At 45.2% G+C, this 72,089-nt stretch overlaps 1 protein-coding gene across 1 annotated transcript; it reads right to left on the reverse strand.

Moving 5' to 3' along the window:
- Positions 1–19,727: 19,727 nt before the first annotated feature.
- LOC124803176 lies at positions 19,728–56,808 on the reverse strand. The gene is made up of 3 exons (XM_047264360.1): positions 56,638–56,808; positions 37,801–37,981; positions 19,728–20,341 (listed from the first exon to the last, which is right to left on the reverse strand). The coding sequence occupies exons 1-3, from the start codon at positions 56,806–56,808 to the stop codon at positions 19,728–19,730; spliced, it is 966 nt and encodes a 321-aa protein (XP_047120316.1).
- Positions 56,809–72,089: the final 15,281 nt, after the last annotated feature.

The following is a 72,089-nucleotide window of genomic DNA, read 5'->3' on the forward strand; positions in this document are numbered from 1 at the left end:
AGAAAATAAATGAATCAGAAAGGACAGAGTTTGCAGTTACTTATTCTGAAGTACTAAATTTTGAAAGCACAATTAAATGAAATTACTGGTTAAATAAATGACTGGCTTAACTTAAACTCTGTTATGTAAAAAAATAACTTTCAGTAATCTCAGTATAACGTAATGCAAGATCTAGAAAAAGGCAAGCATTTTACTTCTGACCATTGAAAGATTGAATTTAATTAACTGTAAACAAATGAGCAACTGATTTTACTTTTAAAATTACAGCAATAAAATGCATACCAAGCCAGCAGAAGTCACTCGCTAAGCTAAATACAGAATAAATGAAACTGTGTACTCTTAATTTGTGCTGTCTCTTTAGTTACTAGTTTTGCCAGTGTAATTTTACTTTACTTTAAGTAGCCTCTGTCATGCAACACAAGAGAAAACAAGTTACTGAGGCAGAAAATTTGGACTGAAACTGGTCTTTAGCAATCACACAAAAGTGGCATATTCTTACGACAATGGGTGATTGCGTGGAAAGGAAAGGACCCTGCTTGCTGCTAATAATGTCTGAAGACGATGGCAACACAGGTGCCAGTTCTAGTTATTGCAGTTTGTTATTCAGGTTAGCCATATTTTGTGAAAGAAATGTTGCTGGATAATACGTAAGTTCATAATTTTTCACTTCATAGACTTAGGATGTTGTAGCTAAGTGGACGACGAAGAATGTAGCCGACGTCAATGCTGAGCTGCCGTTGTTGCTGCTGCTGCTGTTTGAGAACCCCGAGTCGTCTCCAGAGCCACGGATAATTAAGGGACAGGCAACAGTTGGAATTGCAGCTTCCTCCGCCTGTCCACTCCTACCGTGCTCTCAATACTCGCGGGTTTACGCATTAGGCTCGTCTACACTGACGCGGTCATAGCTGCACCCCGCGTCTGCGGGAGCGCCCAACAAACACTTCCGCACTCTTTCATCACTCAAGCTGCTCTGCCTCCACTTTGCTCGCAACGCGACAGAGACTACCTTCACGCAGAGATAAACGACACACCCACTACCATTTCGTCGTTGCTATCGATGCATTTCAATAAAGTTCCCTTGGCTATTACCCACTAATTTATGATATTTACACTACAGTTACAATTAATTATATACAGTAAGAAATATATACACTATTACATTGACTACTTATTAAATACGGTTTCTGTAATAAAGCTTACAGCTTCAGAATCGTAAGTACAGTTCAAGTCGCCAGCACATATTAAATGGCCCAAACTCTTGAATGGTGTAGGAGGAATTTTATGTGCATTTTCGGTGTTACAACCTCTGTTCCACATTTACAGAAATGTATATTGAAACCTGCAGTTGAATCTGGCATTTTCATACTATCGCGGCTGGGTGAGACCGGTCTCTATGCAGAATTCTCTAGCACGTTGAAACACAGATTCTGAAGTGTTTGAGTGGTGTGGGTGGCGATATGTGAAAGCGTATTGCTATGCAAAAGAATAACGATCGACATCTGCGTCTATTGTGAGTTGGAGGCTTCAACTTGTTTGACAGCGTGCCACTGTAACGTTCACGGCTTACTGCCGACGCTTGTTCCCTTTTCCATGTAATATTCAACGGTTTGGCCCTTTTGAACTCCCCCCCCCCCTTCAAAAAAAATAAGATAAAATAAAGACTAGGAACGTCACTTTTCCTACACAAGATTCGCCCTTGAATTTCTTATATATGAATGCGTGACATCTTTTGTTACTGACATGTCCAAGAAGACAGACGCCACGCTGTCATCTAGAACTGATTCGCATCAATGGGTAATGAATCCATCACCGTTTGTGCCGTTGCACAATCTCAAAGCTGCGATTATGGAGGAAAACAACGGTGATTGCGGATATGTGGCGCTATGTGGAAATGTCTGTCGGCCGAGAGGCGACAAATACTGTGGCCGGATAGTGCAGTTGCTAACGCGATTGCCTTAGTAAGCAGGGGATCCTGGGTTCGAGTCTCGGTCTGGCACACAATTTTCACTCGGCACCACTGATTCCGCATGAAGTCCCAGTGCAGCTCCCATCAGTAGTTCTTTTACCTTCCATTCCTTTCTCCTCCCTTTCTTTTAGATAACTTGAATTTCTTTTTAACTGGCGATTTGGGGTTGCTTCCCTTCCATGCTCTTGTGTTCGCTCTCAAAGTGATGGTGTTTCGAAGTGATGAATCTATGTTTCATCTCCAGTGATGATTTGTTTCAACTTCGTTAGCACGACTGTCCAGTACGTGCTGTCAGATTTTCGCACAGTTAAGCTTGTGCCCGTCATCGAATTTTTTGTAACCCATTTCGCACAGACTTCGTGGAAATTCAGCCTGGTACTCAAGATTCCATTTGCAGGACCATGGCTAATCTGCATGTTATTTACCACATCGTCAAATGTCAGTTCTCTGTCATTCTGAATCAAGTCTGGACTTGTTCGATATTGGCATCAGTTGCGACTGTAGCTGGGTGCGCCGCACTTTCCTCATCCCTTACTCTCGTTCGACCACTTCTGAACTGCTCAATACGCCGGCAAACACTTCAAATTAAATGGCTCTGAGCACTATGGGACTTAACATTTGAGGTCATCCGCCCCTAGAACTTAGAACTACTTAAACCTAACTAACCTAAGGACATCACACACATCCATGCCTGAGGTAGGATTCGAACCTGCGACCGTAGCGGCTGCTCGTTTCCAGACTGAAGGGCCTAGAACCCCTCGGCCACACCAGCCGGCGGCAAACATTTTGCTATGACAAAACACTGCCCCTGTGCTGAAAGTCTTCTATGAATTGCCGGCCCTGGTACACCTTCAGACCACAAAACCCGGATTACGTAACGCTTTTCTTCTGTGGCACAGAGAGGGGCACGGCCATCTCTACGTCGCTACAGCGGAAACTGGACTTATGTGAGAACATTGCAGTCTACCGCAGGGGAAGACAAATGGCCCTGCCGCAGTGGTAACAGCTATCGGGTGGGCTAGCACTTGGATGGGTGACCATCCGGTCTGCCGAGCGCTGTTGGCAAGCGGGCTGCACTCAACCCTAATGAGGCAAACTGAGACTCTACTTGATTGAAAAGTAGCGGCTCCGGTCTCGTAAACTGACGTACAGCCAGATGAGCGGTGTGCTGACCACATGCCCCTCCACATCCGCATCCTGTGATCTGAGGATGACACGATGGCCGGACGGTGCCATTCGGCTTTCATGGCCTGTTCGGGCGGGGTTTTCGCTTTACAGGCGAAGACAACTTTGCCAGCTAACGGCTGGTAACTACACAAAGCTGTAGAGCAAATTTCTTTCCCTGATCGGCTGATATGAATTCCACTAGCTACATATCCGTTTTGCGGCTTCTTTGTGATAGAATATGGGGCCAAATTAAATTAAAGTTTATATTACTTCAGACGACATGGCATTCAGTGGAAGTTAGAAAATGATAATTAGTATATTGTTCAATAGAAAACTCGCAATTTCAAAAAGGGTCAATGTTTTATGGTGAAAGTACGTCCCACCGGAGATCAAGTTACTAATATTTACACCATTTTTATGAACAATGGCGGGCTTTTACCCGAACTCTGAGGGCTTCCTGACGCTATCTTTCTACAAAATAGCGCAAGATCACGTGTTGTCTGTGGTGTACTGATCTACCTCGATGCTGAGGGTGATTTACTGCTGCTCTATTGAGTACGTTTATCAAATGTCTCACCCACTGAAAACATCTGGACATGGGTTCCCAAGAGTTTGACAGCACAACGCTGGCCATCCACTACTTTTGAACTGTTTAACACACTCAGATGACAGAACTCATGGGATACCGATACAGACGGCTGTAGTATCGCGTACGCAAGGTATAAAATGGCCGTGCGTTGACGGAGCTGTTATTTGTACTCAGGTGACTCATGTGGAAAGGTTTACGACATGATTATGGCCGCACGACGGGAAGTAACAGTCGCGGAATAATTGGAGCTAGATGCATGGGACATTTCCTTTCTGAAACCGTTAGCGAATTCAAAATTCCGCTATCCACAGTGTCAAGAGTGTGCTGGGAATAGCAAATTTGAGACATTATCTCTCACCACCGACAACGCAATGGTCGACGGCCTTCGCTGTTCTAGGCACTACAGTCTGGAACCGCGCGACCGCTGCGGTCGCAGGTTCGAATCCTGCCTCGGGCATGGATGTGTGTGATGTCCTTAGGTTAGTTAGGTTTAAGTAGTTCTAAGTTCTAGGGGACTGATGACCTCAGAAGTTAAGTCACATAGTGCTCAGAGCCATTTGAACCATACGACGGCCTTCACTTAACGACCGAGAGCACCGACGTTTGCGTAGAGTGGTTAGTGCTAACAGAGAAACAAAACTGCGTGAAATAACCGCAGAAATGAGAGTGGGACGTACGACGAATGTATCCGTTAGGTTAGTGCAACGAAATTTGTGGTTCATGGGCTATAGCAGCAGTTGACTGACGCGAGTGCCTTTGCTAACAGCACGACATCGACTGCAGAACATCTCCTGTGCTCCTGATCATATCGGTTGGAAGCTAGATGACTGAAAAACCGTGACCTGGTCAGATGGCTGGCAATTTCAGCTGGTAAAAGTTGATAGTGGAGTTCGAGTGTGCCTCAGACCCCACAAACCCGTGACCAGTGTTGTCAAGATACAACTGGGCATACTCATGGTAGCTCCATAATGGTTTGGGCTGTTTTTACATGCAATGGGCTGGAGACTGGTGATGTTACGCTACTTGGAGACCATTTTCAGCCATTCACGAGCTTCATGTTACAAAACAACGATGAATTTTTATGTATGACCATGCTCCATATCACGTTACCACAACTGTTCCCGACTGGCTTGAAAAACATCCTAGACAGTTCCAGCGGTTGGTTTGGCCACCTAGATCACCCAACATGATTCCCATCGTACACTGATGGGACATAATATAGAGGTCAGTTCGTACCCAAAATCCTGCACCGGCAACATTTTCGCAATTATTGACAGCTACAGAGGCGGCATGGCTTAATATTTCCGCAGGGGACTTCCAAAAAGTTGTTGAGTCCATGGCACGTCTAGTTGCTGCACTACGCCTGGCAGATGAAGGTGCGACACAGTCCAAAAATGGTTCAAATGGCTCTGAGCACTATGTGACTTAACATAGTCATACCCTAGAAGTTAGAACTACTTAAACCTAATGTAGTGGGACCCGAAATTGAAGCGTCACCCATCCACCAGTGTCAGCCCAGTTTGCAGGTGAATATAAGTTTAATTTAGTGGTTTGTTCATGTATTTTTGTAATCTTTGTAATTGTTGTGAATTATCTACAGTTTTGTATTTATTTTTTATGTTTCATGTACGGAGAGGCCGGCGCAACGAACGGAGACAGCATCTTCACTGCCGGGGCCAGAGAGAAAATTGCTGGCCACTATACGTCGCGGGTCGACAGCCAGAGAGCAACAGAAGATCCTGAAACCGAGTTGTTGCGTCGTGCTTCTAAAAACTGAAAAAATAAGAATTTGTAATGTTTGTACAACAATGACGTCATAGAAAGTTAATCATGTTGTAAATGTTCAGTCCTATCTTGTCAAGGCTCAGGTTCACGTCTATATGTAGGAAGATAATAAACTAGTGGATGCTACTAAAGTTTAAATACGTGTTCCGAGAATTTATTTATGAAGAATTATCTTAACGAATTACGAATTTATTTGACAAGATTATTAATTTTGACAACGTTCATCGCGAGTTTGAGTCTTGAAAGTTTATTCAATGTGGTTCTAATATTTATTAAAGCAGATAACTTGCATTAATATAATTTCCGAGAAGAAACAAACAACATCTAAATTGGAAAAAGTTTGCGCAAACCAATTGGACTGAGTGACGTAACTCAGCGCATACGACTAAAATGATGATGTTTTAATTACAGTTTCGTTCAAGAACCATTCAGAGACAATTTAAAAAGAATTTAAATAATTTTGAAGTGTGTTGTAACTGACGTAGGTGACGAAGTCTGCACATGATCATATGTCAAAAGAAAATCATTTATACAAAACTTACGTCGTTACACTACACTAACTAACCTATGGACATCACACACATCCATGCCTGAGGCAGGATTCGAACCTGGGACCGTAGCGGTCGCGCAGTTCCAGACTGAAGCGCGTAGAACCGCTCGGCCATAGCGGCCGGCTGCAACACAGTGTTAGGAGATATCCCACGATATTTGTCACCTCACTGCAGAGCTGCAGCAGCATGGAATGAGACACCACGTTGAAGTGGACACAATGGCCACTTGTGTAAGAACCTTTCTTTCTCCCTGACATTGCAGCTATGTGTACAATAATTCGCATCCTGTATCCTCGCAAATCAGCTACAGCTGGTAGGACCTGATGGTCTAGCCACGCAACGAGTGTCTGGAAACCGTGCCTTCGCGGGATCGAATCCCAGTCAGACTACGGAATTTTTCAGTCGGTATTCAATCTAGCTTTCTTCTCTGAACCATGTGGGGAGTCTCGAAGAACGATACGTGGTTCCGATTCCGTGTCGCAGTATAGGTTACCTTTCCCCGGTTGGGTAGCTGGAATAGTTTAGGGACACGCGAACCGACAAAGTAGCGTCCTGTACAAAGAACTACACCTGTCCATTGAGCCACTCAAAGTTATTGTTACGTATAGTTTACTGTTCTCAAATATTCTTCTTTCTCTAATACGCACTGTAAATTTCGTAATTTACTATTCTTTTCGGTGTTGCAAGTGTAATCGCTAATAGCCTACGCTACTGCATATACGAAAACTTCATCGTGTTGTTATAGAAGTAACGTTTCGCCACCTGTTGCCAGTGCCCTAGAAAAGGGGTATTGTGTAGACATGAAGTAAATACATCACCTTCATTAAGGGCGCTTGCAGTAGAGACAGAAGCGTTGAGTTTATAGCCCGCCTGACGATACACACATTGAGACACACACACACAAACACACACGCACACACATAGGCAGAAACGTTATACTGAAGAAGAAAGCAGCGGCTGGAGCCTGCGCTCAGATTAATCCATCTGCTGCGGAAAGGGAGGCGATGCGAGCAAACGACATGCTTACACAGCATGCCGTGTCGCAAGCACATACTACTCGCCATGCTTCCGCCAGGCTGTCAGCAAAATCATTATATGATCACCATTTCCAGATTTCACCTCTAACGTTACGTAGGACAACTAGACCTCTTAAACAACGATAATGGCACAACTCGACACCTGATGTTCGTCTAACGAACCATACTGGTCGCGACGCAATGAATGTGTATCATTATAGCTTTGGTGATTCTCATCAGTCATTAATACTGGTATCAAGTACCAGTGGAGCTCAAAATAATCAGAATTAATACCTCAAGAGAGATTTATGTAAGACAATATCTACAGTTCCCGTTAATAGTATTACGTCCCAGCTAAGGTACTCTGACCAGTGCTTCCTATTCATGGAACACTATTCTAATTTTATTTCTACCTCCAGCATTGCAGGTAACACACGGTTGCTCCATCAACCGAGGTATGATATAGTAGAAACGGCTTTGTACACTGCTCTGTGAAACTTAAGAAAGAGATAGACGAAGAACCATATGACCTATTCGGTGCAAATGATTGAAAGGGCAGGAACATGTTGCCAGAGGTCTTCAAGTCCAACACAGAAAACTGGACGTCAAATATCAGCGTGACTCAAACGACAAACAGACCTGTCTCTACAACTTGAAGCAGTTCAAGCAACTGGAAAAGACAGTGTGTGTCAATCAGGTAATAGTTACGGCGCGGTGTGGTTGTTTTCTTCAATACAATATGGTGGGGAGACATCTGGATGACTTCACATGAGGAGAATCTTCGGGAATCTGGAAGAACGACCAAATATGACAAACGTGAGCCTGGAGTTTGGTATTGCTCACAACATTATTTCACTTGCATGATATCGTTCGGAACCACAGGTACTGCGACCAGCCAGCCGCTGTGGCCGAGCGGTTCTAGGCACTTCAATCCGAACGGCGCTGTTGCTAAGGTCGCAGGTTCGAATCCTGCCTCGGGCATGGATGTGTGTGATGTCCTTAGGTTAGTTAGATTTAAATATTTCTAAGTTCTAGGGGACTGATGGCCTCAGAAGATAAGTCCCATAGTGCTCAGAGCCATTTGAACGTGTTCACTTACCAATCCAATTCTAACAGATCTGTTGTAGCCTACTATCAGTTACGTTATTAGAAACGAACATGTCTCAATGTGAATGCATTTCAGGGAGAATATACGCTTTCTCGGCCCCTGTCGTCATTTTCCCTGACTGCTCACTTCTGCGCTCTCGTGGTAGAAATCTGAAGCACGGCTGGAACAATACAAAAATTTATTGAGTTTTTCTATAAGAGTGTCGAGTTTTGTGACAAAGTCAAATAACGCAGCTACAGTGAATTTTTGAAATAGCTTCAATCATTTATAATTATCTTGTATTTGCAGTCGCTCCTCTGAAGATTTTTGCGAAAAATATTTGTCATTATTCGTTAATTTACTTTAAATTTCTTCGAGTAATATATGTTTCATAGTATAAAACATCTTTGCAAGTCTGTATACCTCACTGAATTTATCTCGAGCTAGACGAGAGAGAAAGTTAATAAATCAGTCAAGAAGGCTAGGACACTGTTCCTGCCAGACAGAAGAGTTAAGCAGTTATTAACATCTAATTTAGGCAGTGAATTGGCATCACTTAGTTCCAGTAAGATGAATGTAGAGGAGTGATGGGCATAGTTAAAGCAGATTGAAAATTGTGGCCTGGAGCGTTATGTGCCTGGTATGTGGATAAACGATGAAAAATACCCACCATGGTTTAATAACTAAATTCGGCGGTTGCTGGGGAAGTAGGGGCTCTTGCAGTCTCGATGCAAAAGGGAACGTATAAATGACGGCAAGCGAAGATTAGTAGAGACTGTGCGTCTGTGAAAAGATCTACGAGCGAAGCATACAACAGCTACCACCCTCACACCATATCATAAGATCTGAGAGAGAACACGAAAATATTCTGATCATATGTAAAATTGCTAATCGGGTCTATAGCTTCTATTCACTCCCTTGCTGAAGATAGAAAAACAAAAACAAAGTTTTAAATTTCACGTCCAAGAAATTGTTCGCAGGGGAGAATCGTACAAACATACCGTCATTTGACCATCGGACGGACTCCCGTATGGATGACATAGTAATAAGCATCCCTGTCGCAGAGAAACAACTGATGGATTTAAATGCAAATAAATCACCAGGTCCGGATGGAATCCCAGTTCGATTTTACAGAGAGTACTCTACAGCACTGGCCTCTTACCTAACCTGGATTTATCATGAACCCCTCGCACAGCGCAAAGTCTCAAGCGACTGGAAAAAAGCGTAGGTGAGTCCAGTGTATAAGAAAGGTAAAAGAACAGACCCACAAAATTGCAGATCAATATCTGTAGCTCCTGTTTGCTACAATATCCTTCCACATATTCTAAGTATGAAGATTATGTGCACAAATTAGCATGGTTTTTGAAAACATTGCTCGTGCGAAACTCAGCTTGCCCTTTTCTCACATGATGAACTGAGAACTATGGATGATGGGAAACAGGCAGTTTCCACATTTCTGTATTGCAGGAAAGCATTTAATGCGGCACCTCTTTGCAGGCTGTTAACGGAGATACGAGCAAATGGAGTAATTTCACAGATATGTGACTGGCTCGAAGACTTCTTGAGTGGGAGAACCCAGTATGTAGTCCTCTATGGCGAGTGTTCATCAGAGACAAGCGTATCGTCAGCAGTGCTCCAGGAGAGTGTGATAATACCGCCGTTGTTCTCTAAGTATATAAATGACTGGGCGGGCAGGATGAGCAGCAATGTACGATTTTTTGCTGATTGATGTAAAGCAAGGTGTCGATGGTGATTTACTGTTGGAAGATACAAGATGACTGAGACAAAATTTCTAGTTGGTTACATGAGTGGCGGCTAGCTCTAAAAGTGGAAAAATTTAAATTAATGCGGTTGGGTAGGACGATCAAACCTGTAATGTTCGGATGCAGTATTAGTAATGTCCTGCTTAACAAAGTGAAGTCGTTTAAGTATCTGGGCGGACCTTTGCAAAGCGATATGAAATGGCACGAACTTGTGGGAACAGAGGTAGGGAAGGAGAGTGGTCGACTTCGGTTTATTGGGAGAATTTTGAGAAATTGTCGTTCATTATAAAGGAGACCGCGTATAGGACGCTAGTGCGTCCTATTCTTGAGTACTGCTCGAGTGTTTTGGGACAAGTCCCAGGTCGGGTTGAAGAAAGGCATCGAAGTAGTTCAGGGGTGGCCTGCAACATTTGTTACTGGTAGGTTCGAACAACAGGTAAGTGTTACGGAGATGTTTCGCAAGCTAAAATGGGAATCCCTGGAGGGAAGGCGATGTGCCTTTCGAGGAACGCTATCGAGACAATTTATAAAACCGGCATTTGAAGCTGCCAGCCGAAGATTCTACTGCCGCAAACATATACTGTGCGTAAAGACCGCGAAGATATGATACGAGTAATTAGGGCTCATACGGAGGCACATAGGTTGTCGGTTTTCCTCCGCTCTACTTGCGAGTGGAACAGGGGAGAGGATACCGAACGGTGGCTTTCGGAGTATCTGTGTAGATGTAGATGAGGTAGAGCTGTCAGGTGAATACAGCAGTAAAGACAACAGCAGAAAGCAGACAGAGCTATTGTTTGGTTAAAGGCGTTTGCAGTCGACAGTGGGGACTGGTTCCCAGGCGAGTGCTTCCCAGAAGCTGCCGCGATTTTCTCCAGCAAGTGGAGAATTCCACAGTTGCTTTCTTGCAGTTCATTCGTCACGCCTCGAAACGTGAACGGTACCGCTGCGAGGAGACGTGACATCACTCAATGGACGGACGAGCCACACTGCAATCGGACGCTTTACTTTCGCCTTTTTTTCCTTACGCGTAAACGTTGGCTGCACCGGAAAGAAATACCAACGATAAACTGCATGAGCCGCCAGTTTTCTTCTCGTTCTGCTCTGTCCATTTCATTTCTTTACTGCAGAGCCGAGCACAATTAACTTTAGGTGTAATACTTCGATCAGCCTCTCTCTAGGGCGTTCACCTATGCGCCGTTTCTGTTTTTCAAATCTCTCTCAACGCCGTTGGCGAGTGGAGTAGAACAGCATTTATTAAATTATCATTGAAACATATTGAATTTGCTTAACGGCGAACTGACAATGAAGCCGGAAGTCTGCATCCTTTGTTCAAAATTAACACTACACTAATGCGCAGAATACAACACAAGAAAACTTCGAACATTCTCCCATTATTGACAGCAATCGACTTATGTTCTGTACAAGTTCGTGTCCTTAAAACACAGTTATATTACGCCTACGATATCTCTATAAAACTTCTGCATTAGTATTTCTACTGTCATCATTATTATCTTCCTTTCAAGGAAACAAAATCATTCCCTTCCTTTTCGAGGTCTTCCAATATCTGTTGTCCCATTCGGCTTGTAGTGCAGGATCTTCTGAGGAATTCTGTGACCTGGCATTCTCATGAGTTGCTGTCTCCAGTCTTCATAATATTTTTTTTAAATTTTTTTCATTCATGCTAAAAATATTTAATTCCGGTCAAATACCTTCACTTATAATCACATTTCTTACTGTGCAAACGCTTTGTCCTTCTTAGGAACCTGATCTGTGCTATTTGAATTTTATTTTTTTTATCTTATAGTTAAATTTTTTTGGTGGAAATCTAGCTTTCGCTTCCATAGGTTAACACAGAGACCGTCATTACTTACAGATTTCCATGATGGTCTCATTTTGTACTTTATGGCCCAGTGTTCTAATAATGGTACCACAGACAGCATGGAGTTTGAGTATTTTATCTTCAATATGAGAGTCAGAATTAAAACTTATGCCACAGACTAAATCAGTGATTTGAGACACTTGTTCTAAAACTGAATTAGCCAAAATGGTTTTTGATCTGAATGCCATTATTTTTGTTTTGTTGCTAGGAACCTTCAAGATGTATTTCTTGCAGCTCAGCTGGTATACCGATCTCTGGAGGTCATCTTCGTTCTTTTGAATAATAACGATGTCATCAGCGAACAAAAGTACATTCCGGTATTCCTCATTCGTTATGTTAATTCCTTTGTTTAATTTAGGTAACAATTTCCGAAAAATGAATTCACTGTAAATTTCTGAAAGGATTGGCGATACAACACACCCCTTTCAAGCACTTTGGCTAACAGTTACTTCTTGTAATCTATTCCTACCACTGTTTATTACGTACGCCCCCGGTAGGTGAGTGGTCAGCGCAACCGACTGTTAATCCTAAGGGCCCGGGTTCGATTCCCGGCTGGGTCGGAGATTTTCTCCGCTCGGGGACTGGTGTTGTGTTGTCCTAATCATCATCATCATTTCATCCCCATCGACGCGCAAGTCGCCGAAGTGGCGTCAAATCTAAAGACTTGCACCAGGCGAGCGGTCTACCCGACGGGAGGCCCTCGTCACTCGCCATTATTATGCTGTTTATTACAATACGTGTAGTTTTACAAAGACTTTTCACTTTCTCTATTAGGTGATCGAACGAGGTGGCGCAGTGGTTAGCGCACTGGACTCGCATTCGGAAGGACGACGGTTCACATCCATCCTGATTTAGGTTTCCCGTGATTTTCCTAAATCGCTTCAGGCAAATTCTGTGATGGTTCCTTTGAAAGGATACGGCCGACTTGCTTCCCCGTCCTTCACAAATCCGATGGAACCGATGATATCGCTGTTTGGTCCGATCTCAATCTACACTCCTGGAAATTGAATTAAGAACACCGTGAATTCATTGTCCCAGGAAGGGGAAACTTTATTGACACATTCCTGGGGTCAGATACATCACATGATCACACTGACAGAACCACAGGCACATAGACACAGGCAACAGAGCATGCACAATGTCGGCACTAGTACAGTGTATATGCACCTTTCGCAGCAATGCAGGCTGCTATTCTCCCATGGAGACGATCGTAGAGATGCTGGATGTAGTCCTGTGGAACGGCTAGCCATGCCATTTCCACCTGGCGCCTCAGTTGGACCAGCGTTCGTGCTGGACGTGCAGACCGCGTGAGACGACGCTTCATCCAGTCCCAAACATGCTCAATGGGGGACAGATCCGGAGATCTTGCTGGCCAGGGTAGTTGACTTACACCTTCTAGAGCACGTTGGGTGGCACGGGATACATGCGGACGTGCATTGTCCTGTTGGAACAGCAAGTTCCCTTGCCGGTCTAGGAATGTTAGAACGTTGGGTTCGATGACTGTTTGGATGTACCGTGCACTATTCAGTGTCCCCTCGACGATCACCAGTGGTGTACGGCCAGTGTAGGAGATCGCTCCCCACACCATGATGCCGGGTATTGACCCTGTGTGCCTCGGTCGCATGCAGTCCTGATTGTGGCGCTCACCTGCACGGCGCCAAACACGCATACGACCATCATTGGCACCAAGGTAGAAGCGACTCTCATCGCTGAAGACGACACGTCTCTATTCGTCCCTCCATTCACGCCTGTCGCGACACCACTGGAGGCGGGCTGCACGATGTTGGGGCGTGAGCGGAAGACGGCCTAACGGTGTGCGGGACCGTAGCCCAGCTTCATGGAGACAGTTGCGAATGGTCCTCGCCGATACCCCAGGAGCAACAGTGTCCCTAATTTGCTGGGAAGTGGCGGTGCGGTCCCCTACGGCACTGCGTAGGATCCTACGGTCTTGGCGTGCATCCGTGCGTCGCTGCGGTCCGGTCCCAGGTCGACGGGCACGTGCACCTTCCGCCGACCACTGGCGACAACATCGATGTACTGTGGAGACCTCACGCCCCACGTGTTGAGCAATTCGGCGGTACGTCCACCCGGCCTCCCGCATGCCCACTATATGCTCTCGCTCAAAGTCCGTCAACTGCACATACGGTTCACGTCCACGCTGTCGCGGCATGATACCAGTGTTAAAGACTGCGATGGAGCTTCGTATGCCACGGCAAACTGTCTGACACTGACGGTGGCGGTGCACAAATGCTGCGCAGCTAGCGCCATTCGACGGCCAACACCGCGGTTCCTGGTGTGTCCGCTGTGACGTGCGTGTGATCATTGCTTGTACAGCCCACTCGCAGTGTCCGGAGCAAGTATGGTGGGTCTGACACACCGGTGTTAATGTGTTCTTTTTTCCATTTCCAGGAGTGTATTAGGTGATAAAGATATCAACATTCTAACATAATCTTCCATAGGCCATCATGGCTCACACTGTCAAAAGCCTTCTCAAGGCCATATGGGTTTCTGTATTAAAGTCTCTGTGTTTTTCTATAATGTTTTTAGTTATAAACACATTGTCAGTGCATGAAAGACCTATCTCTTAATCCATTTTGTTTTTCAGAAATTATGGCTTCTCTGATATTCTTCATGCGGTTATTATCTTTGAATGTAGTTTACTGCCACTGTTTAGAAGACTGACGTCGCGATAGTTTTAACAGTCATAAAGTTTATATTTTTTGAAAAGAGAGATTACTTGTGCTGTATACGAAGGTCTGAGATTTTGCAGTTCGACCATTGAAGTTAAAATCTGGGTTATTAGGCAACGTGATGTTTCTTCTAAACTGATCGACGTTTCGACCACTCTGCTGGGATCTTCCTCAGGATCTTCTGGTGTCCACTACTACTAGTAGCAGTCCTGAGGAAGGTCCCAGCAGAGGGGTCGAAACGTCGATTAGTTTAGAAGAAACATGACGCGGCTTAATAACCCAGAAGATTTCAACTTAAGTGACAACAGCCACGAAAGACTGTAGATTTACAACATTGAACTGTTAATTATAAAACGCCTTTATCTAGCGGGAACCAGCCGGCCCCGGTGGCCGAGCGGTTCTGGGCGCTTCAGTCCGGAACCGCGCGACCGCTATGGTCGCAGGATCAAATCCTGCCTCGGGCGTGGAAGTGTGTGATGTCCTTAGGTTAATTAGGTATAAGTAGTTCTAAGTTCCAGGTGACTAATGACCTCAGCTGTTAAGTCCAATAGTTCTTCGAGCCATTTGAACCATTTTTTAGCTGTAACCGTCCATATTTAATTAGCTTTGCATATATTCCATCTATTCCAGCAGCTTTACTGTTCTTCGTGCCTCTCAAAGCCTCTTGCAATTCTTCCACAGTAATTGGATCTACTGTTTCATTCCACATACTTTCTCCACTATCAGCTTCGGCATTCTGTGTGCAACACAAGTCTGCTTAGTGATTTATCCATTCTTCATTGCATGTAATGTTCAGTGAGACAGTGTCTTTTTCTTCCTTGTAGAGAGCTTTCGCGAAATTGTATGCACATTGCTGTCTACCGCGAATTTCGTGTTCTACTGTAGTGTAATAAAATCGTTTGTGCGATCGTATCTGCAACAGCCGACCTTGTGTATGTGCGACGTGCTATTTATTAGGATTTAAAGTAGGAGTACACTTTTTCTGTGACTACAAGAAAAGTATTGTGTCGTGTTTCTTTTTCATGCATCTGGCTCCCACGGGGAGAACACGTGATGCGTCCGCAGAGTGACCTGTGTAGTGGCGGGAACAACCTAATAAAAAAATGGAAATGTCGTGTGGCTAGGGCCTCCCGTCGGGTAGACCGTTCGCCTGGTGCAGGTCTTTCGATTTGACGCCACTTCGGCGACCTGCATGTTGATGGTGATGAAATGATGATGATTAGGACAACACAACACCCAGTCCCTAAGCGGAGAAAATTTCCGACCCAGCCGGGAATCGAACCCGGGCCCTTAGGAGTGACAGTCTGTCACGCTGACCACTTTTTTTTTTTTTTTTTTTTTTTTTTTTTGCTGTCAGGTGTACCGAGTGCCGGTAAAGCTGGCGCCCTTTTTTTTTGTTTTTGTATTCTTTATTATTGAACAAACGGAGAGTACATATATATATACACAAAGCAAAAGTTCTTCAAGGTACCAGTTAAACATATACAAATGAGTGTTAGGTAAACAAATTATTAGAATAACATGAAATACAACAAATTAGAACATATCCTGTTTTCCTTTTTTTTTTGTTTTGTTTTTGTTTAAAAATTTGTATTGAACAAACTAAAAGTACATATATATTCACTATGCAAAAGTTCTTCAAGATACCATTTAAAAATATACAAATGACTGTTAGTTAAAAAAAAAATTAAATACAACAAAATATAACATATTCTGTCTTCTTCCTAAAAAAAAAAAAAAAAAAAAAAAATTTGTGTTTGTTTTTGGTCGATGCATGAGAACGTGGATAAGGGTGTTGCATCATGTGACAGGTAGGCATGGTACACTCCAACTTTGAGGGGGGTCAAGGAAGACGCTGCGGAGATAACCGGCAAAAGTTTGTCGGTAAGATGGTTTTCGGGTGAGGGTGCTATGCGCGGTCACAACTTTGTACCAGAAGTCAAGGACTGTATGCGGACCACTCCGAAAGAGATATTCTAAAGCCTGTCCTCGAAACCAGATTAGGGTATGGTGCTTAGCAAGAGGGTAGTGAAATGTCTGGGGCAACAACAGGAAATACGGGGTTACCGTCGTTGGCGGGGCACGGAGGTAAAAGCCCACGATTCGTTGGATGAGGAGCCATACGTTTTGTTTCAGGGGGCACGTAAGACGGTGCTCGTCGGTGTCTTCGAGCTGACAGTCAAGGCAGAGTGGGGAGGTGGCCAGTCCTATGCGATAAAGTCGACTATTAGTCGGGAATTTTCCATAGACTAAAACATACCAGGGTGCAGACACAGACGACGGTAAAAAGGGTGCATGCACACACCCCCAAACCGTGCGCCAGTGAATGTCAGGATGCTGTAGCACCATGGGGTCGCAAGGGTTGGACAGCATAAACAAACGATAATAATCTTTTGTACGGGGAGGACGGGTGACTGGAAGATCGGCCCGAACGTAGCTGAGTTCTATGAAACAATTCGCGACGTAGTACAATAATGGAGAAATAGGTGCCACATTGATCGGTGGATCGAGAGAAGCTGGTCGGAGGATATCTAAGAGACTGCGTGTTAAGGACGGGACCGGCCCCTGCCAGTGCCGCAACATAGTATGGACAAAGAGTGCAGAAGATCGTGCCCGCACGTTGACGAGTCCGAGGCCACCTTTTGCAGGAGGCAGTGTTGGAGTGTTGTAGCGGACTTTGAAAAGTGCCCCTGCTGACACGAAATATCCAAAGGCTGATTGGATGCGGCGGCCAAGGAGTAACGGCATTGGGAGGATCTGGGCGACGTGTACCAGTTTAGGGGCGACATAGATGTTGACATAGGACACACGTTGGAGTTGGTTTAAGTTACGGTGCACTTGACCGCGAACATGGTGCCGAATCGACTGCAAAAGCCGCCGGTAAGCCAGGGCCACTGTGCGGTGTGTGGAGCTCGTAAATTCGATACCCAATTAACGAACGGTGGCACTAACTGGGAGTGGGGTCGGCACCATAGCCGGGAGGCCGCGCCCAATGTGCATCATAGTCGATTTACTGACATTAAGAATGCTACCAGAAAGACGTCCATACTGGTGGATCCATTGGATGGCATCATTGAGTTCCGTGGAGGAGCAGGTGAGAAAGAGGAGATCGTCCGCATAAGCCCTACAGTGAAAGGTGTGGTCACGCAAAGTGAGGCCCTGCAGTCTAGAGGTAAGTCCAGTGATGAGGGGTTCAAGTGCAATGGCATATAGTAAAGTAGACATAGGGCATCCTTGACGCACAGAGCGGCGTATAGGAATCGGTCCTACAAGCCTGCCATTGACTTGTACCATCGAGACCGCGGGAAGGAGTAACCGGCGAATGGCATCGACAAAAAGCAAAGGGAACCCCATACGTGTCGCCACCATGAGGAGGAATGGGTGTCGAACGCGATCAAAGGCACTCGTGAAATCGACGGATACCAGTGCTGCACGAAGGCGACAAACCGACGCCAGTGCAATGAGGTCACGGCATTCTCCTAGGGCTGTTTGTAAGGTGGCCCCACAACCACGTGCAGTCTGCTCAGGTGAAAGGACCGTAGGTAAGACGGAGCGTATGCGCGCTGCTAAGAGGCGTGCATAGATTTTATAGTCTGCATTCAGTAGTGTAAGGGGGCGATATGCAGAGACATGAGACCCTCCCTTCGGTTTAGGCACAGGTAGAAGAATGCCAGTGACGAATTCAGGTGGAATTGGGAAGGACGGAGTAAAGAGTTCCTGAATCATTTCCGTCCAGCGAGGAAGCATTAACGTGGTGAACGCCCGGTAAAATTCCACTGGGAGACCATCTGGTCCGGGTGATTTGTTCTTGGCCCCTTTGTTGATCGCATCTACCACCTCTTCTGCGGTGATTTCAGACATCATGGACGTTGACTCCGCTACGGTGAGAGTCCGATCAGGGGAAGGACGGAGATCATCAGGAATGGGCGTCGCCATCGGTTCATCATCATAAAATTGGCGATAATGTTCAGCAAAGGCGGACACGACCGCCGCCTGTGTTGTGTGGTGAACACCATCGGAGGTCGTGATGTTGGGGACGAAAAGCCGGATGCGGCATGGATTGTGGATGGGGTTTCGTCGTGGAGGAGGTCTTGTCGTCGGGAACGCACCACGACACCATGCAGTCGTGCACGTTGAAGAGAGAGGAGACGAGCTTTAGTACGTTGTCGTTCCCTGTGGGTGTCAGGTGATGGAGGGAGCGCATCGAGCTCACGGAGGACGGCGTAGTGAAAATTTGTGGTGTCTCGATGCCATGCTGCTGCTTCCTTGCCACATTGTATGAAGGCCTTTCTGATCGCAGGTTTGGCACATTTGAGCCACCAATGGAACGTGGATGTGTACTGCGCAAGGCGTCTTTCGCAAGACGCCCATGTAGTGGCAATACATTGTTGGCAGTGTGGATCATTAAGGAGGGAGGTATTAAGCTTCCAGTAACCTCTGCTGCGCCACAATGACTGAGGTGGCAGAGCCAGAGAGCAAATGACGGCGCAATGGTCCGAAAATGCAAGGGGCCATCGTTCAGCTTGGGCGACTTCATTGCCGAGGTGAGCAGAGACATAAAACCGGTCCAGTCTGCTCGCAGAATGTGCTGTATAATGGGTAAAACCGGGGGTATTGCCATGAATTTTCTCCCAAACGTCCACTAGATGAAAATCTTCGATTAAGGTGAGCAGCGCCGGGCATGGCGAATAACCAGGTACTTGGTCCTGCGGATGGAGGACACAGTTGAAATCGCCTCCCATGACAAGGCGATCATAGCGTCCAGAAAACAGGGGCGCCACGTCATGTCCGAAGAAAGTGGACCGCTGCCGACGGTTCGTGGAGCCAGACGGAGCGTAGATATTGATGACGCGCGTGTCGAAGATGGTAACAGCCATGCCTCTTCCACAGGGAAGGATTGTCGTGTCCGTGAGTGGGATTCCTTCGCGTAAGTAGAAAGCCACTCCACGCCCTGATTGATCACATGTGGACGTGTATGAGTCGTAGCCGTAGACTGGTGGTAGTGTGGCAACGCGTACTTCCTGAAGAAGGGCGACGTCGACGTCAGAGGCCCGAAGCATGTCACATAGGAGTTGCAGCTTGGGTGCAGTGCCGATCATGTTGATGTTCAATGTGGCAAACCGGTATGTTTGTTTCAGTGGTGGTGGACGCGCATCTACCATCACCAAGGGAAGTAAGAGGAGGGCACCGACAGGAAGTCCCGTCCCATCAGCTGCAATGCCTCGCTTTTGATGTTAACAGGTAGTCTCGTCCGGCGGAGGTAACTCATCCGGAGGAGGGGGCGTACCTTCCTCAATGTCGTCGGCCCATGCTCCTGTGCCGTGGGTCTGTCCAATGTCCATGGGAATTGCGTCGTGGTGAGAGAGATCTGGAGTTGTCGGCGGGGAGACAGGCGTCTCAACCGGCGCACCGATTGTTACATTGTGCGTGGCGACCTCCATAGTGGTCCCGTCCTGCGAAACGTCTTGTTCATCGTGAAAGTTGTCCGCCGACCTCTGCGTGGAAATGTCGGCTGCTTGGGTGTCGTCTTCGTCGTCGCGGGTGGCAACGCTCTGAGAGCCCGTGGGTGAACGGCGACGGCGTTTGCGCCTACGTGGCGAGCGTTGTTTGCGCACGTGTTCCTCAGTGTCGGACGACGGCAAGGAGGAGCGTCGACCTGGTTCGAAGGCGTCGGTGGGTACAATGAAATTGTCAAACAGGTGTTGTGAAGATGTACTGGTCTCCTCAGCATCCGGTGCGGGAGCCTGTTCGGCGGCAAGGTTGTCAGGTGGGACGTCTGTACCGTCCGTTGGTGACTGGGACGGTGGGACGTGCCGATCGGAAGGACCGGGCGACGGACTGGACGAAACTGTAGACGTGGCAAGAGCCGCTGCGTAAGTGACCGGTAGGGCGGTCATCGTGGGTGTGACGGACGCTTCCGACAACGGGAGCTGCGCGACACGTCGTTGAATGCATTCAGACCGTAGGTGACCTTCTTTCCCGCAACCGGAACAGGTCCGAGGTTGGCCGTCGTACATTATAATGGCACGGCAGCCTCCGATACGTAGATAGGAAGGCACGTGTTTCTGCAACTCGATGCGGACCTGTCTAACACCGTTTAAAACTGGATAGGTCTGAAATTGGACCCATCGTTCGGCAACATGTTCCAGAACGTTGCCATAGGGACGGAGCGCCTCGATGACGACGTCTGCAGGTAGTTCGAACGGCAGTTCGAAGATCCTTATCGTCCGTGTGCCGAGACCTGCGTGATCGACGGTAACGGGTCCGACGTTGCCGTCGGAATGACAGAAGCGCAGTCCACGTTTTGCCTCTTGAAGCACCTTGTCGCACGCCGCATCGTTGATCATTTTGACGTAGACGGTACTGCTAACTATGGATAAGTGGATACCAATTAGATCCGTTGGTGGTATTTTAACTTCATCGCGTATAAACCGTTCTACCTCCAGGGCCTTGGGTCGGGCGAAGTCGGAACAAAAGTTGAAACGTAATGTCTTCTTCCGATAGTTGTGCGCCATGGTGGTCTAGAAGGAAAACGGCACTTACAGCGGCCGAAGTAAACACAAACACACCGTGCGCGCCTCGCCCGCAGCGCTCTGGCGCGTGACCGCCTCGCAGCACTGCCGGCGGCAGACTGCCTCTCAAAGCCTCTTGCAATTCTTCCACAGTAATTGGATCTACTGTTTCATTCCACATACTTTCTCCACTATCAGCTTCGGCATTCTGTGTGCAACACAAGTCTGCTTAGTGATTTATCCATTCTTCATTGCATGTAATGTTCAGTGAGACAGTGTCTTTTTGTTCCTTGTAGAGAGCTTTCGCGAAATTGTATGCACATTGCTGTCTACCGCGAATTTCGTGTTCTACTGTAGTGTAATAAAATCGTTTGTGCGATCGTATCTGCAACAGCCGACCTTGTGTATGTGCAACGTGCTATTTATTAGGATTTAAAGTAGGAGTACACTTTTTCTGTGACTACAAGAAAAGTATTGTGTCGTGTTTCTTTTTCATGCATTTGGCTCCCATGGGGAGAACACGTGATGCGTCCGCAGAGTGACCTGTGTAGTGGCGGGAACAACCTAATAAAAAAATGGAAATGTCGTGTGGCTAGGGCCTCCCGTCGGGTAGACCGTTCGCCTGGTGCAGGTCTTTCGATTTGACGCCACTTCGGCGACCTGCATGTTGATGGTGATGAAATGATGATGATTAGGACAACACAACACCCAGTCCCTAAGCGGAGAAAATTTCCGACCCAGCCGGGAATCGAACCCGGGCCCTTAGGAGTGACAGTCTGTCACGCTGACCACTTAGCTACCGGGGCGGACAACAACCTAATGAAAACAATCGGTTCAGTCGCATGTAGTATTGCGTGTGGTCTTGACTATCTATTCATTCTTTTGAGTGAAACAAATCAGTGGGAGCAACCGAATGAAAACAACCGATGCAGTCCGGAGTATTCAGTTGTGAGCGGAAACGTTTGATCGTTTTGTCATTGTTAAATCGTTTCTGTTGACTGGAGCTCTGTTGTCGCCTGCTGCAACTGGTATTGCCATTCCGACACTTCCTTTTCACTGAGAGCCAATAAGTGGCTCTTAGGACAGTTTTCTTCCATTTTTATGAATAAACGTGCTCTTGATAGTGAACTGTGCGTCTGATTCGGAAAGGCGAAACGTTCTGCTGCTTGGGAATGGAGCAATTTCTCGAACGTGAAATTTAAAACGTCAGCTTTCATTTTGCTATCTTCAGCGATCACACCAGCCTGGTCAATAAGGGACTGAATGTGAGTCTTGGATCGGCTTAGCGATTTTATATAAGAAGAGAATTTTCTCGGCTTCTGTGCCTGATCTTTGGCCGAGGTATGACGGAGGAAGCTGTTGTATGCTTCGTGCATAGATCTTTTCACAGACGCTCGAAGCTCTGCTAACCTTTGCTTGTCGTTATTTGTGCGTTCTCTTTTGAACCGCGATTTCTTGATAGGATAAGTAACAAACGTATATGGTCAGCTGATATCGGATGACATATTCGACGAGCGGTCCAAACTCATGGGAAGGCACTGGATATGGAATGTTCGGACTGGCTTTGCTATTAATAGGCCATTTTCAATCAAGCAACAAAAGTGAAGCAACCAGAAATGGAGTAAGGGAAAAACAGGTTGAGAGGGTGGGTGCTGTTGTTTCAGTAATTATAAAATCGAGACACACTTTCAAAGAACTTGGCAGTAGAGGCCCACGGATCAGTATGACGTTGAACCCCTTTTGCTTAGACGTAAGCACTGATTAAGACAGGAATGGCGCGTTAAAGCCTCTGCATCGTCTTCAGAGGTAAAATTTGCCCGCAATTGTTGCAACTGGTCCTTGTGAGCCTTGATACTAGCAACTACTCAACCTTCCCCATTATCGTCTTCGAATCGACAACTGAATTCCAAGAAAGAAAATGTTTATTATAATACAGGCAGGCTTCAAATACGAAAAAGTAAGGGATCCGGTTTTGTGAATAGAAGGGGTTCCAGTTTACTCAAATAGCGCGTACATTTTGTTAACCGAGTAAATTTTTAACCAAACACCTAAATGAAACGGTCTGATAATAAAAATTAATTTTAAACCTTTCTATTCAAGAACATATATGTGTTGAAAGGATTACCTGGAGACATTTAGGAGAAACAACGGTAAATGTAGCGCAATGTACGAACTATTTTCTATTGTCAAAACATGTAATGGTGAAATTACAAATAAAAAGTGAAGTGATAGTGATTACTAAACAATAGACTCTATTGACGCCCCTTATATATCCAACCAGGCCTGGTAACGACACTAAACACAAAAGAACTAATACAGTCCGGTGGCGGTCCTATCTGCCACAGAAAATTCCAATAATCTACTTACCCGGCGATGGTGTGCACATCTATGAAGTTACAATGGCATCCGCCCATGTCTTCTAGGTTATTCACATTTTCGTAAGGTAATGTGTATTATTTTGTTGCTTTTGTACAATCCGTTTACGAGCTTCAGTCTCATACACTGCTTTGGTTTTTTTCTGTGGTTACATCTACTGTACTTATAACCTTCATTTGACCACCATTCCTTATTTTAAGCATTGGTGAAAACTTTCACATTTTTATTTACATTTCAAAATTTCAAATAAGATAAAATATTTATGGCTCACTGCATAATACAGTTTGTAGCACATGGATCACTTTGAAAATGGGATTATGGCTCCGAAAAATGCATTGGACTCTATCGCTTATGTAAAATATCGATAATACAACTTTTTTCATAATATGATGTTTCCAACGAATAGTATAATACGTATGTTATAGTGTTCTTTGACTCATCACATAGGACACGAATTATTGTTCGTGAATCTGTATGATTATGTTGTTGTTGTGGACTTCAGTCCTGAGACTGGTTTGATGCAGGTCTCCATGCTACTCTATCCTGTGCAAGCTTCTTCATCTCCCAGTACATACTGCGACCTACACCCTTCTGAATCTGCTTAGTGTATTCATCTCTTGGTCTCCCTCTGCGATTTTTACCCTCCACGCTGCCCTACAATATTAAACTGGTGATCCCTTGATGCCTCAGAACATGTCCTACCAACCCATCCCTTCTTCTAGTCAAGTTGTGCAACAAACTTTGAAAGAGTGTGTTCCAGTCAACATTGTCAAAAGCTTTCTCTAAGCCTACAATTGATAGGAACGTAGGTTTGCCTTTCCTTAATCTAGCTTATGTTAACCGAATTAATTTGTGAATTTGTTTGTGAAAGAACCGTGTTCTTTTCTAATGGAAATATATCGAAGCATTATACGTAAAACTGGTTCATGCGCATGGAATATGAACGTAAAAACTGGAAGGACGTCCCTCTACAATTTTTACCCTCCACGCTGCCCTCCAATACTAAACTGGTGATCCCTTGATGCCTCGGAACATGTCCTACCAACCGATCCCTTCTTCTAGTTAAGTTGTGCCACAAACTTCTCTTCTCCCCAATCCTATTCAATACTTCCTCATTAGTTATGTGATCTAACCATCTAATCTTCAGCATTCTTCTGTGGCACCACATTTAGAAAGCTTCTATTCTCTTCTTGTCCAAACTATTTATCGTCCATGTTTCACATCCATACATGGCTACACTCCTTACAAATACTTTCAGAAACGACTTCCTGACACTTAAACCTATACTCGATGTTAACAAATTTCTCTTCTTCAGAAATGCTTTCCTTGCCATTGCCAGTCTACATTTTATGTCCTCTCTACTTCGACTATCATCAGTTATTTTGCTCCCCAAGTAGCAAAACTCCTTTACTACTTTAAGTGTCTCATTTCCTAATCTGATTCCCTCAGCATCACCCGATTTAATTAGACTACATTCCATTATCCTTGTTTTGCTTTTGTTGATGTTCATCTTATATCCTCCTTTTAAGACACTATCCATTCCGTTCAACTGCTCTTCCAAGTCCTTTGCTGTCTCTGACAGAATTACAATGTCATCGGGGAACCTCAAAGTTTTTATTTCTTCTCCATGGATTTTAATGCCTACTCCTAATTTTTCTTTTGTTTCCTTCACTGCTTGTTCAATATAGAGATAGAATAACTTCGGGGAGAGGCTACAACCCTGTCCCACTCCCTCCCCAACCACTGCTTCCCTTTCATGTCCCTCGACTCTTAGTGTTGCCGTGGTCCCGTGGTTAGCGTGAGCAGCTACGGAGCGAGAGGTCCTTGGTTCAAGTCTTTCCTCGAGTGAAAAATTTGTCCACAGCTCGTGGTTTCGCGGTAGCGTTCTCGCTTCCCGAGCACGGGGCCCCGGGTTCGATTCCCGGTGGGGTCAGGGATTTTTCCTGCCTCGAGATGACTGGGTGTTGTTGTGTCGTCTTCATCATCATCATTCATCCCCATTACGGTCGGAGGAAGGCGATGGCAAACCACCTCCACTAGGGCCTTGACTAGTAAGCCGGCTCGGGTCTCCCGCGTCGCTCCCCTACGCTCTGTAAGGAAGTATGGGACTCATTATCATCATCATTGACTCTTATGACTGCCATCTGGTTTCTGTACAAATTGTTAATAGCTTCTCGCTCCCTGTATTTTACCCCTGCCACCTTCAGGATTTGAAAGAGAGTATTCCAGTCAACATTGTCAAAAGCTTTCTCTAAGTCTACAAATGCTAGGAACGTAGGTTTGCATTTCCTTAAACTAGCTTATGTTAACAGAATTAATTTGTGAATGTGTTTTTGAAAGAACCGTGTTCTTTTCTGATGGAAATATATCGAAGCGTTGTACGTAAAACTGGTTCATGCGCATGGAATATGAACGTAAAAACTGGAAGGAAGTCCCTTCGCAACGAAAAGCTGTAAATGGAATACAAAAAGTGGTGGGGCGAAACAGCAAAAAAAAAAAAAAAAAAAAAAAAAAAAACAATGGTTCAAATGGCTCTGAACACTCTTGGACTTAACTTCTGAAGTCATCAGTCCGCTAGAACTTAGACCTACTTAAACCTAACTAACCTAAGGACATGACACACATCCATGCCCGAGACGGGATTCGATTCTGCGACGGTAACGGTCGCGCGGTTCCAGACCGAAGTTCCTATAACCGCTAGGCCACCCCGGCCGGCTGCGAAGCAGCACAAGAGGTCATTCTGTCAGGGATGTACGGAAGCCACCATCCAGCCAGCTAACATCCTGAGTGCTTATGAGGCGAGAATTGTACCAAGATTGCATTAATTGTGCCTCGGTTGTGTCTATGTTAGCTATTAAACCACTCCATTTACTGGTTCGCTCTGAATCCTTAAAGTCCGACGCCAAGAAATTATTTTACAGACCATTTTAGGCCAAGAGCCGTTATGACGACTAACGACTTTCTACTTTTGACAGAAGATCACAGCGGCTGCCAACTTCTCAACAACTAAAGATTAGTGTATTTAATCGCACGGACCAGTACATTGCTAAACATTTAAATAATAACTGCTCCATACTTTACTTCGTGTAGAGAACACTGATTTACCAGAAGTCTTTTACCTCAATAGTGCTGAAATAGCGTGTGGAGTCAAAATGATGATGATGACGTTTGGTTTGTGAGTCGCTCAACTGCGCGGTCATCAGCGCCCATACAAAGTCACAATTTTTTTATACAATTTAATTCTTTACACCACCAGTGGAGCTTGAGCCACTGTCCCGAATGATGATGGTGATGATGATGAAATAATGAGGACAACACAAACACTCAGTCTCCGGCTGGTAATCGAACACAGGACCCCGTGACCCAGAGGCAGCAACGCTACTCACTAGACCACGAGCTGCGGAAGTGCAATTATAATGAACTGCAGGATCATTATTGTAGAAAATAATTATTAACTTTCGTGGAGTGATAATTTTCTTAAGTGTTTAGTTAGCCCTTTGTATGAAATATTCCTAATGGTCAGCAAAGTGAATAGTTAAAAGTTCTTCGAAAGAATTAGTGTTTCAAGGAGATCTAATTACAGTACCTGATTTCCATCCTTATTAAAAGTGGCATTACAGGTCAGTGGCTGAAAAACCAAGTACTCGTCATAATAGTTCAAGGGTCTTCTAAACTTTTCTTATTAGTATTACACCATTGTATTAGTGCTTATATATATATATATATATATATATATATATATATATATATATATATATATATATATATATATAGAGAGAGAGAGAGAGAGAGAGAGAGAGAGAGAGATAGAGAGAGAGAGAGAGTGTTTCGGTAAATGTGTTTGCCTCTGTAAGTTACGAAGTAATAGGCGACGGAAATATTTACTGTGGTAGGTCACCATAAGATACATTACACTGCCTGCGGAGCTATGAACATAGTTTATTGTTTTATTATCCAAAGAGTTACAGCAAAAAGAGACAACTTTTTAAATGGAACGATAGTTGTTTCTATAATCCACTGGAACAGTAACACCAGCAGTTTGTACACCCATTTAAATTACATTTCTACCACTTTTAGTTTGGGAGCTACAACCCTTCAACGGTTCAAGGGAAGATACCACACGCTGTACATAATACATGGCTGTGTGATGGGTGACGGATGTTCTGGCGGTGGGAAGTTGACATAAATGAGATGTTCAAATGTGTGTCCATGTTCCTGAATCCACAATGCAATGCGCCTTCTAAATGCTCTGCGGACGAGATGTAACATCGCCGGTGTCACGGAGCAACATCGTCTACGCTACGCCGTCTTAGATCATCGGGCGATGTGGGCTGAGTGACATAAACACGATCCTTTAGATATCCCCACAAAAAGAAATCTAATGGTGTTAAATCGGGCAACCTTGCCGGCCATGAATGAGGCCATGCCGCCCCAACCACCTTCCTCCAAACCTGTTGGTTAGTTCTTCCACAACAGCACTCGCCGAATGGGCTGGTTGACCATCGTGCTGCATCCACGTATGGACTCTCGTGTGCAGACACACACGTTCAAGGAAACCACCCAAACTGTCGACTAGGAACAAGCGATAAAACTCACCTGTCAGTGTACCTGGGAAGTAGTGTGGTAGTGTGGACCGATGCCTTCATCCCCAAGGTTTCCACACCATACATTAATAGACCACCTACGTTGACGGTCGACAGGTCGTACCCACCGAGGATTGTCTGCGGCCCAATAGTGCACATTATGGCGATTCACTGCACCATAATTTGTGAACGTGGTCTCATCAGAGAACATTACACCTCGTAAAGACTCCAGTGTGAAATTACGCATGGCCCATTCGCAGAATGTAACTCTCGCACGAAAATCGTTCCCATGCAGCTCCTGGGTCAGTGACAGGCGGTACGCGTGAAAACTGTGGCCGTGCACAATACACCACACAGATGTGACGCTGACACCAGCGATTGCAGCAACGGCTCGTAAGCTGACATGAGGATCGTGGTGTGCTGCAGCTAAAACAAACACCTCCGACTCCTCACTTCTTGCAGTTCGTCGTCTGTTCCTGCAGGGCATTACCAAGCTGCCTGTTTCCCGAAGTGTTAGTTCGGCATGTGAGAACGTAATGGCTGCTGGAGCTCTTCGCCTAGGATATCTCACGGCGTGCGCCATGGCTGCTTCAGTAGCATCGTGTTGGCACTCGCCGAGCATCAGCAACATGTCAACGAACTCGTTGTTCGTGAATGCCATCTTCATCCGATGTCAGTAACTGTGGTATATTGAGCCCCGTTTATTTGTGTGGCTCGAACTGTCGGGTATATGGCCACGTGCGGCGACAGTCGGCAGTCTAACAGCGCATCGAGGAAGAGTCTCGCACCGTAAAACCGGCGACGTTATATCTCGGCCGCACCACATTTAGAAGGCGCATTGCGTTATGCGCAGCGTGTGTGGTATCCGACACTGAAACTTTGAGGGGTTGTAGCTCCCAAACTAAAAGTGACATGAATGTAATTTAAATTGATGTATACACAGCTGGTGTTACTGATTCCAGTGCATGATGATGTTGTTGATGTTGTCTACAGTCCAGACACCGGTTTGATGCAGCTCTCCATGCTACTCTATCCTGTGCAAGCTTCTTCATCTCCCAGTACTTACTGCAACCTACATCCTTCTGAATCTGTTTAGCGTATACGTCTCTTGGTCTCCCTCTACGATTTTTACCCTCCAGGCTGCCCTCCAATACTAAATTGGTGATCCCTTCATGCCTCAGAATATGCCCTACCAACCGATCCCTTCTTCTAGTCAAGTTGTGTCACAAACTTCTCTTCTCTCCTATTCTATTCAATACCTCCTCATTAGTTATGTAATCCACCAATCTGACCTTCAGCATTCTGCTGTAGCACCACATTTCCAAAGCTTCTGTTCTCTTCTTGTCTAAACTGTTTATCGTCCACGTTTCACTTCCATACATGGCTACACTCCATACATTTATTTTCAGAAACGACTTCCTGACACTTAAATCTATACTTGATGTTAACAAATTTCTCTTCTTCGGAAACGCTTTCCTTGCCATTGCCAGTCTACAATTTATATCCTCTCTACTTCGACCATCATCAGCTATTTGGCTCCCCAAATAGCAAAACTCCTTCACTACTTTACGTGTCTCACTTCCTAATCTAATTCCCGCATCATCACCCAATTTAATTCTACTGCAGTCCATTATCCTCGTTTTCCTCTTATTGATGTTCATCATATATCCTCCTTTCAAGACACTGCCCATTCCGTTCAGCTGCTCATCCAGGTCCTTTGCTGTCTCTGACAGAATTACAATGTCATCGGCGAACCTCAAAGTTTTTATTTCTTCTCCATGGTTTTTAATACCTACTCCGAAGTTTTCCTTTGTTTCCTTTACTGCTTGCTCAATATACAGATTGAATAACATTGGGAATAGGCTACAACCCTGTCGCACTCCCTTCCCAACCAATGCTTCCCTTTCATGTCCATCGACTCTTATAACTGCCATCTGGTTTCTGTACAAATTGTAAACAGCCTTTCACTCCCTGTATTTTGCCCCTGCTACCTTCAGAATTTGAAAGAGAGTATTCCAGTCAACATTGTCAAAAGCTTTCTCTAAGTCTACAAATACGAGAAACGTAGCTTTGCCCTTCCTTAATCTGTTTTCTAAGATAAGTCGTAGGGTCAGTATTGCCTCACGTGTTCCAACATTTCTACGGAATCCGAACTGATCTTCCCCAAGGTCAGTTTCTACCAGTTTTTCCATTCGTCTGTAAAGAATTCGTGTCAGTATATTGCAGGCGTAATTGTCACATCTGTCAACACCTGTTCTCTTTGGGATTGGAATTATTATACTCTTCTTGAAGTCTGAGGGTATTTCGCCTGTCTTATACATCTAGCTCACCAGATGGTAGAGTTTTGTTAGGCCTGGCTCTCCCAAGGTTGTCAGTAGTTCTACTGGAATGTTGTCTACTCCCGGGGTCTTGTTTCGACTTAGGTCTTTCAGTGCTCTGTCAAACTCTTCACGCGGTATCATATCTCCTATTTCATATTCATTTACATTCTCTTCCATTTCTATAATATCGCTCTCAAGAATATTTCCCTTGTATAGACTCTCTATATACTCCTTCCACCTTTCTGCTTTTCCTTCTTTGCTTAGAATTGAGTTTCCATCTGAGCTCTTGATATTCATGCAGGTGGTTCTCTTTTCTCCAAAGGTCTCTTTAATTTTCCTGTAGGCAGTATGTACCTTACCCCCAGTGATATGCGCCTCTACATTCATACATTTTCCCCCTAGCCATCCCTGCTTAGCAATTTTGCACTTCCTGACGATCTCATTTTTGAGACGTTTGTAGTCCTTCTTGCCCGCTTCATTTACTGCGTTTTGATACTTTCTCCTTTCATCAATTACATTCAATATCTCTTCTGTTACCCAAGGATTTCTATTAGCCCTCGTCTTTTTACTTACTTCATCCTCTGCTACCTCATTATTTCATCTCTCAAAGCTACCCATTCTTCTTCTACTGTATTTCTTTCCCCCATTCTTGTCAATCGTTCCCTAATGCTCTCCCTGAAACTCTCTTCAACCTCTGGTTCTTTCAGTTTATCCAGGTCCCATATCCTCAAATTCCAACCTTTTTGCAGTTTCTTCTGTTTTAATCTACAGTTCATAACCAATAGATTGTGGTCAGATTCCACATCTGCCCCTGGAAATGTTTTACAATTTAAAACCTGGTTCCTGAATCAGGCCGTGTCAGTCCCAGTACAGGGCAAGCCATACGACCGTGTGGACCATTCTGCATCACAATTGTCACTACCCATATGACGTACAGCGTGTGCAGAGTTTACCAGCGACAGACTTTCCACATCGGAATCAGTTTTGTCAATAGTTTCTTCACTAGGCGGTCACTATTCCGGGATTTGCTTGTTTTTAAATTAACCTTCGCTGTTTTACTGTGTGTTTTTTAAATTTTTTGTATAACTACCATTCTTGGCGTTACAGCAGGTTTAAATGGTTGTGCTACCAAGATTACCATCATTTTGTCTCACCTGTTTGGTGATCAGTTGCCTGTCTCTTTAAATTAGTGTAAAAATACGCCAAAGCCAGAACCGGCAGCCGGCCGCGGTGGCCGAGCGGTTCTAGGCGTTTCAGTCTGGAACCGCGCGACCGAATCCTGCCTCGGGCATGGATGTGTATGATGTCCTTGTGTTAGTTAGGTTTAAGTAGTTCTAAGTTCTAGGGGACTGATGACGTCAGCTGATAAGTGCTCAGAGCCATTTTTTAGTGACAAACTGAACGCAATAAATAATAATTAGAAGTCCCGGAAAGCTAATCAGATCCGCCTTCCCTAAGCACTCCACTCGCTGCTCTTCGCATCAGCTACACTACGATCAGCAACACGAACCCAAGTCACTGGAGAATCGCAAAATCTTACAATGGTGGATATTGCTCTACTTGAATCCAAATGCACTCATCTTAAAACTTGGAGGATCCGGTTTACGACGAGGTCATGCACCCTCGTGACCACAGGCCTTCGATCCGGCAGTCCATGCGCACCGCCAGTGGTCACGATGTATTCTAGCACTGCTCGGACCTGGCTCCTCCTGAGTCCCCAACCGAACTGCACACTGACACGACCCGGGAGAAGCACGGCGTGGCCCCAAAGATAGGACCACAGTTACCACATATCGATAACCGCCTCTGCTGCCACTAGCAGACAGGCAACCCTTTCGAAACCAAGTGGCGCCAGTCAACGTGAGAAGAAGACAAGCAACCGCAACCATGTCAACTAAACGGCACGGTCCGGACTCAAATCAGAGGACAGAAACCTCCAACCTGCAGACAGTATGTCCCCCTCTCAAGCAGAAACCCGGGAGGGGGGGGGGGGGGTTGTTAGGAGACCCAGCTATCAGGCTAACCAAACTTAATTTGATCGAGGTGGACCCGGTATTGCTTACCGGTATGGTTGTCCTTAAGCAGAAGGTTAACTGGGCGTAAGGGAGTAAACTGACCAAGGTTGCCAACACGCACCTCCCTCCCGGGAAAATTACGGACATACACCTGATCTCCCGGATTACCCCTAAAGGCTCGTCAATTACGGTTATAATGAACAGCTTGTTTGTTGTGGGAGCTGAGAATATCGCGCCTTGCAGGATAACCGCCGCTGCTGCCACTAGCGAACAGGCAACGCTTCCGAAACCGAGTGGCGCCAGTCAACACGAGGAGAAGACAAACAACCACAACCATGTCAACTAAACGATACGGTCTGGCCTCCAACAGAGGACAGAAGCCTACAAACAGCACCAACGCGAGCCACAGCACGGCTCATACTTGTCAGTAAATTTTAGATATTTAATTACTTGAAATTGAAATAACGCAAATTTAATTTACACCTCAGACCGGATTTACGTGCGACAAAATTTTCCGTGTGCCTCACTACTACAACATGGGCTTCCCAGGTGATGAGGGTGACACTTTGCAGCATATTGCTCCGTGCTACGTCACTTTATGTTTTCGTCTCACATCGTGTTTAATGTGCGTATTTTACGTGCACAAGTAGGTAAGTTTGAACCACTGTAGCTTAGGAACGGAGACAGATATCAAGAAAACTTTTCAACTTCGTTCAAGATCGGGATTTTAGGAACGCATCATAAAAATGTCAACCATTTACTGTGCTTAGCCGTCTTGGAATCCTCGGCTAGATTTTGGTCAGCTGTTGACGGCGAAAATGCTTAAGAGATCCTTCTTTTGTGGTTTTTCGAGGAACCGCCGGTGAAATAATTGTGTCTCAGTAAGTCCTACCAAGCCCACAGTAGACCACATCAAATGTAGAAAGGGTCAAGCGATTTGCTCCATTTGCCAAAGCTGGAGGAAGTGTGTAATATTCATACTTCAGCTCTGTTCTGTGGAATAGTGATACGAAGACGATGCTCCTGTATGAAAATGGTCCCGAACCCAAGGGACATCCATAACACTCGAACTTACCTTTAAACCACCAATAGAACCCGAGGTATAAACACCAGAAGTCCTTTAATGCACGGCGTTTTGGAACGTATTATGTACGCATGCTGTCGGATACATACCGGCTAGGGCTAGTGCAGACAGATATAGGGAGTGTTTTACGTCGCTTCATTTTCGAGCCCGCAGTTCGTGGTTTAGTGGCTTGCGTTGGATCTTGGGTTCGATTCCCGACCTGGACGGGGATTATCTCTGCCCGACGACTGGATGTTTGTATTCTCATAATTTCGTCATCCATCGGGAAAGTCATGAGAGTGGACAGTGAAAAGACTGGGAATTTGTATGGGCGCTTATAACCACGCAGTTGAGCGCCCCACAATCCAAATACCATCATCATTCATTTTCGAGTGGGATAGGAAAGGTATCCTCCGCCATTTGCTACGCAGGCGATGGCTTACAGAGCATCACCTGTACAGGGGATAGGCAAAATAATGTGAACACCTGTGCTTACTTGGGAAAGGTTTATTAATAATTGGTTGGACTCCCATTTGCCCGTAATACAGCAGCGATTCTTCTTGCAATAACGGCATATAGGGATTGCATAGTCGCCAGTGGAATGTTAAGCCACTCTTCGATCAGAACCTCTTCTAACTCCTGTGCTGACAAGGGAGGCAGAAATCTGCTAAGGAATCTGCGCTCCAGTACCGCCCACAAGGTTTCGATGATGTTCAAGTCCTGGGATTTTCCTGGCCAGGGAAGACGCTGCAGTTCAGTTGCATGCTCCTCACACCACGATTTTAGGGTTCTGACTGAGCGAATGGGTGCATTATCGTCCTGAAATATGGCATAATTGTTGGAGAAGAACATGAATCATGGGATGACCTGTTAACTTAAAATGTTCACATAATCGCTGGCTGTAACACGGCCTTTGAGAGTAATAATGGGACCAGCAGAATAGTACGGTATGGCTGCCCACAACATCACACTTCCACTTCCATGCTTAACCGTTGGAAGAAAGCAGTCTTCTTGCGTTCTCCAGACGTAAACCCGGCCCGATGTTGGATATAACAAGACTCGTCGGAGCATATGACGTGTTCCGACCAGCCGCCCAGGATTTGTGCTCCTGACACCATGTTTTACCCTTCTTTGCGTTGGTTGTTGTCACTAATGGTTTCAGTATAGCTGCTCGTCCAAGAGTACTCGCCTTATGGAGTTCTCGGGGGACAGTGTCGATACATACGAGTGCTCGAAGATAGCTATTGACCTTTGCAGTCACTTTAGCAGCCGTAGTTTTGTGTTGTTTTGACGTAATTCGTGTTAGCGTACGACGATTTCTGTCATATAGTTTTGATTTGCGCCCGCTATTACGTTTAAATGATGATGTCTTTCCATGTTTTGTGTAAGCTGTCTTGACTGTGTCGAAACAGTTGCTCTTGAAACATTCAATAAGTTGAAATTTCCTGGCGGATTAAAACTGTGTGCCTGACCGAGACTCGAACACGGGACCTTTGCCTCTCGCGGGCAAGTGCTCTACCAACTGAGCAACCCAAGCACGACTCACGACCCGTCATCACAGCTTTAATTCATTCTGGATTCAATAAGTTGGCTGTCTTGGTTACTGATGCTCCAGCTAATATGGCCACCATACTCTGCCCTCTTTGGAACTATGTTAGGTCTTTCATTGCACGTCGAACTAAGCCTCTGAAATCAAATACGATGTGTGCGCTACTCGTAAACAACGTGCACTGATGTCTAGTCCACATTGAACGCGCGCAGTCCAGTGTGCCGCACGCCTTATCAGCATGTTGACCGTCAAACAGAACCACAATACACATTACGAGGCGTGTTTTTTTAAGTAAGTACCGTTTCTAAATTAAAAACAGACGTGCTATCTCAATAATTTAATTTTTACATGAAATCCTGTACCTTAATCTACTTTTCTACATAATTTCCGTCAAAATTGAGGCACTTGTCATAACGTTGTACCAGTTTTTGAATACCCTCCACATAGAAGTCTGCCACCTCACTTGTTAACCACTGCATCACCACTGTTTTGACTTCGTCATCGTCTTGAAGACGATGACCGACCAGGTGTTTCTTCAAGTGCCTGAACAGATGGCAGTCAGTGGGCGCAAGATCGGGGCTGTACGGAGGATGATCTAGTGTTTCCCATCGAAAAGATGTGATGAGATCTTTGGTCTGATTCGCCATATGCGGACCGGCATTGTCTTGCAGAAAAACGATGCCCTTGCTCAACTTCCATGGACTGTTGCTTTGATTCTGGTGTGACGTAGGCCACCCATATTTCATCGCCCGTAACAATTTGGCTCAAGAAATCATCACCGTCGTTATGGTACCGCTCAAGGAAAGTCAATGCACTGTCTAAACGTTTGGTTTTGTGCACATCCGTCAACATTTTCGGTACCCAACGTACGCACAATTTTCGGTAGTTCAAGTTCTCGGTCACAATGCCATACAAAACACTACGAGAAACACTAGGAAAGTTATCCCGCAAGGAGGAAATCGTAAAGCGTCTATTTTCTCTCACCTTATTGTACACTTGCTGCACTAGACTTTCATTAACGACCGACTGACGCCCACTCCGTTGTTCATCACGCACATTTGTGCGGCCATCTTTACATGTTCTCACCCACTTTCTTACCATTCCACCACTTATAATGTTTTCTCTGTAAACTGCACAGATCTCACGATGAATATCGACTGCTTTTAGGCCTTTAGCACTAAGAAATCTTATAACAGCCTGTACTTCACAGTCGGTGGGACTCACGATTATCGGAGGCACCTTAAACACTCCGTACACAACGTAAACAAGGAAGAATCCGACTGTAATGGCGTCAGTGCGTACATCTACATCTACATGATTACTCTGCAATTCACATTTAAGTGCTTGGCAGAGGGTTCATCGAACCACAATCATACTATCTCTCTACCATTCCACTCCCGAACAGCGCGCGGGGAAAACGAACACCTAAACCTTTCTGTTCGAGCTCTGATTCCTCTTATTTTATTTTGATGATAATTCCTACCTATGTAGGTTGGGCTCAACAAAATATTTTCGCATTCGGAAAAGGAAAGTTGGTGACTGAAATTTCGTAAATAGATCTCGCCGCGATGAAAAACCTCTTTGCTTTAATGACTTCCATCCAAACTCGCGTATCATATCTGCCACACTCTCTCCCGGATTACGTGATAATACAAAAGGAGCTGCCCTTTTTTGCACCCTTTCGATGTCCTCCGTCAATCCCACCTGGTAATGATCCCACAGCGCGCAGCAATATTCTAACAGAGGACGAACGAGTGCAGTGTAAGCTGTCTCTTTAGTGGACTTGTTGCATCTTCTAAGTGTCCTGCCAATGAACTCGCCTTCCCCACAATATTATCTATGTGGTCTTTCCAACTGAAGTTGTTCGTAATTTTAACACCCAGGTACTTAGTTGAATTGACAGCCTTGAGAATTGTACTATTTATCGAGTAATCGAATTCCAACGGATTTCTTTTGGAACTCATGTGGATCACCTCACACTTTTCGTTATTTAGCATCAACTGCCACCTGCCACACCATACAGCAATCTTTTATAAATCGCTTTGCAACTGATACTGGTATTCGGATGACGCTAAATTACAGCATCATCTGCGAACAACCTAAGAGAACTGCTCAGATTGTCACCCAGGTCATTTATATAGATCAGGAACAGCAGAGGACCCAGGACGCTTCCCTGGGGAACACCTGATATCACTTCAGTTTTACTCGACGATTTGCCGTCTACTACTACGAACTGCGACCTTCCTGACAGGAAATCACGAATCCAGTCGCACAACTGAGATGATACCCCATAGGCCATAGCTTGATTAGAAGTCGCTTGTGAGGAACGGTGTCAAAAGCTTTCCGGAAATCTAGAAATACGGAGTCAACTTGAGATCCCCTGTCGATAGCGGCCATTACTTCGTGCGAATAAAGAGCTAGCTGCTTTGCACAAGAACGATGTTTTCTGAAACCATGCTGATTACGTATCAATAGATACGGCTTTAATGTAAAAATAAAATTATTGAGATATCTTAACACGTCTTTTTTTAAATTGAAAACGGTACTTACTTAAAAAATACGCCTCGTACTTGGCCTTTTCCCTGTAACTGTAGATGTAATGGACCCCACCCCAAAGCAACTGTAAATTGCTACACCGTGGGAGACGAAAGTGGGCTCGTCATGGATAGTGTCCCAGGAGATGAGGTCGTCGCCTCCTGGTGAGGACAGGAGGACTGCTCCTCAGCGGATGCAGATCGCAGTGATTGGCAGATAAAAAACAGCACAGGACGGGGACAGGAGGCGGCTAATGGCTGTGGGAGGCGGCGACAGCGCGGGCACGGCAGTAGCAGTGACAGCGGCGACAGCGGGTGTCGAAACGCGCACACGTGTCGCAGTGGAGCGCTCACCGCGGCGCTTTACGAGCGCGCCCGCCGGCCGCCTGGCTGCGAGCTGGAACAAGGCCAAGGCCGACCGGGCGGCTCGTCGCTGCACACTGCACAGTGGTGCAAGGCGCTCCTGTGGCGGGCCCCGCGCGACCTCCGCAAGGCCGTTGTGGGCCCCGAAGTGGAGCTGTTTGTAACTGTCTACCTGGTGGCACAGGTCAGGGTCTGAGGTACCAGAACCTGAAGCTACAAAATCCTTCTGGGCCGTCGTTTGGGAGTGGTCGACGAAAAAGAATGTCACGTGATGCTCTAGGGCAGAGGTGCCTGTTGTACAGGACGAGAAGCAGAGATGGGCTACAGAGTGGTCCAATTTTTTTTCTTTATTGTCATTTTCATACCTTTACAGGTAGGCCGGCAGCGGCAAAACTGCGCCGCTCTTCGGCCACAGATAATACAATCAGTACATAAGGAGACATGGAAAAACAAAACAAACACGGTGGGTAAAAAACAGTAGACAGACAAAGTAAAATACATAATATGTGAACGATGGAGCACAAACGGTGAAACACTAAAGCACTAACATTAAGGCACGCAAAAACTGTTGGCGATGATCTCCAGGCGCACAAATAGTCACTGTTCATGTACAATTCTGGGGACCTGCCAAAGGGGAAAAGGTGGGGTAGGAGGGAGAGGGGGAGGGTGTAGATGCGATTGGCAGAGGAGAGGGGAGGGGCTGGAAAGAAGGTAGCGGAAGCCTGGGGGAGAGGAGGGAGCGAGGAAGAGAGGAGGGAGAGAAGGGAGAGAAGGGAGAGAGGGTGCCCTTGGGAAAAACACAGGGGGAGGAAGGGGAGGATCAAAGTTGGTAGGAGGGGCAGGTGGAGGGGATGAGGACATCATCAGGGAGGGGGAGTTGGCGGAAGCCACCTTGGGCAAGGGTATGGAGGGTTGAGAGATGGAGATCAGGTGGGATGTGGGAATACAGGCACGGCAGGGGACAGGGGTGGGAAAGGATGGAAGAGACAAGTGAATGAGGGGGATCAAGTTTGCAGGATGTGTTGAGGATCCATATCTGTTCGAGGAAAAGGGGAACGGTATTAGGTCATACAGGATCCGTGTGAGGGAGGGGAGGCAGATGCAATAGGCGAGGCAGAGTGCATGGCGTTCCAGGATTTGAAGGGATTTGTAGAAGGTAGGAGCCGCAGAGATCCAGGTGGGATGGGCATAGCAGAGGATAGGGATTTATAGGTGCAGAGGATGGTGGAGGGATCCAGTCCCCATGTGCGGCCAGAAAGGAGCTTGAGGAGGTGGAGTCGGGAGCGTGCCTTGGCTTGGATCGTCCGGAGATGGGGGGTCCAGGAGAGGCGACGGTCAAGGGTGACGCCAAGGTACTTGAGGGTGAGGGTGAGGTTGATAGGACAGCTGTAGATGGTGATATAGAAATGGAGGAGACAGAAGGAAGTGGTGGTTTTGCCTACTATGATCGCCAGGGTCTTTGAAGGAGTGACCTTGAGCAATCACTGGTTACACCAAGTGGTGAACCGGTCAAGATGCTATTGGAGAAGTTGTTGGGAGCGTTGCAGGGTGGGGGCGAGGGCAAGGAAGGCGGTGTCATCGGCGTACTAGAGAAGATGGTCGGGGGTGAAGGCGGCGGCATGTCCGCCGTGTATAGAAGGTAGAGAAGAGGGGAGAGGACGGATCCTTGGGGAACACCGGCGGAGGGGTAGAAGGTGTAGGAATCTGTGTTATGGATGGTGGCATAGGAAGGACGTTGGGAAAGAAAGGACCCGATCAGATGGATGTAGTTAACAGGAAGGGAGAAGGTTTGGAGCTTGAAGAGCAGACCTGAATGCCATACACGGTCGTAACAGAATGGTGCAGCAGCTGTCGTCGTAGGAAAGCTGGACAGGAGCAGAAATGATTAGAGAACGAGTAACACAGCAAACATAAGATTTACTTGATTCGTGGTATTAGTACGAAGACTCATTACAAATGATGTGACAAGAACTGGAGTCTAGCTATCGATGTCACAAAGAAGAAGCAGGGAAAAAAGTGTCGTAGGATAATAGTTCTTAGCTCAAGTGGGCTGAGTGGTTGCTGCCGGACGTTTCATATTGCAGCAACACAGCGCGCTCATAGTCCAGAGCTGCCAGACATGTGGCTCAGCAGGTGCGCGTCACTGGGTCCGCCATATCCTACTCTACCGTTATCGGAGTCAAACGGAAACTTGCCATTCCCTTATCAACTTTCAAATCACAGCTCGCAAACCTTTTTGTCTTGTAGGCCACCTGCCAATTTTCATTCTGTTTTGGGTAATCCTCCTGTCTTTCATACACCGGATTTTTACAAGTTACGCTTCAAATGTGTTTTTAACAGCTCATATAGTATTACTTACTTTGATAGGTTTAACGAAGAAGTTTAGAATGGAAAACTTAAAAATTGCAGAGTGTGCTAGATTTATTAATTTAAATGACAAGAAGTTAAACTAGTAAAAACTATGCTGAAACTTTCTGGCAGATTAAAACTGTGTGCCGGACCGATACCCGAAATCGCAGCCTTTGCCTTTCGCAAGCAAGTGCTCTACCATCTGAGCTAAAAAATGTAAATGTCGGGTGACTACGGCTTCCCGTCGGGTAGACCGTTCATCTGGCGCAAGTCTTTCGATTTGACGTCACTTCGGCGACTTGCACGTCAATGGGGATGAAATGATGATGATGATTAGGACAACACAGCACGCAGTCCTCGAGCGGAGAAAATCTCCGACCCAGCCAGTAATTTAATCCGGACCCTTAGGATTGACATTCTAGCACACTGGACTCGAATTCGGGAGGACGACGGTTCAATCCCATGTCCGGCCATCCTGATTTAGGTTTTCCGTGATTTCCCTAAATCGCTCCAGGCAAATGCTGGGATGGTTCCTTTGCAAGGGCACGGCCGACTTCCTTCCCCATCCTCCCCTAATCCGATGAGACTGATGACCTCGCTGTTTGGTCTCTTCCCCCAAACAATCCAATCCAATCCATTGACATTCTGTCGCACTAACCACTCAGCTACCGGGGGCGGACACTATTTGATCTACCCAGGCACGACTCACGCCCCATCCTCACAGCTTTACCTCTGCCAGTGCCGCGTCTCCTACCTTCCAAACTTCACAGAAGCACTCCTGCTAGAGCACTTGCCTAGGAAAGGCACACAGTTTTAATCTGCCTGGAAGTTTCATATCAGCACACACTCCGTTGAAGAGTGAAAATCTCATTCTCTTATAATAAATCTGTAAAACTGTGGTTTCTGTCTATTTGAATAGGCTTCTCCAAAACTACTAGACGAATTTTCATGCTGTTTACAGATGTATCTTGAGCGTATTTTGCGGTGCGATATAGGCTTTAGTTCCTCAAAATCGGTTCACGGGAAAAAAGTTTCACTAAAGCAGCCTTGCTTGTCTGGTTGAACACGCTAACCGACAATCTGCTGGACGACTATTCATGGGGTTTCCGATGCTTAACTTGAGCTTAGCTTTGGGCACCATATAGGCTTGATTTAATCATAATGGGATCATGGGAAAAAGAGATGTTTTGATGCGAAGTTGTACCTAAAATAGTCGTATCTGTCTCTCTGTTTGAACATGCCAATCTCCAAAACATTTGAATTTGCAAGTGATTTTCGCAGGTAACTTTATCATTGCTTGGGGAATGGTGTAGTCTTTATTTCATCAAAATCGCGTCACAAAAGAAATTGATATATAAACTGACAGTTTTATCCACACTACTCTTATAAACGCGAGAGTAAATCGTCTGTTACGTTCTCTTGACTGACCCACTGAGGCGATTTCGATGAAATTTGGTCTGGAGATAACTACTAATTTTGATCTCAAGAATATCATGCGAATTACTATTAGAAGCGCTACGGTCACAGGTTCGGATCCTGCCTCGGGCATGGATGTGTGTGATGTACTTAGTTAGGTATAAGTAGTTCTAAGTTCTAGGGGACTGATGACCTCAGAAGTTAAGTCGCATAGTGCTCAGAGCCATTTGAACCATTTTTGAGTATTAGAAGTATTTGCTCTTTTTGAAAAACCACTTACTCATTGACTTTTAACTTTATCATATTCCCATAAATGCTTTTATTGATTTATATGTGCCACCCTGATACGAAATGGTTCAAACATCTGAGGTCATCAGTCCCCTAGAACTTAGAACTACTTAAACCTAACTACTCTAAGGACATCACATACATCCATGGACGAAGCAGGATTCTAACCTGCGACCGTAGCGGTCACGTGGTTCCTGACTGAAGCGCCTAGAACCACTCGGCCACTGCGGCCGGCAAACCCTGGTACGATTCAAGGTAATGACTACAACGCTTACACAATCGTCAGTGTCTTTACTCCACACATCCACATTATCTATTGCATGAGGTACACGTTACATAATCTGCAGCTAGTTCAGTAACATAATGCGTAGATGCATGCTCCTGCCCATACCTCTCTGGAATTTTGTGGTAAGATGTTATGGGACCAAACTGCTGAGGTCACCGCTCCCTCAGCTTACACACTAACTTAAACTTACTTACGCTAAGGACAACAAACACACCCATGCCAGAGGGAGGACTCGAACCTTCGACGGAGGGGAGGGGAGGAGCCGCGCGAACCATGACAAGACGCCCTAGACCGCACGACTACCCCGCAGGGCCCCATACCTCTCTGTACACGCTGCTCTGCAGTGATGTTGCGCATGTCGTTGGACCGTAGATTGTGACAGCTAGGGACAGGGAGAGTGGGGCGTGTATCACGAGCTATGTTTATCTGAACATGCAGACACGTGAGGGCAGCCGTTATTATTGCAAGTACAAACCAAATGCTTTATTACAAAACATTCAATATTCCTCCTCAGTTTACTTAAGTCTAAAGTTAAATCTCCATGGTCATTGAATTTTATCCATAATAGTCGTAATTGATCTCTATGATCCTTTATAGGACGTATCTGTCACAACAGCAGGTAACTTTATTTGACACACGACCGGTTTCGGGCCTGTGCTCACCTTCAGGTAGTTTACATTCATTCACTTCTTTTCACAGTCAATATTGTTGTTCACTATTTAAATAAAAAGGAAATGATGTATGATGACTGAATATCACATTTTTTACAAACGTGTTCCGAGTGTTTACACTTAAATTGTATGTTGGTCACTGTGGTAGTTACTGGAATGTCCATATTACGCCTTTCATGCAGTATTGGATGCAAACACGTTGGATGTTGTGACTGCAGGTGCTTCTGGAGTTACTAACATTTAAAGTGCCACAGATGTGTCAAAGCCATAGTAGGGATATTCCAGTAATTACAATGGGTGGCAATACACAGTTAACATGTACAAAATCTCGAGAAAAGCACCTTAGAAGATAAAATTCCGAATATTGTTAAGTGCAAAGCATTTCTGACATCACAACATATATTTTGGTAGCTTAATACGTACCGTAAAATTCCATCACATTTTTCCTTCAACTAAAAGGTCTCCCTTTTGTCACGGTCAGTGTAAGGCCTAATTCATTAGTGATTAAGAAGTACTGTACAGCAAGAGAGCCATTCGATAACTAATGGATCACATGCGGTTTCTCGCTCAATTTCGGAAACCGCAGAATTTGTTATGGGACATCATGGAACTTGTGCGCTTCAGACGCTATAGTTTAATGAGGTTCCGACGGGTGGCGGTGATACACGTAACCTTCAAAATGGCGTCTGTAACGAAGTGCGTTCGAAACAGAGAGCTGTCACTGTTTCTTTTGGAGGAAAACCAGTGCGTCGTAGATATTCGTAAACGCTTGAAGAACTCCTATGGGAGCCGGCCACTGTGGCCGAGCGGTTGTAGACGCTTCAGTCCGCAGCCGCGCTGCTGCTGCGGTTGCAGGTTCGAATCCTGCCTCGGGCATGGATGTGTGTGATGTCCTTAGGTTAAAGTAGTTCTAAGTCTAGGGGACTGATGACATCATATGTTAAGTCCCAAAGTGCTCAGAGCCATTTGAACCATTTGAATTCCCATGGAGACCTGGCATTGAACAAAGGCACAATGAGTCGCTGGGCAAGATGTCTGTCATCATTGCTACAAGGTCACACAAATCTGCGTGCACCTTGCCGGCCGGTAGGGTGCACATAGTTGTGACTCCTGCAATGTTGAAACGTGCGGACACTCTCATTCGAGGTGATCGACAGATCACAATCAAACACTTCGCTGCTCAACTGGACGTCTCTGTTCCTAGTGCTAACACACTCGTCCACCAGTTGGAGTGCTCAAACGTCTGTGGCCCTCGGGTTCCTTGCCTTCTAACAGAAGACCGTAAAGAGTAATGACGGACAATCTTTGCAGAATTGCTTGCATGTTACGAACCAGATAGTGACAACTTCATCGAACATCATCACAGTCGATGAAACACGGATTCATCACTCCGAACAAGAAACAAAACAGCATCCCATAGATTGGCGCCACTCCACCTCTCCTTCGAAGAAAATGTCCAAAGCCGCACCCTCAGCCGGTAAAGTAATGGCGACGGTCATCAGGGACTCGAAAGGTGTTACTGTGTTTGATGTCCTCCCTCATGGTGCAACGAGCAACTCTGACGTGTACTGTGCTACCCTCAGGATACTGAAGAATGACCATAAAACTTCAAACTTCTCCATGACAATACAAGGCCTCATACAAGTGTGCCCACCCGACAGGAGCTCACAAAATTTCATTAGACTATTCCCCTCATCCACCCTACAACCAGGACCTCGCGGCTTTAGACATCCATATGTTTGCCCCAATGAAGGATTCACTTCACGGTGTAACAGGATATCCCCCTCTAGCATTACTTTTCCTCAACAGTAGTTGTCGATACCAGTATTATTTTTCGAATTTTGGACACTAAATATTATCTGAATAGCTTTCCTGAAAAGTTTCATATAATTTTATACACCATGTGTTATACTTCAATCTATAATTTATGAAAAGGAATTATTCATAAAATCTTTTAGTTTCGATGTTATAATCGATAAGTACTAGTTCTGAATGTACAGTTACAATTATTTTCTTTAGAAACATTTGAAATTATGAATTATTGGCGCACTTAAAACTTCTATTATTAATTACACAATCCTGTACTGTTTACTATGTTTATTTCTGGATTCATTTATGAAATAGTAATCGAAATTAATAATGTGACGAAAACTGTAGGAATTCATTTCTTACGAAAATTGTAAACCCTTTTGAATATCGTTATTTCCGCAGAGTGAGAGAGTCGTAAGCATGCCTCTGATGTGGTCGGACGTATTTTTGTGCTAACAATATAATTTCGAGTTTGTTAATGTGAAAAATCAAAATACTGTATGATATAATAAAATGTGAGAAAATATATTTACGTAAAAACAAAAAATCTGAAACAACAATCTGCAAACTTATTTAGTTCAACCCAACCGTGAGGACCTAAAATATGACATTTTCAGCTTCAAGAATCAGACCCGTAGACAAGAAGTGGAGCCATTTTCAACATAACATACTAAGTAATCTTGAATGTTTATTGTAATCTTCGCTCATCTCAGATCTTCATAAAGGACTTTAATGTGGACAATTGATGGAAGTAGGAAGGAGGGGGTTGATTACAACGGGAAGCAGTATGTGCATTATGGTGAGGGTACTGATACAGCAAAACATTGATTCCGGTAGAATTGTATCATGCGGGCATAGAGGCCCTCCCAGTAAGGTAGCCTTGCGCCGTCGCACTGCACGCAGGTTGTGTTGAAATACAGGCTCTTGTAGCCAGAATAGTTAGGAATAAAACGGTAAATTGGAATCTTGAGTAAAACCCACCTGATTTTAGAATAAAGGGGTTGCAATACTTACTGAACGCCTCTCGTACAAGAGATAATCTGCCGGTGAGTGCAGATATTTAAATACTCTCTCATTTTGTACACTAGCAAAAAAGCATCACTATCTGTTATTGAATCGTTTCTGTTGCTTATGTAGTCGTGGACTATGCTTCAGCTTGAGGGAACGCCTGCGGACAGTCCGCTCGCTGTGGAGGTTTTCGGTTTCCGGCCGAACGGAGGGCATTCCGTTCCCATGGCGAGAGATGACATGGAAGCCTTTTTGCCGTTTCACGCTTACGGCTCTACTAGCCATGCGTGCTCAGCTCGACAGAATGGGAACGCACAATCCTGCTGCTGAAGCGAGGAGGCCGTTGATAACTGGTACACGCAGTGCATGTAACTCAATGCGGCGAGAAGTTCTAACATGTTGATCATTTAAAATCTATTAAACGAACGGCTTCGCGTGACATGCATCTATTTTAACTTTTCCAACAACAAGGCAACAAATAAGTTTCCTGACATTAATGCGTAAAATCGGCCAGAAGTCTATTTACAGTGGGTATTTAAAAATTCAGTGCCCAAACTGCAGATATGATGACCAATACAACAACAAAGTTATTTCGTTAAGCAACTATTGTGTTGCGAATGGATATTGAGTGAGCATCAAACATGCATAAGTACGTCCGGAAGCAAACAATACCTCCTTCAAACACCGTTACAGCTAATTTAATTAGAGGAAATAGTGTGGGCTGTGCTGACGATCGCATGAAACCAGCAAGCATGATGTAGTGCTGTAGTGCTTACTTGATGGTCGCAGTACATAACATGGCGTGCTACGCATGGCCTGCAATATTCCCGGAGCTCCTCACTCCATTAGATTTCTTTCTATACGATTTCATGAAAATCGAAGCGCACTCTATACCTTGGAACTCAGGGTTCTTGTAGTGGCTATGCACGTATAGAGAACGTCACACTATTTTCATCGAACACGGGACGCGCTGCTACGTCAATAGCAATTCGGCGCTGAGGTTAACGGCGCTCATTTTGAACATTCTTTGTAACACTGAGCAGCAGAATAAAGAACTGAGAGGCATTTAAAATTTATTCCCAGTTACATCTAGTGATTCCGTAGAAGCTCGGCACTCAGTATGCATTTTAGACATCTGTTTACTTGTATAGACCTATTCATCCTTGTGTCCGAGAACACCCCTGTCGGTTTGAAGAACGAATTTCTGAACGCCCCATTAATTAAAAGTGGAAGAACGCCTACAGTTAAATTTGAAACTGCCACTTCACTAACTGTAAGATTTCTGTTACGAAACTGTGGCTTCATCGTCAGTTGTAAGCATTATACAACCACAACATAAGTAAATTTGTTGTGGAGTCCGCACACTATTGTCTGTAACCTTAGGGGGTTGACTTGTTGCAGGAAATTTGAAAATGGATACTTGACATTGGAAACAAGTCGTTTAAGGGATTTTACTGTGCAAGTGACACTGTATGTTACATTCTAAGCACTTGGCGTTGCTCGGTGTCACCATGTCAAATCTTCTATGCACATTACTAAATTTAAGTCCCCCACTGTGTTTTTCATTCTGTATGTGCCGTCTAATCTCAGGAAGTACTATAGAAACTTTGATACAGTTTTCACTAATAGGTAGAGTGTTTCACTATGAGGGATCGAGTACATAATTTACACCTGGCAAAAGCCCGAATAACCGGACCGCTGCAAGAAGTGCACCAAGAGAGTCAATAAGTTTCTCAAAGATTTAGACAGAGATGCGAAGCCATGGCAACTACAGTGCCATGACTAACTAGGCTAGGTTTCTTGGCTCAGGATCTAAGGTGCGAACAACCCGATCGAGGTGGTGCCATTGATTCTTGATTGGGTTTAAATCCAGACAGTTTGGTGTTGGCCAGGGAAGTATGATAAACTCATGCCGGCGCTCTTCGAACCACATACGTACACTGCGAAAAATGTGACACATTGCACTGAGCTGCTGATAGGTGCCATCGTGCCGCGGAAGAAACAAACTGCGTGTGCGCATGGAGATGGTTCCCAAGGATAACTTGCATACTTATGTTGATCCACAGTACCTTCCAGAATGACGAGGTCATCGAGGGAATGCCACGAAAACATTCCCCAGACAGAAACGCTCCCTCCTGGTTTCAGAGTGTTTGCTTTCTGACGTTTCAACGCCGCATACGCCCACTAAAATCTGTAAGTTCGAGCATAAAAAGTGATTCGACTAAGAAGGCCACCTGTCACCCCTCAGTGAGCCAGTGAACAACCGGTTGCGGTACTGGTGTGCAAATTCCAGCCCCCATCGCCGACGAACAGCAGTCACCATGGGTGCATGTAACAGGAGCATTCTGTGGAGGCCCAAACACAGCAACGTTAGCTGAACTGTAGTTGGGGACATACTGTCGGTAGCCCCTGGGTTCCTCTGGGTTATCAGTTGCTCGACAGTTGTACGTCAGTTTGGCCCTGCAAATCTCCACAGCCGTCGTTCACATTGCCAGTGATACACCACATTTGCCTCGGCGCCGGTTTTAGATAGCTCCATTTTGTCATGCTTGGTATACCTTCGCTATTGCGGCAAGCGAACAGCTTACGAACATAACCGTTTTGGAAACGCTTTCACCCTTGGTCCGAAAGCCAATCATCATGCGCTTTTGGACGTCAGGTAAATAGCCGCATTTCTGCGTTACCAAAACGACTGCACTGTATTCCAAGTCCCTCCGCCCCCTGCAGCATAATTTACATATCCCCCACTGCTACTGCTGCCACCTGCGTCTGAGTTGTTATTGCTCCCTGACGTTAAACATAGGCGGTGGTCACGTTAACGTGAGTGGACCGTATATAAATATCTCGTGCAAACTGGCTGAACAAGGACGAACCCGAGTCAACCGTGGCGTATTTCTGTCTGCATATGAAGCCTAATTTAAGGAAGTACTGTAGGAATTTTGGTACGAATGGTTAAAATGACTCTAAGCTCCATGGGACTTAACATCTGAGGTCATCAGTACCCTAGACTTAGAACTACTTAAACCTAACTAACTTAAGGACAGCCCGAGGCAGGATTCGAACCTGCGACCGTAGCAGCAGCGCGGTTCCGGACTGAAGTTCCTAGAACCGCTCGGCCACAGTGGCTGGCCGAATTTTGGTACGCCTTTCACTAAATCTACATCTACATTTATACTCCGCAAGCCACCCAACGGCGTGTGGCGGAGGGCACTTTATGTGCCACTGTCATTACCTCCCTTTCCTGTTACAGTCGCGTATGGTTCGCAGGAAGAACGACTGCCGGAAAGCCTCCTTGCGCACTTGAATCTCTCGAATTTTACATTCTTGATCTCCTCGGGAGGTATATTCGATACGTCATCCAGAAACGCACTCTCTCGAAACCTGGACAGCAAGCTACACCGCGATGCAGAGCGCCTCTCTTGCAGAGTTTGCTAAACATCTCCGTAACGCTATGACGTTTACCAAATAACCCTGTGACGAAACGTGCCGTTCTTCTTTGGATCTTCTCTATCTCCTCTGTCAACCCGACCTGGTACGGATCCCACACTGATGAGCAATACTCAAGTATAGGTCGAACGAGTGTTTTGTAAGCCACCTCCATGTTGACGGAGTACATTTTCTAAGGACTCTCCCAATGAATCTCAACCTGGCACCTGTGTTACCAACAATTAATTTTATATGATTATTCCATTTCAAATCGTTCCGTACGCATACTCCCAGATTTTTACAGAAGTAACTGCTACTAGTGTTTGTTCCGCTATCATATGATCATACAATAAAGGATCCTTCTTCTAATTGATAGGCACATTCACGAAGGAAGTTTATGTATGTAGGTGTATTGTATTACCGCTAGCCAGACAGGTCGTCCGGGGGCAGCTACTTGGACGTACCCGTGCAAATCTGGGGTTGATCGCTAGTATTACCTAATGGAGGAAACTCTTGATCACCATCTGAGAATCATACAAACTTCGCTTACTTTGTACATTCAGTTTTAAACTGTTGGTGTGCTGTGTTTGGAGGTGGGACTCCAGCTCGCACCCTCCTTAGACAGATGTGGGAAATCACCTGAAGTAATATTCATTGGTCGTCAAGCCGACGTGTTTGGTACAGAAAATGGTGGTGGAACATGAATATTTATCCTGCCGTGGATGACGACATAATTCGAGAGGCCCACAAGCTCATAGAGGACAAGCAATAGCGAAGGGACTGGCAGTATCCATTACAAAAGAAACGTTCTAGAATTTTTCGGTAAAGTCATTGAGATTGTGAATCGAGATTGTCTGAGGGGGATAGAATTTCAGTTTCTTTTTAACAGATGCATGAAGTCAAAAAAATGGCTCTGAGCACTATGGGACTTAACTTCTGAGGTCATCAGTCCCCTAGAACTTAGAACTACTTAAACCTAACTAACCTAAGGACCGTAGCAGTCGCGCGGTTCCGGACTGCGCGCCTAGAACCGCTAGACCACCGCGGCCGGCCGCATGACGTCACTCAGTCTTGAGACCCAGGCATGTCTAGGTGGCAGGAGTGCAGGTAAGAATGCATAGGGCCTGCCCATCATACTATATACAGTCCAAAGTATGCTTGCTGTAGTGCACATAACAGCTGAGGAGGTGGAACTGGACTGTTGAATGCATTTTATCCTTGTCGATAGTTACACAATGCGATTTTTTTTTATAATTTCGTATTTGTTACTGACACCACTGACACCACAGCAGGAATGATGCCCAATTTTAACTTTGCTTGATGACGTTCAATCCGACTGAAAGTGATAACTACTAGAGGTGTGTTTTATTAAAAGCTCTTAAAGTTGTTTGAAAATGGATTCCCTTAAAAGTTATTAACCATTGGAATAATTAATTAAAAATCTACTTTCATAACACAGTAGACGGACCATGCAACAAAAATACGCTTTCGCTTGCGAACTAAGAGTTGATGAGAACACTGTTTCGAGGTTTTGCTCCGTAACGATACGTGAGGCGTATACTTGTTTCACAGGGGAAAATGTAGATCCCTGCGGCACATCAGAAACACCCTGAGTTCTCTAACTGAGACAAGATGAAAACCAAACACATGAGAGGGACCACAGATTGCGAATAACTAAGGATAGAGCAAAGCGTACTGCGCATGCCACCAGTATCAAACTGGAATTGTGACCTCACTTCCGTATTCCGCTGTTTGTTTCCCGAACTTCAATATTACTAGTTATTCGCACTTTTACACATTTGTCAATCAGTGACTGCAATGGTGAGTAATATTTGATGCTACACATACATATATAAATGGGTCAAGAGAGAAAAAATACTTTTAGTTGGCAAGTATCACAAAGATATAAACTATAATTTATGTGTTTAACACTATCGAGACACTGTGTAATAACCCCCTCATTCAAGACCTTAGATATTATAAATGAAACGTTTCTATTGATGATCAATGCAATGATCTGGAAAAACATGAGATTAAAATACTAAAGTAAAAGAAGAATTGTTTGATTCAGCAGAATTTAGAAAATGTTCAAAGTGGACGTTGGTTATGTCAAAAAATAATTGAAATTTGTACATCAGTCTAAAAACTCAGCATTGAACACTTAAAAATTATGCAACTGCCGGTGGAATTTGCAAGAAGAGGTGGTGGTTGACGATTGTAATCACAGAGATCAATCGTATAAAATATATAGTTGTATTATTGTTACGATCTAGACAGTCACTTATCCGTCAGTACACCGTATGTTAGCATATTAATACCATGTTCGAAACATGTTCTGGTCCAAAAATCACTAGAAACTAACAGGAATTATTCTTACTTCTTCGAAGATTTGCTGACACTGGGATAATCGGCTTTACTTCAGCAGATGCTACCACCTACTGGAAATATACAGATATGAAAACAAGTGATGCACTAAAACCACATAGTGTAAATTATATGCTAGAGTCAGGCACAATTCTTTCACTGAGCCAGAACAAAATTAAATTTGTTATGTGGCATATACGGTACTTAAAGACTGAATAGGATATAGGAGTAACTAGAGTTCACATTCTAGGCATAATTTGTTTGACTGCATGGCCAATATTTACGAGACAAGTGATATATAAATTCGGTACCGTATTGTTTTCTTGCTAAATACTGAGAAGCTGGACGGTCTGTTGTAGAACTTGGTTATTTTCAGAAGGGTGGTAGGGGTGGAGCTAATCCCCAATTCGGAACGTTTGGGAGGAGATTTCGAGTTGTGGCGTTCGACTGGTGACCAAACGAAATCTCCTGAAAACCTTGATCGGACCAGAGCATTGGGACTATCTTAATTTATTTCGGGGAAAATGTGAATGAATAAATATTTAGAGCAATATTCAAATGCAGAATTATTGCATGCCATTTGAGTTACGACTCAGGCATTGTTCGGTTCTACAAACCATTGAGCTTACTTCAAAGTAGACAGAGCAGGAAACTGTGCTGGTGCTACTTATATTATGGAGAACGATTGTATACAATTTATTCTATACTTTCCCAAAGAATGAACAGAGATGAAAATTATTATATCAGAAAAGCGGGAGAAAATAGTCCCTAAAAGTATTTCTTGGTGTCACAGATCATCAGCTTCATGTCACAGCTCTAAAACTGAAAGTGACAGTTTCGCTGTGGTGAGTTATGAAAAAATTTCGCAACGTCATCGCAGCATAATAGATTACAATACTCAGCAGCACGATAAAATCCGTAAGAAAACACAAAAAAATCTGAGTCTATTCCTTCAAGAGAAAAACACCAAGACTTGTCGCAAACAGTCCAGATACCATTGCGGTTATCTCTTCAAAGCTTTGAGCAAAGTTCATTTGAGATGTCCAACGTAGATTCCCAACATGTTTGTTAATAGCGGGTACAAGGTCCGTGATATTTCAGAACAAGCTGTCTGGAGTAGCCGTGTAATAACATTAAGAATCTCAAGGCGCTTACAGGTAAGTCTTACGCCATACCGTAGTCACGTGGCTTCGGAGTCAATGTATGCTACGACTACACCTTTCGGGGCGTGGCGGTGAGTATGTTTGGCACTACCATCTTTTCGCTCCTTCCTGTTCCATTCGTGGATGGCGCGTGGGAAGACTGATGTCGGTAAACATCCACGTGGACTCTAATCCTGCTAATTGTTCTGTGGCGGTCATTTTGCGAGAACGTATGTGGATGGAAGTAATAAATTGTTCTAGTCTTCCTTCAAAGTATTCTCGCGGAAATTCAGTAGTAAATCACTTCGTAATGCACATCGTCTCTCTTGAAGCATCTGCCAAGTAACTTTTGTTGAGCATATCCGTAGAACTCTCACTCCGACTAAACGGTCCAGTGATGAAACACAAGATTTAGCATTGGCTCTTCTCTGTCTCTTCTATTAATCCAACCTGGTAAGGACCGCCGGCTGGTGGGTAATACCCGAGAATCGTTGTTTTGTAAGCCACTTCTTTAGTGGATGAACTGCGTGTCTTTAGGAATCTTTCTGTTTCCAAACAAAATGTCTATTACGTAGTCATTCCACTTCAGGTCGCTCCGGATGGTTAACCATACGCTATTCATGGGATGTTCAACGATTCTCCGTCTCTCTGAAATTTTCGATGCCTCGCTATTATAACTTCTTTAATTAGATCATTATTTCCTTGCGTCTTCCACCAAGTGTTGCTAGAAAGTCAGTCGAATAATTGATAGTCTTAGATAGGTTTCTGCCGAGCTTCTTCTAAGCCCGTCTGCTTTTGTAGTGTTTCAGTACAATTTCAGATAAGAATCTGTGAGTGGAAGTTTTACAGTTAAGCCGATGTTCCTTCGTGATCGTGGGCAAATGTTGATACAAGCCTTTTGTATGGCTCATAGTCTAAGATAGATTTCTGCAGTGTATTTTCGTACCGAAATTTGGTTTAACGGTATTTCACAAGAATTTCCCATAATTCGTGGGTGCATTAAAGAGAAAAGAAATAGCCAATCTTTGCAAATACGTTCACGAGCAGTCATGAATTTTCCTGCACGTCTCGTGGCCTGTAATAATTTTCCCCGTCCCTTTTCCGTAGGGAACTTGTTTTAGAAGAGTTCTGTGGACTCGTGGGAGTAATTTATCCAATTTAACGGGGTTTCTGAGGGAATTCATATGCGCGGTAACTTGAAAGTAATTGTAAGCCATTTTGTGTACGTGTAGATTACCCTTCTTTCCTCGTAATGATATACCTATTCACACAGCATGAAAGAAGTCATATTTCCGAAGACTCGATAGACGATTGGGTACGCTTTGGTCTTTCATTGTCCGCCTCCTCCCGCCCGATATACGAAAAACTTGCTTCAGTCGTTATAAGAATATTGTATTAGTATGATAAAATTACGGTTCTGGTTGTTGTTTGACTATGTAATGAAATATGAGATGGATGATTGAGCCGTGCGTGCGTTAACGTCTATTCCTCCCATCCATTAAACTTCTCTTCAATTCATGTCATAGTGACGCGTTCGCTGCCGTCCTATCACACTGGGAATTACCGTATACAGTCCCTCTTTACAAGTCTCATTGTTTTCTTACCGTTCCGCATGGTACCGAGGGTCGCTCACCAACGAATCAGGCCCGATCCGTCACGTTACGGATGGTGAACCTTAACTTATGAAAGTGTGTCAGCGACGTTTGAAGAATTACCGCTTCCCTCTGCCTTTGTGATTGCAGGTCCGCATTTTCAGAGTCGGTCTTCCTTACAGAATATGAATTATGTTGTGTAAGTAATAAAGATTAGTTGATCGCGTCACTTCTGCGCTTTTATGCAATCAAAGCAATTTCTTTTCAATGCATGTACAGTTTACATGCACTAACATAAAAACAATATATAAAATTATTGTTCTTATTTTGTAGTCAACAGAAGGTTCTTCATGATGATCAAAGGCAAGAGCTTCCTATTATTACTGAAATATATGGATGTTGTCTACGAATAATAGAAACATGTTTTACGGAACTTCGACGAAGTATTGAAACGATGTTTGACGTTTTCTTGTTTTGCGGTATTTTACGTTATCTTTTGTTGAGAATATTGCTTATTATAGCAGCACATGATAAATCTATATTTTTTCTTTATTTTCACTACTGCATCCCCGTGTTTCACATCAGAAATCAATAATTTTCCAATACAAACTGAATTACACAATGACAGTTTCAGTTTTGCCTAAAATACTGTTTGTTCTTAAGTTAAAGACAAGAGGATAGTTATGCAGAACAAAAATGATGTATAGGTTAGCCAGCCCTTTATACTCTACGGTGACGAAAGTCGTGGGTTACCTCCTAATACCGTGTCACATCTCCTTTTACCCGGAGTAGTGCAGCAACTAGACGTAGTAGGGACTCAACAAGTCGTTGGAAGTACCCTTCAGAAATAATGTTTGCGCATAACTGCGAAGGTGTTGCTAGTGCAGGATGTTGTGTACGAACTGACCTCTTTATTATGTCCCATGAATGTTCGATGGGATTATTGTCGATCTGGGTAGCCAGATCACTCGCACGAATTGTCTAGAGTGTTCTTCAGACCAATCGTGAACAATTGTGGACGGGTTATGTGACATCCTTGTTTGTGAACGAAATCCATGAATGGCAGCGGGAGTGGCCGTACGGTTCTGGGCGCTGCAGTCTGGAACCGTGTGACCGCTACGGTCGCAGGTTCGAATCCTGCTTTGGGCATGGATGTGTGTGGTGTCCTTAGGTTAGTTAGGTTTAAGTAGTTCGAAGTTCTAGGGGACTGATGACCACAGCAGTTAAGTCCCATAGTGCTCAGAGCCATTTGAACCATTTGAATGGCAGCGAACGGCCTCCAAGTAGCAAAACAACGATTACCAGACATTGTCGGTTCAGTTGGGTAAGAGGACCCAATCCATTCCGTGTAAACAAACCCACACCATTAAGGAGGTACAACCAGCTCACACAACTCCTTGGCCGAGCACAGTCTGGTACTGCGTGACAGCTACGGTCGCAGGTTCGAATCCTGCCTTGGGCATGGATGTGTGATGTCCTTAGGTTAGTAAGGTTTAAGTAGTTCTAAGGTCTAGGGGACTGATGACCTCAGAAGTTAAGTCCCATAGTGCTCAGAGCCATTTGAACAATGCCTTGTTGACAACTTAGGTTCTTGGCTTTGTTGGGTCTGCGCCACACTCGAACCCTACCGTCAGTTCTTACCGACTGAAATCGGTACTCACCTGACCAGTCCACCATTTACCAGCCTCTACGGTCCAACCGATATGATCACGAGCCCATGAGAGGCGCTGCAAGCGATATAGTGCTATTAGCATAAACGCTCGCATCGGTCGTCTGGTGCCATTGCCAGTTAACGCCAAATCTAGCCACACGGTCCAAACGGATACGTTCGTCTTACGTCTCAATTTCACTTCTGCTTTATTTCAGCCAGTATTGCTTGTCTGTTAGCACTGGCAACTCTACACAAACGTCGCTTCTCTCGGTCGTTAAGTGAAGGCCGTCAGCCACTGCGTTGTCCATGGTGAGAGGTAATGCCTGAAATGTGGTATTCTCAGCACACTCTTGACACTGTGTATCTCGGAATATTGAATCCTCTAAAGATATTTGAAATGGAATGTCACATTCGTCTAGCTCCAGCTATCACTTTGCTTTCAAAGTTTGTTAATTCTCGTCATGTGGACATAATGACGTCGGAAACCTGTTGAGATGAATCACCTGAGCGCTAATGACAGCTCCAGCAATGCTTTGCCCTTTGTATGGGATACTACCGAGACTTTTACATGTTCATATTGCTAGCCCAAGACTTTTATCACTTCTCTGTAAATTCTCACTCAGGATCTAGAGGGTTCACCGCTTCTGGTTTTTAGGGGAATCCGGTAAGGTACTGGTCGCATACATATAGTAACGCCCGATAGATATGCAACACACCCAACGCATAGGTAACGCTGGTACGATCTCACTGACCAGTGGTACTAGGAAAATTACAGTCCACACTTACTTGCCACAGTCTACAACCCTAGTGGTGACTGAGCGGTTACAGAAGCGGGCTGCAGCGACGTTACGCCGCCGGGCAGGTATGTGGGGCAGCGACGACTGGCGCGCGCACATCCTCTGCTCGCTGGCTGCCGGCTGCGTCGCGTTGCTTTGCACACAATCGCGCCGCCTGGCGGCGGGTGACGCAGTCTGGGGCGTGGGGCGGCAGCACACATGAGCGCCGGAACAGCCAGTCGGCCCCAGGCGCCGCCCACTCACTCACACACACACACACACACACACACACACACACCATCACAGCTCTGCTGCGCCTACTGTAGCCGCACCGCCACCTGAGGCTCATAAATAGAAACCTGCCACGTTCAGATGGTCCGACCAGCAACAAAACGACGAGACACACGGCAGCTAGCACAGACTCCAAAAACAACGACTGTAATATACCTGATGTGAGGAAGCAATTGTGTCTGTTCGCCTGCTACAAGGGGCGTTCACAATAAGTAACGCAATACAGTTCTTATCTTGTTCATTTTCAGTTGAAAAAATGCACGAATTGTAGTGAACATTGTGAGATATTCCCGCTTCAGCGGCTCTAGTTCAATGAACTTCCGATACGTGGCAGCGCTATACGAAGCCTTAAAAGTGGCGTCTGTGACGAAGGTGCGTCTCAAGCAGGGTGCTGCCACTGAGTATCTTTGTCGCGAAAGCAGAGCGTCGCACATATTCTTAGGCAGTTGCAGGACGTCGGCGGACACATGGCAGTAAACAAGGGCACGGCGAGTCGTGGAGCGAGGTGTCTGTCATCATCGCAACAAGGTCGCACAAACCTATCCAATCTGCCGCGTGCTGGTTGGCCACACACAGCTGTGACTCTAACATTCTTGAAACATCTGGGTACCCTCATTCTGGGTGATCGACGGTAGTCAAATACCCGCCTGCTCAACTGGACGTATCTGTTGACAGTGCAGCCACATGCGTCCACCACTTGGAGTTCTCAAAGGTGTGCGCCTGATGGGTTCCTCACTAACGGAAGACCATAAGTAGCATCGACGGACCATCTGTACGAGTTGCTTTCGCACTACGGGGCTGATCGCGACAACTTTTTGTCGGGTATCGTCGCAGATGAAACATTCGTTCATCACTTCGAATTGGGAACAAAACGGCAAACCATCGAGTGGTGCCACACCACTTCCCTTCCGAAGAAAAAGTTGAAAGTTCCACCCTCAGTTTGGTAAAGTCATGGAGATAGTCTTCTGGGACTGTGACCTGGTTATTCTGCTTAATACCGTCCCTCGTGGTGCAACGATCAATCTTGCAATGGACTGTCCTGCCCTTGGGAGCTGAAAGAGACGATTTCAGCGTTTTCGTTGCTACAAAAATTCGAACGAGCTTGTTCTTCTCTATTGCAATTCAAAGACTGTCACGGCCCCGCGAAGTGGCCGCGTGGTTTGAGGCATCATGTCACTGACTGCGCGGCCACTCCCGTCGGAGGTTCGAGCCCTCCTTCGGGCATGGGTGTGTGTGTTGTTCTTAGCATAAGTTAGTTTAAGTAGTGTCTAAGTCTAGGGACCAATGACCTAAGCAGTTTGGTCCCTTAGGAATTCACACACATGTGAACGTTATAGACTGTCACAAGTGTGCGTAAAAGAGAGGAGCTCAGAAAACTTCATTGGACTGTTCTTCCTCATCCACCGCTCAGTCTGGATCACGCACGTTGCGACTTCCATCTGTTCGGCCCAATGCAGGATGCACTTCGCGGGAGCAGTAAGTGGATGATGAGGACGTTATTGATACAGCAAGACCTTGTCTCCGAGCCGGCCGGTGTGGCCGTGCGGTTCTAGGCGCTACAGTCTGGAACCGAGCGACCGCTACGGTCGCAGGTTCGAATCCTGCTTCGGGCATGGATGTGTGTGATGTCCTTAGGTTAGTTCGGTTTAATTAGTTCTAAGTTCTAGGCGACTGATGACCTCAGAAGTTAAGTCGCATAGTACTCAGAGCCATTTGAACCATTTGAACCTTGTCCCCGATGTCGACCAGTAGAGTGTTATCATGCAGACGTACAGGCCTTCTCAGTAATGTAGCGTAAGGCCTCGAACTGAACGGAAATTCTGTTGAAAAATAAGGTTTCTTATCCAAAAGACTGGGGAATACTACGGTGTATGGAAGTGCTGAATGAAACCCACCTGCTTCCAGAAACAAATTGTGATGCATTACTTATTGAACACCGTCGTGCGTATGCAAGATCGTACGGAGTTTTGCGAGGGAGGGAGTGTGTAGTACTTCCTCTCCTCTTTTCGTCTACTGGGAAGGCTCGCAGACCGCCTCACCGGGCATATAATTTAGAAACATTTTTTGTCACACTACGATGAATTTTGTACTTTCGTACCCATTACTCATCTGTTATTAGATAGATTATGTATCAGCAAGGTCGAAAGCCTTAATCCAGTTAAACATGAAAAGTGAAGTACTCCGTGTCTTTAATAATTGCTTGGATAGAGACAACAGAATACAAAATATTTTACCGAATAATTCAGACAATATCGGAAAGGTAGAAAATTTTAATGACTGGATAACAAATCACAAAAGGTTTCCCACAGGGTTCAATTTCGTGTTCACGTAATATTCAACAAGCAAAATTGGCGCTTGTTCAGTCGACACTAGTGTTATTACGAACCCCTCGGAAAGAAAGAAATAAATAACTTGGTAAATGATACTTCCCAAAGAATTATTAAGTCGTTATCTGAAATAGGATTCTCATTAACTTTTGGAAGAAACACACTACGTTCAGTTCTGCGCTTGAATTCTCTGTCTCTCTGGTCGCGTGGCTAGGGCCTCCCGTCGGGTAGACCATTCGCCGGGTGCAACTCTTTCGATTTGACGCCACTTGGGCGACTTGCGCGTCGATGGGGTGAAATGATGATGATTAGGACAACACGACACCCAGTCCCTGAGCGGAGAAAATCACCGAACCCGGGCCCTTAGGATTGGCATTCTGTCACGCTGACCACTCAGCTGCCGGGGGCGGGAAACAACAAATAGAGTCATACCAGCAATTGATGTAGTATATGAGCAGGAGTCAATAAATAGAGTAGATTGCTCCAAATTGTGGGGTGAACATATTGTTAAAAACTTGGACTGAAAGAAGTGTATTACTGAGATTCTGAGTCAGTTAAGTTCAACTACTTTGCCGTTCATGTAATTGATAATCTTGAAAACTAACGTATCAACTTCTTGTAATCTTTTGCGTATTTCTACTCAGTTATATCATACTGAATAATTTTCTGGGATAGCTCATCAGTTAGTAAGAAATCATTAATGCACAAAACAGATCAGTAAGAATAATATCTGGTGTTCACATCATGTAGGTACCTCTTCCAGGAGCTAAACCGTCAATATTCGCTAGTGGAATTCGTCATACGTAAATAATCCATCGCAATTTGACAAAAGCTGTTACGTACTTACCGGAAACATTAGAGAGAAAAATCTTTATTACCCATTGTTAAAAGTGTCAGTGGCTCAGAATAGGATTCAATATATAGCAATAAGAATATTTCATCATTTGACGAATGCCTTACAGGTAGGGAATTTAAATTCTTATTTAAAATAATTTCTCCTGGACAATTCCTTCCATTCCATTGACGAATTTCTAACTACAAGTAACTAGCCAAAAAAATTAATAAAAGATAATGAAGTGTAGTTTCATGCCCCTCTCTCACATGATATACTGCGAACTATGGGCGAAGGGCAACAGGTAGTGTGGTATTAACGTTCGATACCACACTTGTTAGGGGTTGCAGTTATCGACTGCGTTCCGCATTGGTATCTTTGGACCCGATTTCCGCGGCTTGTATCAAGTTTCTAGCGAGCTCTGGACCACTCTTGCTCGGGACGTCAAGTAGTCAAGTAGCATAGCCTTCAGCTGATAGGAAGCAGCCTCCAACAGGCGCTTAGTAACGTATGGCCTAAGTGAGGCCTCAATAGCTATCTTTATATAATTATATGTATGCAGCCAAGAAGAATCCTGTACAACCATTTAAGTACAATGCTGGCCACCGTAAATGCAACACCAAGAAAGACAAGAGGTAGCACAACAAAATTTATTTTGTAGATAACATGTTGACCAAGTATCAAATGATTACGTTTACAGACGTCTGTGACATGTGGTTCCTGCCAGAATCAGTAACCCGAGTAGCCGCCATTGTTGGAGATCACCGCTGCCACACGTCTCGGCATTGAGTCAAAGAGACGTTGGATGTGTTCCTGGGGTACAGCAGCCCAAGCAGCTTTCACACGTTGCCGAAGATCAACTGGTGCGGCAGCTGGGGATGTAATCTGGGTCACTCGTTGAGCAACCATGGACCACATGTTTTCTATCGGCGAAAGATCCGGAGAGCGAGCCGGCCAGAGAAGCAATTCAATCTGGTTATTGACGAAGAACCTTTGGACAATGCGTGCCACGTGTGGTCGCGCATTATCCTGTTGAAATATGGCTGTGGCCGAGCCCTGAAGGTAAGGAAGGACAACTGGCTCCAGCACCTCGGATATGTAGCGCCGGCTATTTTAAGTACCGGCGATGCGTACTAGAGGCGTGCGAGAGTAATATCAAATACCGCCCCATACCATAATACCCGGTGCAAGACCAGTGTGGCGGTGCATAATGCAGCTGTCCAGCATCCTCTCTCCACGGTGTCTCCACACTCGAATCCGACCATCGTGGTGCTGCAGACAGAAGCGTGCCTCGTCAGTAAAGACAACGTCATTCCATTCTGCCGTCCACATCCGTTTGTCATCACACCATTGGCGACGGAGACGTCTGTGGTTCTGCGTCAATGGTAGACGAAGCAATGGACGTCTTGCGGACAGACCACTCTGCTGTAAACGGCGTCGAATGGTACGCGCAGACACTGGATGATGCGTTACAGACGCAATGTGCTGTGCTATGGTTCGGGATGTCACTGAGCGATCCGTCACTGCCATGGGCACAATTTGCCTATCAGCACGTACAGTGGTGCACCGAGGTGAATGCGATCGACCACGTCGGTCCGTCGTACCCTCCTGCATCCAACGGTCACATATCCGCATTACATTGTTTGGTTTCCTCCAACACGACTAGCGATTTCTCTGTATGATAATCCATAATCTCGGTAAGCCACTATCCTTCCTCTGTCGAACTCGGATACTTGATCAAACGATGTTCGCTGTTGTCTACGAGGCATAACTGATCGCCTTGTGAAACAACCACAAGGTAAACACACGTGCCGAACGTACACTCGTCGAAATCGCCAAGCCTTAAATGGCGCTATGAGGTGGCGCCACAGGCGCGTGTGATGTGCGTCTGCGCTGAAATTCTAATCAGTTGCATATCTCATCGCTGCAAACCCATGGTGTAAATTTCACTTGATTCGGATGCTTCCTTCAGGGTGTTGCATTTACGGTGGCCAGCAGTGTACAATATATATTATTTTTTACCAACGACTTCTAATTACTTTAGTCGCTGCAGATCCAGACCATGCAGCCCGCACCTTATCGACGTTACTGACAAACCTGCTGTGATTTATATGTTTCTGTTTAGCATTAGCCACCAATCAACATTGGCGGCGACTCGTTCGTCGTCATCATAACAGACAGATTCCACGTTTCTAGATTTCCGGAAAGCATTTGACACGGTTCCCCATTGCAGGCTGTTAACAAAGATATGAGCATGTGGAATATGCGAGTGGCTCGAAGATTTATTAAGTAGTAGAACCCAGTATGTTGTCCTAGATCGTCAGGAGTGCCCCAGGGCTGTATGATAGGCCCACTGTTGTTCTCTATATACGTAAATGATTTGACGGTCAGGGTGGGCAGCAATCTGCGGTTGTTTGCTGATGATGCCGTGGTGTACGGTAAGGTGTTGAAGTTGAGTGACTGTAGGTAGATACAAGACGAAGATATAATTTATAGTTGGTGTCTTGAATGGCAGCTGGCTATGACTGTGGAAAAATGTAAGTTAACGTGGATGAATAGGAAGATCAAAGCTGTAATGCTCGGATACAGTATTCCTGGTTTCCTGCTTGACACAGTCAAATGGTTTAAATATCTGGGCACAACGTTGCAAACCGATATGAAATGGGACGAGCATGTGAGAACTGTGGTAGGGAAGGTGAATAGTCGACTTCGGTTTCTTGGAAGAATTTTAGGAATGAGTAGTTCACCTGTAAAGGAGACCGCGTATTGGAAGTTTCTGCGACCTGGCCTGGAGTGTGTGCGATCCGTACCAGATCGGATTAAAGGCAGGCATCGAAACAATTCATGGGCGGGCTGCTAGATTTGTTATCGGTAGTTTCGAACAACACGTAAGTGTTACGTAAATGCTTCGGGAACTCAAAAGGGAATCCGTGGAGGGAAGGCGACGTTCTTTTCGAGAAACACTACTGAGAAAATTTAGAGAACCGGCATCTGAAGCTAACTGCCATACGATTCTGCTCCCTCCAACAGACATTGCACGTAAGAACCACGAAGAAAGATTCTGTGAACTAGGGCTCATACGGAGGTATATATACAGTGGTTTTTCCATCGTTCTGTTTGCGAGTGGAACAGCAGAGAAAATGACTATTAGTGGTACAGCGTACCCTACGCCACATGCCATACATTGGCTTGCGGAGTAAGTGTGTAGATGTACAAATAGAGTACGACTAAAATTTTTATTTTAACACTAATTATGTATATATATATATATATATATATATATATATATATATATATATATATATATCTTGTAAACTGACGATTTCCACATCATTTCGCCACGAGAATGGTTCAAATTAACATGGAACATGTAACTAACTAATTATCACATCTCATTCTGCCGGTTGTAAAGCTTGGCTGTACCATTCGTATAGCATGAGAGATACTAGATTACCTCTTCAAGAAAATACGTGATATTATACTGCAGTTGACAAAATGGAAAAGAAAAGATGACACCTCACTTAATTTGGAAGGTTTGCTGTAGGCCGAACAAACGGTGATATTTAATGCTCAATTAACGTTAGTGTTTTAAGTTTTACATTTCCCGCCACTACTGTTGTCAGTGTTACGCCGGTCGAGAGCACTGCGAAGTACAGGACAGATTTCAGACACATCTTTCCCACTTTAACCTCTTCAGACTCAGTGCCAAGTGTAATTAAAATTTTGTAAATGCCAGTAATTTTTTGTTTATTTGGTTGCATAGGCACCAGATTGTTGTGTTTTGCAATTTACAAAATTTTCATTTTTTGAAAATTGATGGTACACATTTGTGTACCTCGGGTTTCAATCATAGACATATTTCTTTAATTTTCTTATGGGAACCTACTGTATTTCAAGGTAAAATTAATTACAGTATGTTGTATTTGTACAATCTGCATATTTAATTTACAATAAGAAATTTTACAATACTTATTTTACAACTTTTTATTACTTCCAGATGGTTTTGTATGATATGTCACGTTGAACGATTCTCTCCAGTCGTCGTTGGTCCCTGTCTTGCAGGATCTTTTTCCAGCCGCAGCAATTTCGGAGATTTGATGTTTTACCGGATTCCTGACATTCACGGTACAGTCGTAAAATTGTCTTACGAGAAAATCCCCATTTCATCGCTACCTTCGAGAAGCTGTCTCCCATCGCTCTTGCGCCGACTGTAACACCATATTGAAACTCATTTAAGTCTTGATAACCAGCCATTATAGCAGCAGTAACCGATCTAACAACTGCACCAGGCACTTGTCTTATATATACGTTGCTGACCGCAGCGCCATATACTGCCTGTTTACATGTCTCTGTTTCTGAACAGACGTGCCTGTACCTGTTTCTTTGGGGCTTCAGTGTAATTCTCTCCATTCGGCTCTTTGACTGCACTTAATCGCATCAACTAAACTTCCCTTCCGTCGCCATCATGTTTACTACAGTGATTTGACATAGATTTCATTTTCATAAATGATAATTACAGACAAAATTAATTAATACATACGTTTCCAAATTTTATTGTAAATTCGAAAAATCAGTAGCTGATAAATACGTGAGGCACTGGGTTCTAGAGTTACGTCTGTTCCTCTCGAATGGCACCAAGGGTGCCGCTGGGCTCAATGTCCCCATCCGATGGAGAGATCACCACCAACAATGTCACACGCCGTCACTTCACGAGACACTGCGGACAGGTTTTGAGCTTAATCCAGGACATTGGCACGAAATATGGTGATCAGGAACTATACTCCACGACCCCTTTTTCCCGTACCGGTTAAATGGTGGCAGTGAAGATTTTATTCACCACTAAGATTCATCGAACTTACTCCAGATTCGAGCACCACGATATTAGCGTTTGTTGGTGACATTGGCTGCGGAATTGGGAATTCAAATAATTGTTGTGTGGAATGCAGAAACTTCCGATCACTGCTTCGGAACGAACAAAGCACGCTCAGAAGTGTTGCAGAAAAATATAAAGCAGTACAATGATTTTCTAAATGTCAAAGCTGGGCAAGAAATGGCAGAGTGAAAGAAAATATTCTCCTATTTAGAAAAGAAGATTACTTAGGATGGCCCTAGTAAGGGCCAGAACAATGAAGATTCTTTCAACAAAGAAATTCATCTGATATTAAATTTATATTCGAAAGTAACAATTATTCTGAAAGTTTGCTTCTGTGATATACCTCTAATGGAAGTGAGATGTGTAGCTTGTGAATCGTTAGGTTATAAAACTGGAAGCGTATGAAATATAGATGTTCACAAGGACATCAAAAATTTATTAATTGAAAGGTAAAATAAATAAGAACACGAGGAAAAGAACATGTGCATAACTCTCATCAGCTTAAGCAACAACGGAACTAGGATACGTCCTAATAATTAAAATCGCACTGGAAAGATTAGTTAATGGAGAATTGTAGTCAGATAGACAGAAACTACAGAATTTCCACCAGATTGCAGGAATGTTATCTACACTCCTGGAAATTTAAATAAGAACACCGTGAATTCATTGTCCCAGGAAGGGGAAACTTTATTGACACATTCCTGGGGTCAGATACATCACATGATCACACTGACAGAACCACAGGGACATAGACACAGGCAACAGAGCATGCACAATGTCGGCACTAGTACAGTGTATATCCACCTTTTGCAGCAATGCAGGCTGCTATTCTCCCATGGAGACGATCATAGAGATGCTGGATGTAGTCCTGTGGAACGGCTTGCCATGCCATTTCCACCTGGCGCCTCAGTTGGACCAGCGTTCGTGCTGGACGTGCAGACCGCGTGAGACGACGCTTCATCCAGTCCCAAACATGCTCAATGGGGGACAGATCCGGAGATCTTGCTGGCCAGGGTAGTTGACTTACACCTTCTAGAGCACGTTGGGTGGCACGGGATTCATGCGGACGTGCATTGTCCTGTTGGAACAGCTAGTTCCCTTGCCAGTCTAGGAATGGTAGAACGATGGGTTCGATGACGGTTTGGATGTACCGTGCACTATTCAGTGTCCCCTCGACGATCACCAGTGGTGTACGGCCAGTGTAAGAGATCGCTCCCCACACCATGATGCCGGGTGTTGGCCCTGTGTGCCTCGGTCGTATGCAGTCCTGATTGTGGCGCTCACCTGCACGGCGCCAAACACGCATACGACCATCATTGGCACCAAGACAGAAGCGACTCTCATCGCTGAAGACGACACGTCTCCATTCGTTCCTCCATTCACGCCTGTCGCGACACCACTGGAGGCGGGCTGCACGATGTTGGGGCGTGAGCGGAAGACGGCCTAACGGTGTGCGGGACCGTAGCCCAGCTTCATGGAGACGGTTGCCAATGGTCCTCGCCGATACCCCAGGAGCAACAGTGTCCCTAATTTGCTGGGAAGTGGCGGTGCGGTCCCCTACGGCACTGCATAGGATCCTACGGTCTTGGCGTCCATCCGTGCGTCGCTGCGGTCCGGTCCCAGGTCGACGGGCACGTGCACCTTCCGCCGACCACTGGCGACAACATCGATGTACTGTAGAGACCTCACGCCCCAACTGTTGAGCAATTCGGCGGTACGTCCACCCGGCCTCCCGCATGCCCACTATACGCCCTCGCTCAAAGTCCGTCAACTGCACATACGGTTCACGTCCACGCTGTCGCGGCATGCTACCAGTGTTAAAGACTGCGATGGAGCTCCGTATGCCACGGCAAACTGGCTGACACTGACGGCGGCGATGCACAAATGCTGCGCAGCTAGCGCCATTCGACGGCCAACACCGCGGTTCCTGGTGTGTCCGCTGTGCCGTGCGTGTGATCATTGCTTGTACAGCCCTTTCGCAGTGTCCGGAGCAAGTATGGTGGGTCTGACACACCGGTGTCAATGTGTTCTTTTTTCAATTTCCAGGAGTGTATTACAGAAACGTCAAGAAGAAACTACAATGACTTGATAAGAATATACGACCGATGGCGTAAAAACAGTCGAAAAATTAATGCCTGAAACTGAGTTAGAATTAAAAGAAATAACTGTTTATGTGAAATTGCTCCACAACCTGCAATACTGTACCAAAGCACCTGCTGCCATATTGGTTCGAACACTGTTCAGTCACGAAGTGATATTCTATAGTAAGCAATGAGCAATCATTAACAATGCTCCAGTATGCTGCAGCTGTCAAGGATTACTGCGTAACAACAACATCCCAATATTAAAATAAGATTGATAATTAGTGAAGAAGCTACTTGAAATATTAAAGTAATTTTCAGCAGATTACAACGTATCTAAAGAAATAAGAAGCTTTTGTACTGAAAGGATTATGTGGTATGCTTTAGTTACGGTTGTCAGTCGTGCACATTGAGCATACAGGTTATTACATATACTATGAGTGTGACAGAAACGTTCAGGAAATAAAATGGTTGGAAGATAATTGTTTGTCCACGGTTTGGAGGTGGACGGAGACAGCCGCCAACTTCCTTTAATAGCAGTTAAGTCACTCGACTCGCATTCTGGAGTTCAATAGTTTGAATACCCATTCGGTCATCCACTTTCAGGTTTTCCATGCATTTACTAAGTCGGTTATCGTGAATACCAGGATAGATCCTTTGTAGAGTAACGACCGATTCCTTTTCCCATCCTTGTCCAATCCGATCATGTATTTCATCTCGAGTGCTCTCATGCCCTTTACACTACATCTTTCTACATCTACATTTATACTCCGCATGCTACCCAACGGTGTGTGGCGGAGGGCACTTTACGTGCCACTGTCATTACCTCCCTTTTCTGTTCCAGTCGCGTATGGTTCGCGTGAAGAACGACAGTCTGAAAGCCTCCGTGCACGCTCGAATCTCTCTAATTTTACATTCATGATCTCCTCGGGAGGTATAAGTAGGGGGAAGCAATATATTCGATACCTCATCCAGAAACGCACCCTCTCGAAACCTGGCGAGCAAGCTACACCGCGATGCAGAGCGCCTCTCTTGCAGAGTCTGCCACCTGAGTTTGCTAAACATCTCCGTAACGCTATCACGGTTACCAAATAACCCTGTGACGAAACGCGCCGCTCTTCTTTGGATCTTCTCTATGTCCTGCGTCAACCCTATCTGGTACGGATCCCACACTGATGAGCAATACTCAAGTATGAGTTGAACGAGTGTTTTGTAAGCCACCTCCTTTGTTGACGGACTACATTTTCTAATGACTCTCCCAATGAATCTCAGCCTGGTACCCGCCTTACCAACAATTAATTTAATATGAACATTCCACTTCAAATCATTCCGCACGGATATTCCCAGATATTTTACAGAAGTAACTGCTACCAGTGTTTGTTCCGCTATCATATAATCATACAATAAAGAATCCTTCTTTCTATGTATTCGCAATACATTACATTTGTCTATGTTAAGGGTCAGTTGCCACTCCCTGCACCAAGTGCCTATCCGCTGCAGATCTTCCTGCATTTCGTTACAATTTTCTAATGCTGCAACTTCTCTGTATACTACAGCATCATCCGCGAAAAGCCGCATGGAACTTCCGACACTATCTACTAGCTCATTTATACATATTGTGAAAAGCAGTGGTCCCATAACACTCCCCTGTGGCACGCCAGAGGTTACTTTAACGTCTGTAGACGTCTCTCCATTGATAACAACATGTTGTGTTCTGTTTGCTAAAAACTCTTCAATCCAGCCACACAGCTGGTTTGATATTCCGTAGGCTCTTACTTTGTTTATCAGACGATAGTGCGGAACTGTATCGAACGCCTTCCGGAAGTCAAGGAAAACAGCATCTACCTGGGAGCCTGTATCTAATATTTTCTGGGTCTCATGAACAAATAAAGCGAGTTGTGTCTCACACGATCGCTGTTTCCGGAATTCATGTTGATTCCTACAGAATAGATTCTGGGTTTCCAAAAATGACATGATACTCGAGCATAAAACATGTTCTAAAATTCTACAAGAGATCGACGTCAGGGATATAGGTCTATAGTTTTGCGCATCTGCTCGACGACCCTTCTTGAAGACTGGGACTATCTGTGCTCTTTTCCAATCATTTGGAACTTTCCGTTTCTCTAGAGACGTGCGGTACACGGCTGTTAGAAGGGGGGCAAGTTCTTTCGCGTACTCTGTGTAGAATCGAATTGGTATCCCGTCAGGTCCAGCGGACTTTCCTCTGTTGAGTGATTCCCGTTCCTTTTCTATTCCTTGGACACTTATTTCCATGTCAGCCATTTCTTCGTTTGTGCGAGGATTTAGAGAATGAACTGCAGTGCGGTCTTCCTCTGTGAAACAGCTTTGGAAAAAGGTGTTTAGTATTTCAGCTTTACGCGTGTCATCCTCTGTTTCAATGCCATCATCATCCCGGAGTGTCTGGATATGCTGTTTCGAGCCACTTACTGATTTAACGTAAGACCAGAACTTCTTAGGATTTTTTGTCAAGTCGTACATAGAATTTTTCTTTCGAATTGACTGAACGCTTCACGCATAGCCCTCCTTACGCTAACTTTGACATCGTTTAGCTTCTGTTTGTCTGAGAGGTTTTGGCTGCGTTTAAACATGGAGTGAAGCTCTCTTTGCTTTCGCAGTAGTTTCCTAACTTTGTTGTTGAACCACGGTGGGTTTTTCCCGTCCCTCACACTTTTACTCGGCACGTACCTGTCTAAAACGCATTTTACGATTGCCTTGAACTTTTTCCATAAACACTCAACATTGTCAGTGTCGGAACAGAAATTTTCGTTTTGATCTGTTAGGTACTCTGAAATCTGCCTTCTATTACTCTTGCTAAACAGATAAACCTTCCTCCCTTTTTTATATGCCTATTAACTCCCATATTCAGGGATGCTGCAACGGGCTTATGATCACTGATTCGCTGTTCTGCACTTACAGAGTCGAAAAGTTCGGGTCTGTTTGTTATCAGTAGGTCCAAGATGTTATCTCCACGAGTCGGTTCTCTGTTTAGTTGCTCGAGGTAATTTTCGGATAGTGCGCTCAGTATAATGTTACTCGATGCTCTGTCCCTACCACCCGTCCTAAACATCTGAGTGTCCAAGTCTATATCTGCTAAATTGAAATCTCCACCTAAGACTATAACTAAATTTATGTGAAATGTATTCCAAATTTTCTCTCAGTTGTTCTGACACTAATACTGCTGAGTCGGGAGGTCGGTAAAGGAGCCAATTATTAACCTAGCTCGGTTGTTGAGTCTAACCTCCACCCATAATAATTCACAGGAACTATCCACTTCTACTTCACTACAGGATAAACTACTACTAACAGCGACAAACACGCCACCACCGGTTGCATGCAATCTATCCTTTCTAAGCCGGCCGCGGTGGCCGTGCGGTTCTGGCGCTGCAGTCCGGAACCGCGGGACTGCTACGGTCGCAGGTTCGAATCCTGCCTCGGGCATGGGTGTGTGTGATGTCCTTAGGTTAGTTAGGTTTAAGTAGTTCTAAGTTCTAGGAGACTTATGACCTAAGATGTTGAGTGCCATAGTGCTCAGAGCCATTTGAACCAACCATTTTATCCTTTCTAAACACCGTCTGTGCCTTTGTAAAAATTTCGGCAGAATTTATCTCTGGCTTCAGCCAGCTTTCTGTACCTATAACGATTTCAGCTTCGGTGCTTTCTATCAGCGCTTGAAGTTCCGGTACTTTACCAATGCACCTTCGACAGTTTACTATTACAATACCGATTGCTGCTTGGTCCCCACATGTCCTGACTTTGCCACGCACCCTTTGAGGCTGTTGCCCTTTCTGTACTTGCCCGAGGCCATCTAACCTAAAAAACCGCCCAGTCCACGCCACACAACCCCTGCTACCCGTGTAGCCGCCTGCTGCGTGTAGTGGACTCCTGACCTATCCAGCGGAACCCGAAACCCCACCACCCTATGGCGCAAGTCGAGGGATCTGCAGCCCACACGGTCGCATAATCGTCTCATCCTCTGATTCAGACCCTCCACTCGGCTCTGTACCAAAGGTCCGCAGTCAGTCCTGTCGACGATGCTGCAGATGGTGAGCTCTGCTTTCATCCCGCAAGCGAGACTGGCAGTCTTCACCAAATCAGATAGCCGCCGGAAGCCAGAGAGGATTTCCTCCGATCCATAGCGACACACATCATTGGCGCCGACATGAGCGACCACCTGCAGATGGGTGCACCCTGTACCCTTCATGGCATCCGGAAGGACCATTTCCACATCTGGAATGACTCCCCCCCCCCCCCCCCCGATATGCACACGGAGTGCACATTGGTTTTCTTCCCCTCTCTTGCTGGCATATCCCTAAGGGGCACCATCACGCGTTTGACGTTGGAGCTCCCAACTACCAGTAAGCCGACCCTCTGCAACCGCCCAGATCTTGCAGACTGAGGGGCAACCTCTGGAACAGTACAGGCAGCCATGTCCGGCCGAAGATCAGTATCAGCCTGAGACAGAGCCTGAAACCGGTTCGTCAGACAAACTGGAGAGGCCTTCCGTTCAGCCCTCCGGAATGTCTTTCGCCCCCTGCCACACCTCGAGACGACCTCCCACTCTACCACAGGTGAGGTATCAGCCTCAATGTGGGCAGTATCCCGGGCAGCCACAGTCGTAGTCCGATTGGGGGATGCGTGGGACGAGCTGGCTGTCCGCGACAAACCCCCATCCGGACCCCCACAGTGATGCCCATTGGCAACAGCCTCAAGCTGTGTGACCGAAGCCAACACTGCCTGAAGCTGGGAGCGAAGGGATGCCAACTCAGCCTGCATCTGAACACAGCAGTTGCAGTCCCTATCCATGCTAAAAACTGTTGTGCAAAGAACGTCTGAACTAATCTACAGAGAGCACAAACTAATCGACACAAAATTTAAACGGTTATTAAAATACAAGACTGGCTAGTAAATGCAGTAATGCTGCTATTTGCGCACTGCTGACACACTACTCGGCGGCGGAAGGAGACTAAGCGATTTTCACTATTCAGGTACTAAAACGCGATGCTACAACTCTCAAATACTATAATACGCACGAAATTTATGAATTAAACAAAGCAAGTACCAAAAACACGCAAATAAA

Source organism: Schistocerca piceifrons, chromosome 6, assembly GCF_021461385.2.
Source record: "Schistocerca piceifrons isolate TAMUIC-IGC-003096 chromosome 6, iqSchPice1.1, whole genome shotgun sequence".
Lineage (NCBI taxonomy): Eukaryota > Metazoa > Arthropoda > Insecta > Orthoptera > Acrididae > Schistocerca > Schistocerca piceifrons.

Bases quoted from the DNA above. Each gene is read 5' to 3' on its own strand.
- LOC124803176 (XM_047264360.1), bottom strand. From the start codon at position 56,808: ATGTGTGCTGCCGCCCCACGCCCCAGACTGCGTCACCCGCCGCCAGGC. The intron at 37,982-56,637 runs GTAACCGCTCAG...CTGTGCCACCAG, and splicing joins CGTCGCTGCAGCCCGCTTCT to GTAGACAGTTACAAACAGCT. The intron at 20,342-37,800 runs GTGAGCGCTCCA...CCACGTCTACAG, and splicing joins CGCGCTCGTAAAGCGCCGCG to TTTCGTCCAGTCCGTCGCCC.